We start from the raw sequence: 60,948 nt of genomic DNA on the forward strand, positions 1-60,948 counted from the left end.
TAAACCAGATTTTCAGTGCTAGTGCTCACTGTAACTTGTGTAAGATGCTGTTGTGATTGCCCAGGCTCCTGACAAGTGTTTCAGGAGCCCAGAGCCAGAGGATGTGGTTATCTTGCATGCACTGCGCACTAACGCAGGCTCAGGGGATGCAGCACCTGCATGCCTAGGCTTTGTGAGCACAGCTTCAGTGGCTGTTTTTGTACCCTGTCCCTCAGTCCTCTTTGGTCCCTGCGTTCAGTGACTAAGCCAGGACTGCTTGCAGAACATCTCGACAAAACGTGATTTGGAGTGCCGGGCTTTGCAGCACGAGGGAGTGACCTTGTAACACATCGTGAATGCAGGAGAAAGGGAAGAAAGCCACTTTCCTCCGAGGAGGTCACTGAAGCTCTTGCAGTGCACCACAAGCAACACCCCAGGAGAAGCCCTCAGGTCTCCAGGACCTGAGGCAGGGCTGACACACGGGCAGCACCCACTCCTGACCTCCGTTTTGTTGGTGTCTCCAGTGCTTTGCCGAGCAGGAACGCCCGCCTGCTCAGAAACAAAGCCCTGCTGCGCTGCTCCTTGTCTCAGCAACCTCTGCCCACCCCTTTCAGCAGCACGGCCTTTTTGCGGTTTAAATGTTCCTTTTTAGAGTGCCTTTTATTTCCAGCTTGGAGAGCAGGGATAGAGATGGGATAGGGATGCTGAAGTAGGAATTTACATAATCTGATTAACAGGGGATTATCCAATGGCTGCTGAACAGCCTTAGTGTGCTTGAGCTAAAAACCTTACTATTCATTGCTCTCACCACCCTGCAGGACGACTGCACCTGCAGCACCAGCTAATTCTCTCCTGGGGTCTTCAAGGAAGGAGAAAAGCGAGGGCATATTTTTATTATTGTTTGGGGGAGGGTTGAGGAGCTGCAGCTTTTGCTGGACAGTCCCTAATTGATCTGTCTGCATTGGCCCTGAGGAAGCTAAAAGGAAAGCTGAGCCAGTTGGCATTACCAGGACAAGCCATCACCAACGAAAACGGCCAGCTTCTTTGAGTCCTCCGTGTTTCTGCATGGGCAGTGTACTGGGACCCATCCGGACCCGGTACAAAAAGGCATTGGGCAGAAAAGTCCTCGGGATGCAGGAACCAAATGTACAGTTTCTGCTGTGCTTACCTGGCTTGGCTGGGGGCACGCCTGACCCTATCCTGCTCTAACATCACCCAACAGCTGTAGCCCACTCCTCTCCCACCAAGAGAAATGCAGTGATATGAGGACAAGCATGCTCAGAGTTTGTAAAGCCTCACAGCATGTTGTCTTTTTATTACCTACGGTCCAGTTATCCCCTGACTTGGCTGAGGTGGCAACTGTGTGAAAGGCAGCAGGACCCAGCAGACCAATGCACTTCGGAGAGAAGGAATAAGCCTGGAAAACAGCTCACCCACAAACACAGCACAAGGCCCCAGATACAGGGGAGAAGTTCAGACTCAGCAAGCAGGCTAAAGAAACCCTCAAGAGAGGCAAAGTAGCCCTTTGGACATACCACAGAGCTCAGCAACACGTAACAGCATTGGCTGGGCTGAGCTGAGCTCTGCCAGGATGGGGAGATGAGCGAAGCCCAGGCCCTGATGGGACACAAGGAGTTCAGCTGCTGGCTTCAACAAAACCAGGTCTGCACCCTGAACATCCACCTGTGAGGTGCAGAGGTGACACTTCAAGCTGAGAAACATGTTAACTGGAAAGGAATTGGGATACAGATCTCCAGACTATAAAAAATAGCAGGTAGCATGACACGTGCCCTCCCACACACATTCACATCAAAGCCAGGGGAAGAGGAAGAATGTGGACATTTTTCTATTGTAAAAGGGGACTTCTGTGAGACCAGACAACAATAAGAGGTTTTTGAACATTTGAAGCAAACCAAAGCTGGAGTTTCTAGAAGAAGCACAACACCAGTATAGAATTCTTCTGATATATTAACTTTAGACTAATTGTAAGCCTTTTTTTCCAGAAGCACACTCCATCCTCACAGCTACATCTGGAGATGCTGGTAATGCTTTACACATCCACTCATGGCTGCTGTGTTTGTCAGGGAGTCTCTGACGACTGGTGTCACAGCTGCCACTCACAGGTATCACCTAAACAGAGGTGCAGTGCAATGTTATCTCTCACTGCTACCAACAGCAGTGTGAATACATAATGCCACGCCATGGTCTGGTTAAAGAGGGGCACTGCAGGGTATCACAAAGTCATCTTGCTCCTTTGTTTCTAGAATTTATCCTCCTCTTCTGAAGCAAGCAGGGAAAACTACTTTTGGCTTGTGGGGAAAAGGCTTAAGACCACAACCTGGAAAACAGCCAGCAGGTGAAATGCTGCAGATGCTGACAGCACACACAAAGACATCTCCACAGGGTGTTTTCTTCGAGGAGCTGTGATGTGGTGAGACACCCCTTTGCCATACATTGCACAGAGACTGAGGTACAAACCCTGGGGCTGCCTGGAGGCAGAAACTCCTCCTGGCTGCTTGTTGATGTGGTCTGACCTGCTTCACATGCAAAAACAGTCAGCAATTTTACCTGTGGGATGCCATATGAAGTGCAAGGCACCCAACATACTGCACAGTCTCAATACTGCCATGCTCCAGGGTAGAGTTATCTCCAAGATATTTCCATGCTTTGGTGTAATTCACATTCGTGGATTTAGCAGCTAACTAGCATCAATACAAGGTGATAAACTGCATCCTGGGGTATGAAAGCTCTCTTGCTTTGAGGAAGTTCATCTCTGTTGCTAAACTAATCCTTTGTACTGGCATCTTCCCAGATGCCAAGAGGAGCTGACAGCGACTCCACTAGCACTTCTCAGTGCTGCATGCTGTGGGAAGCCTGTTTCATGCAGAGCCTTATTTCTCTGTACAGCTATAGCTTAGAGAAGTCCCCTTGAAGCAAATGTTGACTCAAGACCCTTGCCTCTTGAGCAGGAAAATATTCAAAAGGGAAAGAGACAAAACACTGACACATGTTTGTGGATAACATTCAGGCTCCTTCTTCCCTTGTTCTTGTTCCTCTAGTACAGGCCTGTTGTGTATTTTGGACATGAAGGGCTAGAACCTGGTGCAGCCATCAGACACTGCATCATGTTCCAGGAGGGGAGGATGTCGTCACTGATCACAGGCACACAGAGACAACAGCTACGTCTGCCTACTCCATCGTGGGTTCCCAGAAATGGAGTTTATGTGTATGTTCCCAGAGCTCCACAGCCAGAATAATAACACTTCCCTACACATGCTATTATTTTTATCATAGGACCATAGGAAAAGGGAGCAGAGCTATTTAGCTGACATCTGATCCCCAGGTACACATACTTGACCCACAGGATGAGCAGCAAACACATACACACAATGAATACAATGAAGAAAAATCCTCCTCTTGAGCAGTGGGCACATTTCTCACTGTTAATCTCAAACCTACAAATAGCAGCAGCTTCCCCTGCCACACATGCATGTGCACACACCAGGCAAAAATACAGAGCAAAAAAAAAAAAAAAAAAAAAAAAAAGCCCAGGAAATTCATCTCAACGTCTGAGCCTGGGTTCGCTGCAATGCTTAGAGCAAAGGACGCTTCTGTGCGCGCGAGGCAACCACGCTATCTCTAGCGTTAAAAGCCTGCTCGAACACAGACCGTTCTGCAAAGCCTGTACAAACCAGTGACTTCTCCTTCTTCCCCTTCACCAGCTCTTCCCCCATACCTCCCCCCCAGGCTCAGCCTCCCTGCACAGCTGAGCAACTGTTTGGAAAGACAGGAGAGCTCAGCTCTGAAGCCCCTGCGTTATTTATGAGTTTGGGAATCAGAGCCACTCGGTTCACTGCCAGTAAATGGCAATGATTGGAAGGAGGGAGGGGTGGGCTTGTGTTCAGCTCTTCATTCTCTATTCATTGTGAAAAGGGGATCACTCCAGCTAACTGGCCCGTGGAGATAAGGATTTCAGACAATCTGCATTAGCCTGATAAGCCAGGTTTGCATTGCAGAAAGATTATTTGTTAAGAACCTCGGTAAAACAAAATACAGTCAGAAAGCTTATCAGCACAACTCATTTCCACTCACACCCCTCTGCCCGCTTTCCCCCCCTGCAAACAGAGCCCCCGGGCTGTGCCTCAGCTCTCCGGGATGGAGCACGGGCTGAGGGTGTTGGGGGAGGGATATGGAGGAAGAGGAAGAACAGCCCCAAGCCTGCAGGCTGGACCCTGTGAGAGCTGCAGCAGGAGGGGATGGAGCCATGTGCTGGTGTCCGCCTGGTGACCCAGGGTGGTGGGCAGGCCTCGGCAGCCTTCCCTCTCTGCACCCCTGAGGATGGGGTCAGGAAGGAGGAGGGTGCAATAAACCAGCCTCAGCGCATATCAGACAGCTATTGGAAGGGCCCCATGGCCTCCCCCTTTTCCCCTTGGCATCACCAGTGCCAGCAGGGAACGTCCCAGGCCCTGGAGGGCCCTGCTGGGGAGCAGACACGGGCTGGGAGCTGCAGGCCCAGTGCCCGGGCAGGATCCAGGCCACACGCAGGCAGTTTGGGCTTGGTCCCTTTCCACCCTCTGAGGGTGAACCCATGCCAAACCTACACATGCTCCCGAGTCCCAGGGGAAAGGCAGCCACAAAATACAGATGATTAGCAGCACAAGCTCTTCTGTGCTTTTACAGCCAGCATGGTTATGAAGTCGTTTAATGCACGTAGCGTGTTGTTTCCAGCTATTACTGCTGCACACTTTTGTTAGGGGTCATTAGCAGAGAGACCCTAGCAAGAGAGAAGGGACGCTCACGGGGCTTAGCATTTCTCTATTAGTACTTGTTAACATCATGGAGTAGTGCACTAATTAGCACTACAAGTGGAGACAACTCTGTTCCACTCACACCTTTTTTTTTAAGCACTCCAAACCTCTCTGTGAGCACCAGCGAATGAGTCAGAAAATGAACAGGCAATGCGGTGTTTTGGACCTTTCCTTGTCTTGCTTGTTCACAAGAAATACTGTTGGCCATTACTTGTAGGTTTGAACAGCTCTACTGTACAGCAGTGAAAGGCAGGTCTGAGGTGGGCCAACACTCAGAAGACTGGTTGTCCGACTTTATTAGCTAGCTGCTTGTTACTAAGTGGCTGTAGTGGTTTGCTCTCACTAGCAAAAAACAGGTACTTTTTTTATGAACAAATGACTATTGCACTGCAGCAGCACTGCTAACCAAGAGAAGTCGCGACAGCAAGCAGCCACTGGTTGCTAGAGGCTTCAAGTAGTGCAAGGAAGTCATCAAAGGCAGCTACAGACAGCACAGCCTGAGCTGTGTGCTGGAGATGGGCCCCAGGTTATCCCACTGGAGGTGTTCCTGCGTTCTTGGAGAAGCTACATGTCTATGTTAGGCTCACAGAGCAAAACAGCCATGCCTGAGAACACCTTGGGCTGGGGCTCCAATCCTTCAAAATAATAGATTTAAACCCACAGGATCCCCTCACAGGTAGGGGAGATACAGGAGCACAGTCTGTACGTCTCTAACTCCTCCTTTGTGGACCAGAAGGTGAGTTAGTGTTTAAAGGTGTGTGCAGAGATTATGCCTTTCCTGCTAAGGCGTATCTGCTCTGGGATAAATGCCTGCAATGCCAGCATAACTGCAGTCATTACAGATGTGCTTGGCAGCACTATTGCTTATTTCTAATAGTTTCTTTTCAGGCACAGAAAACTCCCCGTGGTTTCTGTACATTTCTTTATTAATATGGCTGGAAAAGAATGTGTAAAAATAAGTTTGCAAGGTACCCATATGTTTATAAATAAAGAAAATGAATTTGCCCCAGTAATAAGGCACCACATGTCTGGTCAGCCATTGAGCCCCTCCTGCCTGCCACAAAGATGTCTCGGCTTTCCAAAATAAAATAATTTGAAATAAATAGCTCTGGCTTGGCTCCTGTCTTTACCGGCTGTCACCTATTTAATCTTCTCTCCCTTTCTGTTTGTTCAGAAGTCCCCCTCTTTCAGTGCAGCTGGAAAGGTTGTTACTAATGGGTGACCAAGCCTGAATGCTGACAATGTGAGATGATTACAACTGCCCAGAGAGCAAACATGCAGACTTTTCAACAGAAGATGCTCCTGCCAACCCCGATGGGCTTCTGAGATACAGCTCCAGACAGCGCTGGTGATAAATGAGGGTTGGTGTCAATTCACAATGAGAGGCCACAGGGTTCAACAGTAGCTCTATGGGGAAGCTGCTGTACTCAAGAGTTTTGGCTTTTCTGACTGGAGGTGACTAAGTAGAAGGAGCCGTAATTAGTTTATTTATGTCAAGGAGGGCCACTTGGTTTATTTTTGAAGTGGTAGGAACAGCACTGGCTGAGCTGGTGAAAAGCAAAGAGAGTGAAGCACCAGGACTGCTCACAGCGTGTCTTGGTAGCATTCCAGGGCACCAGACCAAACCTAAATTGCAACAAGTCCATCATAAAACTTCCCTGATCTGATTTTGAATCAAAACCCATGGGGCATGCTCTATGATGTGAGAGCCCTTGCTGGGATGTCAAGTTTGCAAATGACACAAAACTCAGAGGAGTGGCTGATCACTTCAACAAGAAGCACAAAGTCCTGCACCTGGGACGGAACAGCCCCAGGCACCAGGACATGCTGGGGACCACCCAACTGGAAAGCAGCTCTGCAGAAAAGAACTGGGGGCTCCCTCTGGACATCCGTAAGCAATTCTTTACTGTTAGGGTGACGGAGCACAGGCACAGGTTGCCCAGATAGGCTGAAGAGTCACCCCCCTTGGAGACCTCCAGAAACCATCTGGAAGAGTCCTGGGCAACCTGCTTTAGGTGTTCCTGTTTGACCAGCTGGGGGTGAGGTGGGGGGAGAATTGGTCCAGGTGGCCTCCAGAGGTCCCTTCCAACCTCAGCCACTCTGTGATTCTGCTTCTGCTTAGGGATACATCCCTATATCTGTACCCTTTTACCCCAATGTTGCCTGGCAAACCTGAACTTCATGAAATGAGCACTATTAACCACTCCTGGGATCAGCAAACTGAACTTTACAGACTAGCACCTGCTAACACTATCCATAGCTCCCGAGACAAAGATGTTCCACTGGGTCTCTCAACAGGCTGAATAGAAGTGATCGAATATTGTTTAGATTCCACCATAAAATAAAATAATAATAAAAAAAAAAATCAAAAGAAAACAAATAAATAAGAAAGTAATATGCTAAACTCCATCAGATATCATCCTCCAAGTAAAAGCAAGAGGACTCGCATTCACATCATTTCTGCAAGACATTTACCAACCAACCATGCTCTTGAAGGCCTTTAGTTACAGAAATGCTGCTATGTCCTCGCCCATACTACTGCCCTCGCCACAAAATTTTGGGAACTTTCCCTGTGGTTCAGTCTGAACTTCCTAAAGTTAGTCTCCATACTTCTTGCATTATTAGCCAGGTGGACAGCAGCTTCAGACTACCACAGACTTCTCAGCCTAAACAACCCCATTTCTTTCGACTTTTCCCTGGAGATCATTTTCTGTGTTCAGCCATTTTCCTCTCAGCACTCTCCAACTGTTCCACCTCTTCCTTAGCACGTGACAGCAAGCACTAGTCTCTATACTCTGGGTAAAATACTGAGCGTAATAACAAAAGTTTTATTTAACTCTTCCTGCAGACACTAACACTCTTTATACATCCCAATTTACTTCCTCTAGTCACTATGCATGCTGTGTTACCATGCATTCAGCTTGTTATTAACTACAACTTCAAATTTCTTCCTGTTTCAGAGCTAGCCTGAATATCTGTGCACAGTATGGCACTGTGCCAGGCACATTACTGCCCTGAGTGGTGCCAACGTCACCTGCCTTAGCAGTGGGAAATACAGGGAAGCCAAAATGTAGCCTAAGTACTCATGTTTGGTCTGTATGCATAGTAAATGCTTGAATAAAATCATTTTATTGAAAAAATAAAAGCACTCTCACCTTATTTTTCCTGGTTTCTAGACTACCGACTCTGTATAATCCAATTTTCAGACCGGGCTCACCATTAAGAAATAATGGTGAGGTAGAATTACAGCAGGCCAGCAGCCAGCAGGACTTTGTGCTAACTACAGGCACTGAACCTGCAGGTGCCAGAAAGACACAGTGCTTGTAGCAAGGTTTTGTTATTAAGAAGGCTCATTTAAAAAATAAAATGCTTTACCAAGTTTTCCAAGAGTTGGCTTTGTAGTAATGCTTTGTTAATCCCCCCATTGCACGAGGCATCATTCTGGAGAGCTTGCAGTGACGGCACCTGGGACACAGAACACCACGGGGACGTGCAGGCAACGGGGCTCACCCAAGGACTGAGGTCCCTGGCAGCATGAAGAACAAGAGATGTCCAACCTGTCACGACCAGAGTTCTCAGAGATGCTCTGTTCAGACAGGTTCCAGCCACGGAGAGCTCATGTGAAACCGAATGTATGTCACAAACAGCATTCTCATGCCCAAGTTCACAGCCCCCCTCAGTTCCTGCCACAAAATTTCCTTCCAGGAAGGATGGTGAGGCAAGGGGGGATGGAGGCTGGGTCCAGGGTCCAGTGAGGATATCACAGTCATTTTGGTGAGGAGACCCACTCTCTCCTTCAGGCCCTCAGCAACTCCACATCATGGTAAAGGCACAGAGGTAGGAAATGGAGACTTGTAGAATCATAGCCGGGTTTGAGTCAAAAGGCATCTTGAAGCCCACCCAGTTCCACCCCCCTTCCACGGGCAGGGACACCTCCCACCAGTCCAGGTTGCCTAAAGCCCCATCCAGCCTGGCCTTGAGCACCTCCAGGGATGGGACATCCACAGCTCCTCTGGGCAAACTGTGCTATGGCCTCACCACCCTCAGAATAAACACCAGCAAAGCCTTTGGATGTAAAAGTCTTCCAAAAAGCTGTGGCTTGCAGGGTATTTTGACTGACAGAGCTACACCATCATGTAAGAGAAGTTCTGCTCCCATGCAAGCAATCTCTGCTCTCAGGATTTCAGCCCATTTCCAATACACATCTGTATAATCCTGCTCAAAATTTTGCAGGCCTTTTGCTTTATGTGGTGCTCAAATACAGGGCTTCACCCATCGCCTCAGTAGCAGTGCCTTGGGCAAGCATGTCAATCACACAGATTATCTGCAGTGTCTCCACAAACTGCTGCAACTTGGGAAGTGCCATCTGCAGCACGTTCCTAAATCATTCACCCAGGTTTGTATTTTAAATGATGCAGCGGCTGCTTTCTAATGATTCAAAACACAACCACAGTAATGAGAGTAATTTTGCAAGACTGCTTGCTGCTTATCCTAGCCAGCTTCCCGTTCAGAATTGTAAAGATTTCATTTTGAAATGTCAAATAAAAGATTTCTGCTCCATAGACAGAAGAAGAAAAAAAACTCTGAAAATAGTAGCTCGTACGCTGGCCAAGTTGCTCTAGAATCCCAAACGTTTCCTTTGCATTGTACCTACTAACATTCAAGCTGATGATAAAGGAAGGTATTCAGAAATTTTAGGGCCAAAAGGGGGACATTATGAGCATGCAGCATGATCTACAGCGCACCAGGCACAAATATTTTATCCAGAAATTACTATGGCTCTTGTTTTAAGCTGGAGGAAAGATTTATTTCAGGAAAGCTTGCATTACCACAAGTGTTCATTTCCCTCCTTTCAGAACAAAACTTTCATTGACTCTTCATTTTTTTCATTTTTTTAAAGAGAGCTTTTGCCCACAGCCCTTAATTACAGCAGTGACCTGGATTTGATAACGCTCATTTAGCTCATAAGTCGTGTACTCTGTTGCAGGCTAAATCAATAAGGACATTTATGTATAAAACTGAGCCTCAACAGAGAGCTCACTATTAACCTAACTAATGCTGTTAGGCAAAACCATCAAGTGATGAAAATCAGCTGCTGGTGCCTATTTACCAATGCTGAGGATCTAAACCTTTTGTGCAAGTGCTACATAGCAATTTCTATGTGTTTGTATGCAGACCTGCAGTTCCTGCATTTTATTGTGCGATACCTAGTGCGATACAGTTACATGACCATAAAGAAAATAAGCCTGAACAGTGAGGCTGCTGCACCAGAATTGCTTGATCTGCTATGTCAACTGGTAGAATTCTGCAAATGAACAATAAAGGACAGAACCAAGTTGGTGCAAGTCTGGCTGGTATGAAGGAAGGTATCTGTGTTACTGTTCTGATGTCACCCTTTCAGCGTCTCATTCATCTGTGCAAAATAAGCAATTCCAAGTGACAGTGAAAAGCAGAGACTGTTTTTCTCTTGAGCTGACAGACTTCTAGACATATGACAAAGGGAGAGAATTCTAAAGCAGCAGAGGATACAAACTGTTTGTTTTTAATACCAGGGGCCAGCATATCCCAGACTGTTTCAAGGCAAAGGGCATAACAAAATCAGTGAATTCTTTTTCATTTGGACAGCAGACAAAGACCTGGGGCATATTTTCGTGACTCTCTCATACCTGTATCATCACACAGTTTTGTCTACCTTCCGCTTCTGACTTCAAAAGAAGAGTAAGCTGAAACATACACAGACATATCAGAATGTTCCTTCCGGACAGATCAAAAGCGTCAGCATCGCCCTCAGATGTTTATTTGCCCTGCGTGGCAGAGCATTGCCTGTTCTGTGCAGGAATAACAGGATTGTTCAGCAGCCTCGGTCTGGCTCAGACATCCTCTGGAGGAGCTATCTTGCACTGCTGTACTAAATGACCTGGTTTTCAAGTGCTCAAGGTGGTGCACCTTCCTATTGTTTCCATTGTTTCCACAGTGGTATGGACATTGCCTTCACTATCATTCCCAGTGGGTGCTCAGCTCCAGAGTCTGATTCTAGACATAACACTTCCTTAAGGTTACAGACAAACGATTGTTTCAATTGTAATTTTGTAAAAGCAGAAAATTACTGAAAACTGCAACAGAATAATTGAAAACAGAAGCTCACTCCAACTGGATGAGAGGATTAACTACAATTAATCCTTAAGTACTGTCAGCCTTGTCAGACATGTCTGACGTGTTCTTAGAGACCACCAAAGCCAAAGGCTTCACCCATTTCCATGTGTAACGTACTCCAGTATTCTATACAAACAACCTCATTCTGTGTTCCTCAAATTTATTTTTATTTTTTGGCAGTTATGGAGAGAGCACATACATCCCCTCTTTTTTTTGTAACCCCCTTTTGTGAATTTTGAAGATGTGCTAGAGATCCTTACGGCTCCTTTTCTTCAAGCAACCCAATTTCTTCCAACTTTCCTTGCAGTTACTCCACAGCTTTCCTGAATAGGTTTTGCTATCTTTAACAAGTAAGCATATGTAACATGCTTTGTTTGCTACATGAAGATGGAGGTGCTTTGCATATTTAGACCTTAAATACATGCATTTAAGAAAATACAGAAGTTGACCTCCTGTCTGCATCATTTTTAAACTGAAGATGGTAATTTTGGAAGGCAGAGCAGGTCTACAATTAAGAATGTATTTAGGATTAGGCAATTCAGGAGAAGCTAATGGGAAACAAATGCCTAAATCTGCATGTTTCTTTGGGGAATGGTGTCAGCCTAACAGAACCTTCCAACAGAACCAGTTCAATAATATTTACACCACTCCTGAGACACAGTCCTAGAAGCAGGAAACCTGCAGACAAATCACTATATGAAGTACGTCAGGAGACAGGCAAAAGTACAATGTGTCTGTGTAATTGCAGGATCCTTTCTTCTACAGATGGACACCTGCTTAAGTCTTTGTTATGGATTTTGATTACCTGTATTTTGAAGTCAATAAAAATGCAAATAGTGGTATGCACAAACCTGGGGACTCTGCAGGTCAGTTTGACAGTCTTTGAGGAAGCAGTGTGTGTCACCTCAACCGTCATATGCCACACTTATGCTCAGCACTGGTGAATCTGACTCCAGCACCAGCCAATGCACTAGCAGAGTAGCTCTGCTGATGCTGAGAATCATCGGCAGAGCCACACATATTACTGGACTGAGAACAGCAACATAACTTCGTATTTCTCTGCTTCATCATGTGCTCAGTTATGGATGCAATCTGGTATATCATCTTGGAATCGTATGAGGCCAAAAATGTGTTCTGGTTTAATGAGAACCAACAAATGCTGCGGAACAGGTGTGTGCTATCCTTCTCAGTTCAATTTTCTACTTGCGGTCTGCTGACTTGTTTTCCTCCTGATTTTCCAGCTTCTCTTTCTGACATCAGAGGAAGTTCATATTTCTTTCTGCTAACAAGCAAGGCAAATAAACCAAAATGTTTTCAACAGACAAAATAATGCCCACACATATTGCTAATAAGCCACAAGGTTCTGCTAAACATGAAGACTCAATTTTATGCAATTTTGCATTCTTTTTTAAGCAAAAATCTATTGGATGAAGGGGGTACTGGAAAGGGAACTTCAAAGCAGAATATGATGTATTTTAAATACATCAGTGTTTTGAAAAACAGCTTTGTAATAGGAGCTGCAAGACTAGATGAATGATAATGAAAGTATAAAGTGCTCCTCTGTAAAACAGCTTCAACAATGAAGAAACTCCAATGCAAGTGGCATAAAAATGTCATGATAAAACACCATTACTAGCACACGGTAAATCATATTAGAACTCGGCATAGCTGGCATCTCATCAAATTTATTAAAAAATAAAAGCTCAAGATTGATGTCCAATAAGCAGTGTAAGAAACAGTTCAAAACTTCTGCCTCTGCATTATTTTGTAGTAACTACAATGAATGTGTTAAACGCTGCCCAAGATGACAAAACAAAGCATGAGACCACATCCTGAGTAGCAAACTAGACCCTCGTTCCTTTAATCAGTGTTAAATATTCCTTTGTATCTTCTGAAGAGAAAATATTTTAACTCGAATAACTTATACATAGTTATAATCAAATATTTAAGACATCCTCTCTCTCAGGAACATGCATTTTTTCCATTACAAATTCTTTCCATGTACAAATACAAAGTCAAAAATTTGACAGGACTGTAATTTTCTGATAGCATCTTTCCTTTCATTTTTTAAAGATCTATCACATTTGTAAAACTTGCAGGTTTACTGTACACTATTAAACAAAGAAGCTGACAACAGAGCTCCGAGCACTAGAATCATGAGGACATTGGCCTTTTCCATTTTAAGGAAAGAAATACAAAAAAAATCTACCTGAGAAATTATCCCTCATGATGCCATGTTTATGTTTGCAAGTTAGTGGCAACAGCAGGATTTCGTATCTCCTTCTTAATTAGGCAAAGTTACAGCACCACTTCAAGCCAGCACGACAGGTTTTGCCAGAAGCTGAATAATTCACTCCATTGTCTCAGTGGCAGGAGAACTCTGGAACACAGAGGACTGGCAGGGAAATGGATGCAGCACACTCCAGGATGGGGACAGCAGGGAAGACCCCGAGTGCACCTGGAATGATACAGCCATAAAACAGCCGCATGGCTGAAAACTGCACATCAGCAGAATGCAAACCACACACTCAACCTCCCCAGTAAGAATGTGGCACAGCTGCAACTCGTGGACAGCCCTTCTATGTTAGCAAGGAAAGAGTGGATGCAGATTAGTTGCAAGAAAACAGGAGAAATATTCAGTACCTTGACACTAGTTCAAAGTATTCCCCAGTCTGTACCACACATCAGTCATAACTCACTGGTAACTCTAATGGTCTCGCCTTCCCTGCACAGCAGGGCTGGAACAAACTTGGACACATAATTTCACATAAAAGCTATTACTCTGCTCCAAAATACTGAGCAAGAGAGCTTATTCCATTGACCCAAAAGACAACCAGAAACAAGAGGAGAGAGTTGTCAGGCTTCCACTCCCTTCCCATCCAAAGCCTAATGTTATGCTAACACTTCCCTTGCAATCATGCTATTGCAAATTTGACGGAGCAGTTGGTGTTTGTACACACTTCTGCTTACACTTAGAGAAAAGAGCTGTGATTCACAGGGATCTCAGTTCTGTGAGCCCATGCTAAACAGAAAAGCATCAAGACCCTCATTTCCATCTAATTGTAAGAAAGCAGGGATAGCTATGATCCTCTAAAATCCGCTCAGTTCCTGAACAGAGAACACTGATTGGGATATCAAAACCAGGTAATACATTTTTTCAAGGCAAGCACCTCCCTGCAGCATACACCCTCATGTTCACAAAAAAGAGAGAACAAAAGCAGGTAACATTCCCTGTTGTTACATTTCTTGTTATTGCATGCAGTGGTTAGTTCAACTCTTACTGAATAAGCTCTGATGCAGACAGGGCTTTCAATTCCTCCACCCACTCATTTAATATTAGACCATTATCCCACAAATGTGAAGCAGGTGGGTCACACAGGTTCTGAACTGAAACATTCCACTCCAAGAGCAACCTATTACACATCAGAGGGATACATGACTCTCAGATAAAATGCATTCAAGGTACTCATAAATAGGGTGTTTAAAAGTTGTAAATTCACAGAAGCATCTCAGAAAAACAAAACAAAACAATCAAACAAAAAACAACAACAACAAAAAAAAGAACTTCTCCAGGATTCTTCCATCCTCTCCTTCTCTTGAGCTTGAGAAATGAACAGTTTTGATGATCCCTAGGAAAGTCCAAGCAACTTGCCTACAGTTTTTACTTAAATGGTCAACTGCCCATATGTTTACATCATTTTGTACATCTTTACTTTCAGCTTCCCTTCTCTTCAGTTCCCACATTCTGCCTTTAACCTTTAACTATCAGAATGCATGATGAATGTGAAAAAATCTGTTAAGCAAAAAATGGAAAACGTCTCCTTGGGGAACTGATGAGAAGTTACAAAAGGAACGGATCTTGATGCTCTTGGGAGACAGGAAATTACAAAGTGGCAGTTTCAAGGATACCAGGGAGGTGATCGATTAGTAGATCTGAATGACATCGTCCCACTCATCGACAGGCCAGACACCGTTGTACTGCACGTTGGACGGTGAGCTCTTCCAGTCCCACATCTTGACGGGAACCTTCCAGTCTGGCCCGTAGTTGGCTTCAACATACTGAAGGGTTTCACAGGGAACGTGTACCTTGAGTTCTACGAATTCAGTCCAGCACAGAGTAAACTTTGGAAAGAGATACCTGCACCACAAAAGAAGATGGTCACTAGTAGAAGACTGAAAGACACATCACTACGTCCACAGAGAAAGCAAGCAACTACAGTGAGAAGTCAAGCTACATTTATAATTTTTGTTTTTGTTTCTTATTTCAGAGCTTCCTATCTCTGAAGCATTATTTAATTACTGGACAGCAGTGTTACCAACAATAGCTGGTTAGTAAGTGTCATATATTTAAGGAGAAGAGCATTTCCAATTCTGTCACTGTTTATTTCCATGCTATTCTGCCAACACGAAATTACTTGGTCCCTGTCACTAGCATTCTGTCAAATAGTATTCTATTTGTACCTGTTCGTTTCTGTAGAAAACGGGAGCCCTTCCTAGAAGTATACTGACACCAGTGGAAATTCACAGGTAAACTTCAGTCTGATCAGAATGATATCCTAACAGAGCCCAGCGTCACTGTCTGCACGTTAAACCAAAGCCTATACACTATTCCTGCAGAGGGAGGATCAATTCTGAAGTTAAATCTCTAACAGAAAAAAGTGATCTAAAAGCTTCTTCTCACAGGCTAAAAGGAATCACAAGCACTTAACACTTCTGAAGACAGAAGAGAGTTGAAAGATTTGTGCATTTGCATGAATTAAAAATCCAGCAAGTTCCTCTAAGTATAAACACAACTTTATTTCTAAGAGCTGAACAAACAATTTCAGAAAATAAAACCTTGCTTTTATGTATTAAATGGAGGTTAAAAAAAATAGCAATCAAGCACTTTGGGATTCATATCCAGAGATTGCTGATTAGCTCTAAAGTAAAGCAAAAAGAAAAAAAAAAGCCATCTACCAAAAGGAAAATAACGTAAATTAACATTATTAGTGGGTCTACACTCACCAAGTAGCTCTTGTTAACCCAGGAAATCATTCACTTAAACAGAATTGCACTGGGTGTGCATAAGCAAAAGCTATCAGCAAACCACTGAAATAATATATCCTCCAAGGAGCGAACTCTGAATAACCAATTTTAAGGAGAATGAACAGATAATTTAAATAAACTATCTAATCTGTAAAGTTAAGTCAGTTCGAAACTTCACCGAAATGATTACTTAAGTAAAATCAGATGTTTACATTCATTGATGAAACATTTAACTTTCAGAGATGCTTCCCACCACTGGAATCCTTGCTCACTGTCCACCCATTCCAAGTGGCTCAGATAGGGCTACATACTCTTATGCACGCACACTGCTCACTTTTTTCTTCCATTTTCGGTCTCATCAATCTTTGGACATAAAAGCACTGAAAAGATTTTATCATTACACAAAGGCCTTGATGTTAAGAAACTACAAATTAATTTATTTTAAGGATTAAAGCATACAATATAGATCTGATTCACAGGATCAGTTTTTGTAAATACGTATTCTCTGCTGAAGAATGAAATTGTCCAGCACAAATTTGGAAACTAAAAAGAAATTTCAACTGTTGTTACTTCTAGACAAAATTACAGAGTATGTATGAGTCTGCTAATGTCTGCATTGTTGTGGAAGTATTTGTACACATGAAGATGCAAACCACACAGAGAGACTCATATGGTTTTGAAAGCAGCTTGTGAAGGAAACGGAACAAAATGACTCATGAAAAATATTTTCATGACTAAATGAGAAATACTTCAATTTTTCGTATTTTTTTTAGCAAGATGTATAGAAAATGCCTGTATAAATATTTAGCTTTAAAGAAAAATATTTATTTTACTCTTCATTTGTTAACAGCATAAATATCATGGAAAGCAGCCTCCATCCTTTATCTGTGATGATCTAGTAGCAACCGATTTCTCTTCTGACACCATTTTATATGGTATCAGCAGGTGAGATTTTTTCAGAGCTACTGAAGTGGATTTAGGATTCAACACTACCAAACAATCACTTCTCTTTTGCCTGATATCCTCACTTTAACTTCCCTTAGAATTTTGAAAGGGCTTGAAGACTGAGCAAAACTGAGGGTCCCAAAGTCTGACACTAAAACGCAGTTTTGAATATCAGCCCTGCTGGCATGGAAACAAGTATTTCAGTTTAGACACACCACAAGCACAGAGAAAAGAAAAGGAACTTACTGGTCAGCTTGACTCCTCAAAAATATATTACAGAAAATCCTCCATAATCTTGACCAGAAAAACAAATATTAAACCTGCTCTGGAGAACCATGAAACTGTTGCTGTATTCTAGGAAAACCACTCTGCAACGTACCACATCTCCTATGTGGGAATATTCCAGTAACTCTTCCATTAGTCTATTTATAAGTGCACCTTTTGACTCAGGTCGTCAAAAATCTTCCCCAATCTTTGTTTATCATTTCAGAACAAAGGTAACTAAGGCAAGGAGTCACACACTATCACTGTCTGGGTGACAGTGTTCACTATGTTCTTGTTAGCTAACTGAAAGCAAATGCAGTTCAGGCAAAATATGGAAGATAATGATATCCCATATAGGCCAACAAGGCTTTCAACTAGTCTGCAAGTGTCTCTGGGTTAAGGTGGGTGATGCAAAAAAAAAACTAATTATCAAACCCTACATTCAGCTTGCTAAGCAGACTAAAATGATGTTGTATACATTTGTTGATTTAATACCTAAAAGAACAAAACAAGAAATGCAGGATCCTATTTAAAATTGCATTTTCAAAATATGAACAAGGTCTGCAGTAGTTGTCTGCACTGCTGTCACAACACTACAGTCAACGAAGTATTCCAGATCATTACAACAACATCCAAAACGATGCGGTTTACTTTGCTAGGACAGTTCAGACTTTCTGGCATAACACTCACCAAGGCAGATGCCTAAGGATTTGTTTTTCACTACAAAATAAGTTTGTACAACAAGCAGTTTTAGAGACTTCTTTCTCATTTTAGCTCTTGCTTTAACTTAGAGCTTGTCACACTCCAGATAGCATCTGCCTGATACACAATATGACAGCGCTGCTTTAGATTTCACAAGAGAGCTGACATTTGACAAGCCGAGCACCTCTCTAGTAAGGCATAGTATTGTTATCTTTCCACTTTTCTAGTCTCAAAGTGCAAAATCTCCACTGATTCTCCTCTGATAACTGTGACAAAGAGCACAGACTTTGCCAGACAACAGCACACAATACAAAATGCTAACACTAAGCCCTAACTTGTTCAATTTCTTTCCTATTAGAGGTACAAATCCAGTTCATACTTAAATTTCTTGCCCGATTTTGCCTGAGTTCCTCCGTTCCATATGTGGTCATCCTCTTCATAGAAGAAAAAAATATCAAGCTTCACATCATCTTCTCCCTGGAAAGAGAGTTCCAAACTGTCCTCCACCTAGAAGACAAAAACACACAATATATATGCTCATAAAAACACAAAGCTACGTATGTTTAAGAGAACAAATTTGTCTTCATTAACAATGCAGTAACTACCATCCTAACTGTAGAAAATACACTAACTCAACAATTTCTTTATTTTTGGTGCCTTGAGAAAACTACAAGTTTTCTGCATGTCAGTGGGATTGCCTTCTCTTTTCTCCCTCTAGCCCCAAAGCTCCAGCACCATCTCCTTGGCTTCTGCCACAACTCCAGCACAGAGCCATTTATGCTGGGATCAACTCTAAGTCATTCTGAACAACAACAGTCATTCTGAAGACAACAACAGATCAACATTTACAGATGCATTTGCTTTGCACTGTGAACAGAAAATGGCTTTCTTTAGATTCCCACTTTTCCTCACACAGCTCGTACAACAGCCTACCACAATTCAAGCAGGAACTGCTAATATCTGAGAGCGCAATTTGTTAAAAGACTCTCACATAAAAGAGAGGAATAATATTACTGAATAAACACATGACCAGTAAGTGTCTTTATTTAACACCTATCGTAATACCTTCTGCTATGATAAAACACTCACTAGCACCAGTAATGGTAACTTCAACTGTGGCTGAACCTCTGATATGAATTCCTGTACTTCTGTTTCTCCATTCTATCTTCATTCTGATTCCTCTCTGCAGCTTATACTTTGGAAAAAATAAATTAGTAATGGACAAGCCCAGTGTCAAGCAATCTTTCGCTTTCTGCTATCTCTGCATAGAAGGATGCACATCTCAGAGCTATCACCAATCTGCCCCTGATTGGGGTTGATTGGGCCCGCCCAGCATCAAAGATTAAATTCTACCTTAGAATCATAGAATTATTAAGGTTGGAAAAGACCTTCAGGATCACCTGGTCCAACTGTCACCCCACCACCAATGTCACCCTCTAAACCATGTCCCTAAGCACCACGTCCAACCTTGATTCTTAAGTTCCTCTAGCAGCACTGATGCAGATTAGACTCCTCTAAAACTTAATAAAAATTGCTTCTGAAGTGAAACTCAGGCTCTCCAAACAAGTCTGAAGCTAATACAAAAGGGCTTTTCTCATACACTGTTCAAGAGAATACACAGGAATCAATGAGATTATATGCTTAGGTAAAATATTTCTGAGTAAAAGTCTGCATGAGAAGACTTCAGATGCCCACTTCTATCTAAATGAACTGTGGTACTCAAACCTACAGAAAGACAGATGAAGCAAACTATTCATTATCTATGTACCTTGCCAAATTTGTGCTTCAGTGGTAATCCTGCCTTCTGAAAGGCTGGAATGATATCTGCTTTGTAGTCCCTTATAAAGATCCCCAGATCCACGTCTTTGCTGTAAGGAATGACATTGCACTGTCTATACCAGCCTGAGGAGAGGAAAAAAGGAAAAAATGAATTAGTTAGTTCAGAAATGTAAGAAATATATCAAAAAAAAAACAAAATCAGTATAAAAATGACCAGTCTAAAGGTCATCAGCCTGAAATCCTTGAATGAGACCATAAACAAGACTTTTTCTTTTCTCTTGCACCAAAGGAATCACACTGGAGAAAATTTACACTAAAGCACTTAGGGCCAGCTCCTTCCTCCAGAAAGCCAGGAATGAGAGAGAAAGTATTAACTGTTTAAAAGAGAAAATATCTCTGGTTTTCTAATTAAGATGTCTTAAAGGGAAAACATACACTTTATCTGTGTCCAAATCTAATCAGAAATGAACAGTTACAGGGCTGCAGCTGTGTTTTTAAATTATTATTTTAATTAGTGTCTGAGATATTACTCATCTCTAAAACATTACTGCAGTAAGACAGTAAGTGGAACATTCTTTTGTCTGTGCCACTTTTTAAAATCTAGAAAACAATATTCCCTAGGAAAAAAATAAATATAAGCTAATTGTGCACATGTGAGTTTTCACAACCTATTTCAATAATGAAAGGATCAACTATACATAAAAGGTCAGTGACAAATGCTAAACTTCATGGGAAGAAAATCAGATGAGTCTACAAGGACATCAGAAGAATGTGCCCATCATTGTATTTTCCATCCAGGAAGACAATAAATTGTAAGCCACATGACTTAGGGAACTGCTGATTACTTTCCAAGCAGTGATCAACACCATACATTTAACTGCTAACAACACTTAACACTTCACTTGAAATATGCCCAGCATCTCCAAGGCCCAGGCCTTTAAAGAAAAATCATTTGGTCAGGAGCAAAAAGACCTTATTTTAATAAAGCTAATGTGGAACACCTGCCTCACACTTCACAGATACCACCCTCCAGCCCAGCACATTTAGCTGCTAACCTCAGTTGACAACCACGAAAAAGTTGCAAATGCAACAGAGGATACAGTGTTTCGAATTTCAGACGAATTAGAACAGTTTTACCTAGGCAAGTTCCACTGCTCAACCAGAACTTTACTCCCAGGTTATTCAGTGTCAGGGCAGCCAGATGGAGCAAGGATTTTGCTCTTTTTCTAAATTCCACGGCATCAACAGAGGCATCATCAGGATACAGCTAGAAGGCAAAGGTAAGCTACTGTGAGATCAAACTTGTCCCTTCATTTTCTGGTGTCCTAAGAAAAAATGACCTTTAAAAGTTTATTTAAGCAATATCTGGGCATTATCTGTTCTCACACACAGAGTCCAGTTTGAGAACATGCACTAGAATGACAAGTTAAATTTCAACTCTGAAATGTCAATATTCATTTTTTCCAACCTAGCAGAATGTAAGGTCAGGGTAAAATAGAAAATGACTATATATATTAGACAGTGTTGGCAACAATATGCATGAATCTTAGCTCTGCTCACACCGAAGTCAATACCCACAGTTTGGGGGAAAGCAAGGACAGAATTAGATTTACTTGGGGCATGTTACAAGTTTATTTGGCGCCACCAAGTGTTCCTGCTGCATATTGACAACTTCTGACATGAAACACTAAACACAAAGAGAAAGAAAGTAATGTCTATCTTCCAACTGCAACTGTGGTAGCATCTTCTGTAATGCAAAGCCAAGAACAGCATGGCAGTCGGGATGAACGTTCACAAATCAGACGTATGAACAATGGACTGACCACTGTCATGAACTGCATTTTCTATACCTGGAGCAACTACTGCCTCAGGACTTCAGAGTGGAAGAGGGGCATGTTCAGTTTCTGTCCTTTTTACATGGGAAGTGACAACACATGGGTACCCTTCTGTAAACCTTCCTGCTATACATACGTATGGGGAGCTACAGCCTACTAAACTGAACAAGGACAGATGTCATGCACAGAGACCAAAGGAGAAGTCCCTTCTCTGAGATCTTAAATGTCTCAAGAACGGAACTTTCAGCATCCTCTTTTTTCCCTTTCTGCAAAATTGGAGATTACTCAAATTGAGTGACCTGACTCTGACTCCACTGCCTTAACTGTGGTACTTCTGGAACTGTATCTCAGTCCTTGTCAAGCCAGGATGACACACTACCCCTACTCCAGCAGGAAGTTTTTCATTGTCTCCTAAATGAGGTGTCAGTGTTCTAAAGATAATGCTCTAAACAATGATGAAAACATTGGCTTACATTGTCAAAAAAGCAACGAGAAAAACGTATGGTTCAAATGAATATGAAAGTAAATATTATTCAGAACTCTGAGAAATGCCTTAAGTAAAATTTTTGTCTACAAAGATACACAAGATCTCATGAAATCTGTTTAACAAAAAGAATGTAAGAGAATTACAGACATGTTGGTTACCTCATCCTTTCTTAGTTCTGGAAAATGGTAAAAAAAATGTACTCAACAAATCAAAAAGAAAGACTATGATTTTTCAGTTAAGTTTTATTTTTATTACCTTTTACTAAATTCTGTTGAGTCTCAGAGTCTGCACTTAGCTTTATGTAAGTGAATGATAAATTGTGTCTTACTTAAATGGAACTGTTTATGTAGGCTTTGGCAAATCAGTGAAAATGTACGTTACATCTCAGGGACACCACCTGATTACCACTAACCTGAAAGAAAGCCCGAGCTTCTCTGTACCTACATTCAAGAAATCTAGAGTGTGTCATCTCCTCTAGAAAACTGGACGGATTTTTTGGAATTTGAATTTTTAAGTCGTCAATGGAAACAAGCAAGAGTTCAGGCCTGCATGGAAAGAAAGATGAAAAGTTACCCCATCCAACTCTTTTACAAACTATAAGTCATTTTGTCCTCTAGCTCTGGTTAAAAACTTATTACATATTACTGCCGGTGACTCCTTTGTCCAAATATACCCAAAACTGATTATGATCACAGAGCAACAAAAGTTTTAATATTTCCCTCAAACCCGTCCAAATTTTGTCTAAAAAGAAATTCTATCCCAGTAAGTCCACACTTAGCTTTTCAGATCAGTGGTTCCATTATTGACTCGTGACTTGTACTAAATCTGTTTAGTTTGTTGTTCAGTACATTTGAAAATTAAGGCTGTTTATTTGTTTGTTTAAATATGAGATACACTTTAAGAATTAAATTTCAACCTCTACTCGGAGGCTAATTGCCTTGAAAATTTAAGAACTGTTCAGCCTTCACAATGAATGAAATGTCATAGTTAACAGCTTACACAGTCATTTTTAAATGTTTAGGAACATAGTTGGTATAGATTCCATATTTTAAAAGGAAGGAAGAGCATTCTCAACATTAAAGAAGAAAACTTAAATAACTTACTTTGACCTGTGAAATGTCTGGCTGTTCAATCGTGACATATACACATACCATATAGGAACACTGTTCTCAAAACATAATGGTATGTGCTTGGCTTTGAAAACAGTGAAGATTTGCTATGATCGGTATTTCCTGGAATATCACTACTGAAAGTGCTGTAGGAAAAGGCATACACTTACAGTAATTTTTACCGATGAGAGGCAAAGTTCAGGCGTAAGACTGGGGACAAATAATACCACCAATTCAAACAGTTATGCAAGGCAGGAGTCAACTCGGAACTTCATGAGCATGGGTTAGGTGCAGTAGTTGGTACTTGTCTTTGTGGTACAAATCACTTCTCTTTACTCATGTTCCTTAGACTACTACGAAGCAGATTTGTGTTGCCTCTGCTTTTCAACTGATGCTCAGTATCTGTATTCTACTTTAGGACATGTATGTTTCTAGTAAGAACACCAAGTATGTACGATCCATTACTACATCTCTTGCCACTTGAACTTTACCTCTCATTTTTCATTTATAAATGGTGGAAATCTCTTGTTTGAGTAGCCTGAATCAGATTTTCCTTCATAAATTTAATCTACCTGCACTTTGAGAGCTGAATTATTCATAATGATAGATTTCATAGCCTAACTTTAGAGAAGAGAGTAACTTTACATATACAGGATAAACAAATTATTTTGGAAGTGCTTTTTTCCTCCTCTGTTGTGAACTCACTTTTCATATGCTCCAGGGTAGCGACCGAAGTGGAGTTTCCGGAAAGGCACAAACTTTCTGTCCATATGCTGCTTGAGCCTCAGGGGGCCATGCCAGAGGTAATTACCGCTCCTCTCGTAGAAGACCACCAGGTGAATGGCATGAGACGCCAGCTTAAAAATGTAGTGCAAAGGAATTTCAGTCCCAGACAGGTCATCCATACCATCCAAGCGGGGGTCCTTGTTTAGGACTTTTAGCCATTGGAACCCCATTTTCTCAGCAGTTCTAAAAAGTCCCACCTAAAAATAAGAGAGAAAGACAAACAGAAAGAGAGAAGCTAAAGGGAAAAGAAACCAAAATTGAATGCTAAACGCTTATTATTAGCTGACATTATTCCCAATTTTTATTTTCTAATCAGATTTAAGCACCAATTACTTATAAAACCTTAAAGATCAAGAACCATAACTAATTCCAAACACTGTATTTCCTTTTCTTAAATTTTGTTCATCAAATGATCGATAAAACAATCTAATTGCTGCAATTCTTTTCTCAGCATGTTGTGCTTTTTGTAGCATCAACAAAATAATGCTTTGCAGAAACTCTTACCTGTATAATATGAAGAATAATCCAAAATCTTTACCATAATTAAAAGCTATTTTCAATATTCTAAGAAAACCATTCACATGAAGACTGCTATTAACAAATTTCAGAATTCTTAATATATGAATGGTAAACCAATGACTCAGATCTTCACACTTAATACCAGAGTAAGTAAAGGCTACTCTGCGCCTTTGCTGAAGATCTCAAAGCCATGAGGACTGCATTCTTTATGTATTGGGATATTCTGTTCTAAAAAAAATATCTGCTACATTCAACCTTAGTCAGAACTTCTTTCATTTCGCTTTCTGCCTGCTTTGACCTGGCTACACAGCAAATTCCTCTAAAAAAGAGGAATAAATTCCCTTGCAGACTAAAACACTCTCTGCCACAATACCTGTTCTTTGTAGCTCACATTTTACACCTTTGAATCCAAACTCAAGTTTCATGCTTGGTCTAAGTTTGTTCCTTCCGAGAGCAGACTTCTCTGCACTTTCAGATTGTTCTCTAAAGGTATGCTTGTGCTGAACTTGGTGTTCCCAAGGCCTTGAATAATGATACCACTAATCCAAAAATGATTACTAGAAGATCTTATTTTACAATGCATACAAATATTTGCCTAAATCTCACCAAACAACTAACGCCACACCAGGTAATAGGCTTTCCTATTTTCACAGAAAAAAAGGGATGAAATTCTGGCTGATAAGAACCTATCAGCATTTAAAGACCCTTTCAATTACCTGCCTTGAAGTGTTTTATATATGTATATAAAACACACATCTCTCTGAATGCTATAGACACAAACAACATGCAACATAGGAATGTAGAAGTGAAATTGTATTAGTGTTCTGCAACACAACCTTGTTCTCAGTCCCTTTAATTCCTTAACTGCTGTGGGTAAAATAACGGCCTGATCAAATACAGGGTGCCACCACTCTTCACCTGGGTAGGACTGCTTCAGTGAAATAGCTGTTGACCACTTTAATGTTTCTTGATGGGGATGGGAACAGGGATGCAAATGAGGAAGGGAAAAGAAAAAGGCTGTTTATTATTGGCATCTCCAGTCTGTATAAATTAATCTAATATGTATTTCCAGATGACACTTGGCTGATAAAAGTCTTGGATTCCATTTTGTCCTTCATCACTTACTATGCCTCTCTTTTTAATACATCCATTTAAAAATCTCAAACTACTAAAGAGCAGAGGTGCCACTACACTAAGTGACAAAATAAAATGGTGCAAGTACTGGGATGTACTAAAAGAAATGTAAGCCAGCACATTATAATAATCTTCCCAGCCTTGTCACATCAGTACCTGAATTTTCTTCTTGACAGATCCTCAAATTCGAGACTGATTACGTCTGTACCCACATCACAGCCTTACATATTCCATTTTACAAGAACATACAAGAACAAACTCTTTTTCCTTTTTGGGGGTGGCATGTTATAAAAAGTGCTTATGAATATTGCAGACAGTTTCTAAAAAACTTTCAGTTGTTTGAAAGGACTCTTAATATATCCATCTTCAAACCACTTCTCTGACTTCCCTGACAAAGAGGCAGGGTTGCTACTCTCAACAACTCATGTGTTTCTAAAGCCACACAGGCTAATGCCTGAATACCTTTTACTTCAAAAAACAGTTTATTTTACCAATAGCCTTATAGGATTTCCACACAATGAATTCAGAGTCCTTAATACAAACATGTAAACACTATGTCACAAAATCCTACAATAGTTAAATGCATTAGAATATGCAATATGAACTGAAGAAGAAAACACACTTACCTCATGCTTCCACGTTTTGTCCAGTAGTGCAAACGTAGTGAAGTCTCTTGGAACACAGAAGTACTTGCATTCTGGACTAGGGCCATCAGAAGAACTTCTGATCTGTTCAATGTCTTTATCAACAAGTCCCAGAATTAAAGGATCAATCAAATACACTGGAATATTGTGACTGGATATTAAGGATAGAAACTTCCTAACCACATGCTGCAATAGAGGAGAAATTTAGAAGTTAGAAATATCACGTTTTAGTGTACAGAAGTTAATACATTAAAACTCTTGACCAATTTTCAGATAGAAATCTTATCTACCATATCTCCCAATACATTTTTGAGTGTGTGCTTTATTTCTATAAAAAAAAAAATGTGGAAATGGAAACTTCCTCTTTTGGAAGGTAACAGTCTGCTTCAGGCTTTCCATGTCTCTAAGACAATAGGAAAGATCTTTCAGATTCAATTAAAACTTGTGTACAAAGTGTGACTCAGTGAGAAGTTAGGAAGTGAGCACTGAAGATTTATCCAGTCTTTGGCTATGCAGGGCACTCAACCATGGCAACGCTGCAAAAGGAGGTAAAGGCTGTACCACCAGGGTCTTGTGCATGGTGAGCATTTATGAACTTGACTCAGAGGAGAATTTTGATCAATTACATTTAAATATCCATAGCATATGGAAGATTTACAGCAATCACAGCTGCCCTATTATTGAAAACGTAGCTGAGCTATTTAACAGCAACAGTTACATTTAATGACTGAAAGTAGAGTTCTGATCAGGAAAAAAAAAATGGTTAGAACACCACTGTCAGGCTTTATGTCACCAGGTTTCTAGATGAGGCATGATAAGGGAAAACAGTGTCTGTCTGTCCAAGCTACTAGCGTAGCAAGCTGACCCTGGTCTTCTAACTCAAGCTCTAACCTTCTTCCAGTCAAGCTCCTCCTGTTCAACCAGAATCTGTATGCCAACTCCTCGTTCTTGTACAGGGCTTTGGCTTCAGAGAGGTGCAAAAATATGAGTGAAGACAGAATGCTGATCAACAAACAGAATCTAGACAGCAGCACTGCATGTGCTTTACAAGCAGATGCAAGGCCACCCTCTCAGTGATTTCAGCTACATGGACCTGAAAGGTAAGTGATGTGCTAGCATTATTTCTGTAGTTAGAACAAGCAGATAAACAAGAAGCAAATCGGTGCAGATCTACTTTTTTCTTGTCAGTTCTCCAGGGGAACAGGTGCTTCTAACTGTAATTTAAATAATCAGTAGAAGGGGATGGTCATGATATCAAGCAGAACTCATTCACATAGAGTACTTTGGACTCCAAAGGAAGACTCTAAAGAAAACACATGGACCATTCTGCTTTCTTACTAATAATCCTGTAATACCACATTAAAGCTAATGAGAGCTCTGCCCAAAGAGTGGCAGACTGGAAGCTCACTGTGGCTATGTCACCTAACACCACATAGGTAGTTCCAAAAAGGAAGCCACCTCCAAGAACAGTGAGACGTTCCTGGCACCAGCAAGCAGTCCACAGAGCAGCTGGTTTGGAGCATTCCCAAGTACAGCTCTTAACTAGAGTTCCTTTCCTCCGGCTCAGCAGAAACAAGGCATTTAAATGGCTGTTTTGCTAACTAGCAACATTATCATATTGCATCCAAAGCAAAGGGCACCCAGCTCCCAGCACTCTGTACTCCCCAACCACCTGGGCTATTCTTGCAGGGGGAGATCTGTTAACAGAAGACTTCTGTAAAAGTGGTTCCAAACTCAGTATAAAACCACAACAGAACTTTTGATTTCATGAGGCCAAGATGAAGTTTTGGTTGCACTGAATCCTGTAAGCCTTATGTAAGAGATAACAAAAATATTCTGTTTCGAGTATGTAATGGCACTTGTAACGCTGTTGCTGAATGCTGGAATAAGGCAACTAGTGAATGCTGAAATGTGAGGTTTTCCTGCTTGCAAAGAGCTTTACAGCCCAGGATAACCAGGTAACCTGAAACACTTAGCAGCAGGGTAAGCAAGTGCAGCAAGCATAGAAGTTTTCTGTGACATGAGACCTGCAGCTTGCTCTTTTGCCATGATACAATCAAGCAAGGTGGAAGTCCAAAAGCCAATCTTTTCAATACTCAGTCTGAAAGAATACAAAAGCCTAGATCAAAACTTCAATATCAGAAAGAACAACATTTGGTTCTTAAAAATGTAAACAACACTTCTAAGGACTGTACAGCAAGAGCTGTAACACCAGCTCAGCTGTCTCAGTGTTCACCTTCAACTTCAGTTTCGAAACACTTCACAACTTTCACTCAGTGAAGGGAGTATGGTTTAGTCCTTAACGCTAAATAGCTCCAGTGAAGGGCCAAGAGAACTGGGCACTGAGTTTGCAGTTTTGTACGATTTCTCTGAGACTTGCAGAAGAACCAGGTGAGCCGACGATGTACATACCCATCTAGTGCTGTCCTGGCCTGATTGGCTTCCTCTGACTTTTGAAAAAGCTGCTCCGTTCTAGCAAAAACAAATAAGAAGGGGAAAAAAAAAAAAAAAGTAAATTTCAGCTGAACATCTTCTTATGATTTCTTAGCAGGACTTCCAAGGGCCTTTATCCAGTTAGCACTTTATGGTCGTGGTTGTGGCTAACCTAGCTACTGTACTGAACCCAATCACCTAACTACAGCGCTGAGCGTGAAGTCACAGCCTAGTGCTCGGGCTCGGTGTATTTAGGAGGACAACATAAGCCTTAGGGATTGACAGACATGCAGGGACTGCCTGACCAAGTCTCGGGTCCCTAATTCTTTCTGCCTGCAGAAAGCAGGAGGGATCTGATCGCCCAGGAGCCTTGCTGCAACCGCAACTCGGGCAGAAGGCAGAGGCTGCTCACCACCCAGCACCAGGGCTGCCCCAATTTATTAAGCGTGCCCCCCCCCCCCCCAAAAAAAAACAAAAAATATAGAAGTCCGTTTTTTCTGTAAAAACAAGGGGAGGGCGCGGGGTTGCCGGCACGCTGCGCTCGCCCACAGGCAGGGGGCAGCCCCGCGGGGAGGGCGTTACCTTGTGCGCCAGGTAGGACCTGTAGTAGGCGAGCTGGAAGAGGAGGAACAGCAGGCTGCTGAGGCTCAGCAGCGCCAGCACCGCGTTCTTGTTGATCTTCTGCATCGGGACCGGGGCCGGGGCCGGGACCGGGGCCGGGGCCGGGGCCGCGCCGCCACTCGCATGGCCCCGGGCCGCTACCGGGGGGACCCAACCGGGCCGGGCGGGAGGCGCAGGGCGCATGCGCGGGGCTGAGGCGAGCTGAGGCGAGGCGCCGCCCGCCCCTGTCATGGCCGCCGCGGGCCGTGCCCGAGGGTGGGGGGGGCGTGGGGCTGAGGGCCGGTGTGTGCCGCTGTGGGGAGGGGAGAGCGGCAGGAGGGAAGGGGAGGGTGGGGTGTGAGGTGCTTTGCTCGCGTGAGGCAAAGATAAGAAGGAGACGTCTGCTTCTGCTTCGTTTATTTGGTAGTCACAGCAGCAGCCATCACCGGGTGCTTGTCAGGCATCCCTTCTGCAGCTAGCAGCACTTGTGTCACGCACACAGCTTTCCGCACACCGAAACACACCGCGCCTCGCCACAGCGCGAACTCAAGGCGAGCCCTTCGGCTCCCTACAGGTACCGGTTGACCAACTGGTGTCAGCATCTGACGCTGGTCACCTGGCGGAAAGCTCCGACGTGTCCGTGTCGCCGAAGGAACGGGCTGGAGCTCCAGAGCAGGGAGGCTGGGTGAGGATCGAAGTCAGCAGGCAGGTGAGTGGTAACCCTCAGACAGACAACACAGACAGAACTGCAAACCTTCAGGAGCTCAAATCCATCGCCAAAGAACAAGCCCTGAAGATGCCTCCTGGAAAAAAAGTAACTTCACAGGCTGCATGCAACCCCTTTTAGCTGCAGAGAAACTTCGTAACACTTTTTTTTTTTTTTTTCCCCTCATTTGCTTTGTACAAACAGTGCACCAACCGTATCACTAATATATTGGTACTCAGTCAAGACAGACACCAGCTCAGAGAAGTCTAAAAAAAATCTAAAAGTGCTTAAGGCAATTCTTTATATCCCCATTTACTAAGAAAACAATGGAACTACCTGTTAGCAGCAAGAATTTGGTATCTGTGCAAACTATTTTATAACAAATTCAGCTTTTTAGGGTAAAAAAGTTCCTTTAGGACATCAGACAAACGAAACTTTGCAAGTCACTATCACAGTATGAAACAGTACAAGATTCCTTCAAACTAAATATGAAAGAAAAAAATGCATTTTTACACTTCGTGTATAATCAAGTTCACCTTGTAGGTTTCAGTACATCTTGCTGAAACAATTTCTTCATTTAAATGCTCTTATATACCGCTGGAGATTAACTCAAGGAAAAGTGTGTAATGAGAATTAACTACATTATAAACATTTGGTTTCTTTCCTGAAGGGAAATTTAAATAGGAACTGTAGATGGATATCTAAAACCAAGGTGGTATGAACAAGCACTAGGCTATTTAAATGCCTGTTTACCTAAGTCACTCAACAGAACAAGTCTCAAAATAAGAAGCATGTATCATAACCCTCCTCTCTCTCACCAGTAGGGTCTAGGAGAGCGAGTCACATCATGATGCATTTATTGTAGTTGAGCCCCTAGTCAGGTGTTTATTGCAGTAAAAAAGAAAGGAATGAGGAAGAAATAGTAAATATTTGGACAGTAACAACTGAGGATACTACGTGATAGATTCAGATGTTGTCCATTTTAGGATTATATCACATTCCATTATCACATGCTTCAAGACCTGAAACACTCAACTGGTCTACAGGTAAAGTGGGAGCTGGTTTACACTTTCCACTGCAAGAGAGATTACAGCTAACTGAACATCTCTTAACACTTGCACTGTGAAGAAGTCTCAGGTACGAAGTGAACATTAAGGGCTCAAATTTCTTGCCAACTTCATGATTTCTATGAGAAAAATCTCCAGTTAGGAAAGAATCGATTCACATATATCAGAGAATTACTTACAGGCTCCTGGACTTGATCGGAGGGAAGCAAGCAGATTTTAACAGTCAGTAATACACAAATATTCTCATTTAAAAGCTAACATTTTCCACAAAGAATATAACATGCTTTTTTTTTTTTTTTTTAGCTCTCCCACTAATATAAATCATTTGACTATTATTATTATTATTATTAAGATCCCAAAGTAAGAGCTGAGACAAAAAAAATACGTAGGCCCACCATTTCACTTGTTTTGTGGAAGAACAAATGTAACTACAGATCCAAAAGCAGATTAAACCTCAGTTTGCAAAGCATTTGCTCACTTTTCCCTTGCCCTTAAACAAGGAAGGAAGGGCTAAGTTTGAGGCCTTACAGAGATGCTTTAGAATACAGAATTTCTTTAGGATATGATCTTCCAAAAGCCAGACTCAGACCCACATACAAATGACACATGGTATAACCTAGGGAATTAACAGTGGGATGCTAAATGTATTTGCCACATTTCTGCTCAGTGCAGAAATAATGCAATGTTTGGTCTTCTCTAGTTATCCAGGAAGTTTCAGGAATTGCTGGTAAACTAGTCAGAACAGGTATCAAAAATGCATCCAGGGTTCAAAGCATGCCCCTTTGTCACCAGGAATTCAGTGCTGCCTCTGCTCAAGGTCAGCTTTAATACTGACACTGTGTTTCAGAAGTCTTAGTCAAGCCTCAAATCTGGGCAGAGAAAGAGCTGGAAGACGCTTTACGGCAATAGCTCCCCCTTCTCTTCTCTGTATTTGATCTGAAGCTTTTACACCGTTGGTCCCAGACTTGGCTGCACCGCACCTTTGCTACCTGCAGACAAGAACTGGCTGTTCAACCCATCATTCGTATCCAATGAATACTTCGATCAATGTGAACTGCCAGTTATCAGAATCCAATCAGAATAAAGCCACAAAACTGGAAAACCAAGAGCAGACCCAAAATACACTACTTCTGAGAGCAGTAACATGCTGTGCATTTTAAAAAGTCTGGATTTTTGGTTCTCAACCTCTTACCTGAGAGCATGCCTAGTACAATGGCTGACTACCCATACTGAGTCTTCATGGTGGCCAGACAAGTGCTTGTGTCTCTGCATTTCTACATTTTCTGTAATTTGTGATAAACAGGAGCTGAACTAAAACTCTAAATAGATATTTGAATTCATTACTCACAGGAAATAGTAGGATCAAATCAGAAAGAAGCACAGATTGGTCTCAGTGCTCCTTCATAGCTAGTCTACATGAATTGATATTCTTTTGAAATACATGTTTATCTCATGTTTGAATGGGAAGCCAAGTAGTAATACAATCTATAGCCAAATAATTCTTGCTAGGAGAGCTAAGAAAATAGTATTTGTTACATTCTTCATAGAAAAATAATATTCATAATAAAAATTAATATTCAGGTCCATAACAAAATGCTTACATACAGTATTAGAAAAGTTTCCCGACTTATTTTTCAAATAAATAGCTTAGTTTTCTGTCTGGCTGTATGGATTCACAAACCTTTGCACTACCAGGCCTTAAAACAACAGTTGGTAACAAGCCCATGTTAGTACAACGCTCCCAAGCTTCTGTGCATAGCAGCTGCACAGAATATTCAGCAATGGGAACGTTCAATAGGCATTACTGGCACACTGTATAGACTGCAAGTTGAAGAATTCAATCCATTTACACTTTTCTGGAATGCTTTCACTACACTTGGCACCTGCAAACAGGTAGACACGGAAAGCCCACCGCACCAAACCTAAGGGAAGGAAGAAAAAGATTAAAAAAAAAAAAAAATCAATAATGCAAACATGATGAAGCATCTACAACATTCCCCTTTTCCCCTCCTACAATAGAGCTGTCAGGAAACTTATCCCACAGCTGGATGTCTTCCCCCTAGTCACAGCACTCAAACATTCCAATCATGTAGAAGCCAATTTTGAATAAGACCACGAAGTGCTATATACACATACTGTGCTTTCAGACTAAGTCTACAATGAAATTTAAAGTGCAGTAGTGCAAGACTTGTTTCTAATAGGAAAACTTCTTAAAAGACTAATATATATAGTAACAACAAGTACTTAAAATGACAATTAAAAGCAAAACTCTGTTCTCCAGTGTTTGAAAGCAGTGTTTTGTTTCAGTATGATATGACAGAATGACATCAGTGTAAACACAGTACAAAAATAAAAGTTTGAGAAGCTTCAGGGCCACAGTTGCAAGGGACATGTAAACCACAATGATTAGTCTTCAACAAAGTGAATTCAGTGCTAGAAATAGATTTTTTTTTTTGATACTGACCATAAAACCTGGTAATAATGGTTGAGTGAACTTTGTTTTGAAGGCATACAGGAGTTCCATTGAGTTTGCATTATAAAACATGAGCTGACCTGAAAGAGGCAGAAAGCAAGTTAAAATACATGTTTACATTCTGTTGCTACCTAACTTTTTGTAAAATTCATACTTTTCCAGGGAAAGGTCCCTGGAACACATTAAATCCATTCCACATGACTACGAAAATTCTCAGCTGCTCTGTCACAGAGATGAACTGCGGTCATTTGATATTATGAGCAATATTGCATGAACAACCCGGTCCCTTATTGTCATAAGAAACTGTACCAGTCTGGAAGTAACTCTAATGTACTTTTAGCTTTATACTGCTTCAACTTGACACAATAGTCAAGTAAGTTTTATCTCAGTTCCTTAAAATTGTAACTTACCTCCATCAAAGTTGCAGTATACTCCTATTCTGTCTGTAATAGGTAAGTCTAGGGTCTTGCTTTTGTTATTATGTTTTGCGGAAAGGGTGCTTTGCAGCCAGTTGTTGATGTGGATACACCAGCTTGAGTTAGTCTTTCCCAGTTGATCAAATTTCCCCAGGTTTCTGTATGTCACTCCCACACTGTAGCTTTTGCAGTCCTTCTGTGCTGTCGCCTCCCAGTAATGTTCTCCACTTTCAATAGCAGTGTCTCCTACCAAAAAAGTGTATTTAGTCGCTATAATTAAGTGTACGTTACAATGTATGCTTCCTTACAGGCATCAGTGGGATCTGCTCCATTTTAGTTTAGAGCGAAGACTATAAAAAGAAAAATCTTAACTACAAGGAAAAAATATGAATGTACAAGTGGATAGAATACAATTATAAAGTAGAACAAGAAAATAGCTTTTACTTACATCCAGTGAGACAAAATGCATTTAGGATCAATTCACATTTAATACCTGTGTCAGTCACTATTGAACTTTGTAATAGAGAACTTCAAAAGAGTTGAACTCACTAGCTGTAGCACAAAATTTTGGTGTTAAATAGTCAAGGTTATCTCCGTGGGGGACAGCATCAAGTACACAGCCTGGGAAGTACTCTTTTTTTTCCTCTGATTCTTTCATAATCTGACCTTCTCACAGAAGTGAAAAGTTCACCTTACCTAACACTGTGTATGATTCACCAGAAAAACGATCTCTGCAGCCCTTCACTGCGGACCTTGTGCTAGAAGTCCTCTTAGGAGATGCACCACTTCTAAGAAGAAAAGAACCATTGAAGATTTGCACACTACTACAGAAATGCACACTAAAACAAGTTTTCCAAGCAAAAGGTTGCAATAAACATGCACAAGCTATTGAAATGGCACAAATGGTTCAGCCACTAGCAACGCTTACAACCTCTAACATTGAGTTAGTATGCATGCATAAGAATTGAGACGGAAGAGATGATGGGCAGAAAAAAGTGCAAGACATCAGTTCAGAGGCAGCTCAGAAAGGAAATGGGAGAAAAAAGCAGATGTTTGGCCCACGTTTAAATGACCTTCTACATAGAAGTATTATGCCTGTAACACGCAGAACCTTAGTTCAGTTTTCTGTTTTCCTGCAGAATATTTCTAATAAACCTTGTAAATCAGCTACAACAGATAAGAATACACTGATACTTAATGCAAATATGCCTAATTTCCACTGGACTTTAAATATCAATGAATGGAGAAAATAACATCATCAGTTTTATGTTAAGCAGATTTTTCAGTACATGCATAGCTTGTATAAACTACTAAAGAAATCACAGGAAAGTGCAACCATGTGAAGAGCTACAAAAGGAATAAAATGATGATTGTTATTTAAAAATGTACACTAAAGTAGATACAAAAGCCAGGAGTGTCAAATCTAAACAATTTATTAAAAAGAGATGAGATGAAACTTCCAGAGTTTAATGCCCCACAACTCTTCTCAAAAAAAAAAAAAAAAAAAAAAAGTACATTGAAGGTTGGGGGCTTTACCTGGTTACAGGAAGTCAAAGAATACAGAAAATAAAATTGTCACAGCACATTGTGCTGAGGAGCACACAGCAACAACTCCACAAGAGTCATTACTAATCCTAATCAAGAAAGGCTTAGATTTTCTAATCATACTTCTCTACACCATTCTCAGGAAGCAATAGCAAAATAAATGAAGAAACACTTCACTCTGGAGAATATGCTAATGAGCAATCAGTTGCATAAAAGAATAATTTTAACCTAATGAGGTTTCCTAATGAGGTTTTCAAACATTTTATTTTACCTTAGTTATGCCCTCAAAAATAATTCTAGCAATATAATCGTTAAATAAAATTAAGGCTATTTGCAAATTACAGTGGATATTAAACCTTGGTAGCCAGGGAATCATGTCTGGTTATTATTTTAAAGGCGATTAGTAGCAAAAAATTTTAGCTTCCTGGAAACAGCTATGTAGTTTACAGTTTAATTTTATTAACAAAATTTAAACAGTATGAAAGGCGAGTATCACTCTGAAATACATGTCAGAAGTAATTTTGAAATCTTCAATCCCCAGAGTCTAGCACAGGTTACCCTACATACAAAAAAGGATGTTTTCCTTCCAACCTTCACCTCAGTTACAATTTTGCACAGCTAATTATACTTAAGTATTGAGAACTAGCATAGTGAAATTTTGCTTGCTGCCATTCTGATTCATTCAACACTGACTTTACACTTTCTGGAATTGTTCTCCAATATCGTTTCATAAAGGGTCAGAAAATGCCCATTTTGCTTAATACCATCATTAAAATAAAGTCATGGGACAATCAAAAGCTGAGAGTTATTAAAGTGTTATTTATGAGTGTGCTAAAATGTCTTGATCATCTTCATGACTAACTTTGTTCTAATCCAGTTACAGAAACTTTCAAAAAGTCACTGCTCTCAAAGTGATGAAAAAAGATTGTTTACATTGGCATCACAATTCAGCATGCAAATTAGCCAGTACTGATCAGAAGCCAACTAATCTTCTAAACCGCTTGCAAGAAGCATGTGAATAGGGTGAGTGTATATCATGCAACAGCGCAGACTACATCAAATGCTTTTCAGTTTTGTTAACATAGAAGAAGCTGTAGATTACTTACCAAAGGAAAGAGAAATGAGCAGTAGCATGAAAACAAAACAAAAACACAGCAAAGCCAAGAATTAAAGCATAATTTCAGGAGGAACCATCACTCACTGCAGATTCCATCCTGCTTTAAGTACAATAGAGACTATTCACACTTCCAGCAAACTTCCAAAAAAAGTTGCTGAAATTCTTCTATTAGGTTGGGTATACCTGAGTTACGCAGAAAGCAAATCTGGCCACTTAGAGAAAAGGAAAAAAGCAGCTGCTCTGTTAAAATTTTGTCAAAGTTAGGAAGACATTAAAAGGTCTTCAGTATAATTTAATTCAAATCTTCTTTAAGCAGCCACTACACAAGCTTTCTCAACTGAAATCTCACAGCCTTTACCAGTTCAGACAATGACCATTAGTATTTGGCATGAAAGACAAAAAAAAGTTTGTTTGTTTTTCCCCCTTAATTTTAAGTTCTTAACTCTCCATTCCAAAATGGGAAGGCAGGAATGTGTTTTTTTTTTTTTTTTTTTTAAGCACTAAGTCAGTTTGATGCCCAGTTTCTAACTCCCTACAGTTTTCTTAGCTAGTGAAATAACTGATGCATTTCTTCCACACAAGGTTTGACTTCTTCCAAAGGTTTGACTTGCCATGAAGCTTTTTATACACGCCATCAGGCTAAGCTCCATCCTCTTGGGAAGTATAAAAACACATCTCTTCCTTTGATGACTAATATCAGCTATCCCACAAGTTCAGAGGCAACAGGTAGTTGGATTCAAAAATAAGAACTAAAATAACTTTTTTTTTTTTTTAATTTCTACACAAGGAAAAATTAATCGCATTTTAAAAAAATCTAGTACGCCATCATGTGCCCAAAGGTTAAACATCAATAACAGGAATCTCTGTGCCAACTCTAGAATGCAGAATGCTCTTCCACTGAACATCTGGCTTCCTGCACACCAGGATGCATCCTATCAATAAGACTTTTTTTTTTTTTTTTCAGTCACTGGAAAAATCCATACATAATCTTCAGGAATCCACATTAAAATTCTAAAGAATTTAAAAAAGCATGTGTGTACTGTTACTGGTAAAGGCTGTTAGATTTATTTCTCTCACTACATCAAGCAAAGGGATTTAGCAAAGATTTCCAGCAAAACAAGGTAACAGATCCTAAGAGGTATATTATCACCTTTTTTTGCTCTTCAGGACAGGATACTGGCCACTGTCAGACAGAAATAAGTAGTCATTAAACAACTGTGTATTATTACAGTAAATTATCCCCATTTTTAAGACAGCACTAAAAGGCACTCTACCATGCTTCTGGCAGTATATGTCTGTAGGGAAGGTATTTGTTCATATATTATTCTCAAGCAGTGCTCCTTATACTTAAGAAATGCCCGCTGAAAATCAACTGTCTTTGAGGAAGAAGTAACCAGCTCTGTGGACACGAGAGGAGCAGTGGACACTGTTCACACCTTGGACATTCTCACACGCTCTCCACATCTGTCGTGGTGAGACACGGACCGGTAAGCGAGCCAAAAACTGTGGAGATAACCAGCTGACCACGAGGCTCACAGATGTGGATGGGGTTCTCCAGATGGAAGAGCCACACACAATAGGACAGGCTGTGGGACGGCTGAGGAAAGAACAAATCTGCAGAAAAGCAAGTGGAAGTCTTGGTGGAGAACAACAGCAGTCTTCAGTGTGCCCTTGTGGCACGTGTGGCTAACCACATCCTGGGCTGTATCAGCATAACAACCAGGAGGCCACGGCAAGAGATCGTTCCTCTTGATACGGCAGCTGTCAGGCTGTTTGGGGTCTTGAGTCCAGTTCTGGGCTGCTTGGGACTGTACAGACACTGACATACTGGCAAAAGTACAGTGGTGAGCCAAAAATAAAAACAAAACTAAACAAAACAATTATAGGACTGGACCAGAGGAAGACCCAAAGACAGCTGGGTTTGCTCAGCATTAAGACAAGAAGATCACGAAATCTGGTGTGGTCTTTAGCATCATAACATGAAGCTACAAAGATGACCAAGCCGGGCTCTTCTCAGAGGTGCACTCTGACAGGTTGAGAGGCATCTGGTACTAGTTGAAACACAGGAATTTACAGTCAGATATCATGGTATTCCTGCCTTCCCATTAAGGTGGTCTGGAATAGGGGCCCTGGGAAGTACCATTCTTCATCCTTGGAGATATTCAGATCTTAGCTGGATAATAGCCACAGCAAATCAAGCTAGTGAGGTCCTTCCAACCACTGTTATCAACAGCTTCTAAGCAGTAAACACGTTTCAGTGTATAAAGCTCAACAAATAATCTACCAAGAATTCTGCTGAAGTTACTTACGTATTTTTCCTAGATGAAAATAGTTGGTAGATATCTTTAATACCACCACTTTTACAAGAGCTAAGTTCTATTATTATTATCTTTTACTACCTGGCTTTAGTGGTATCTTTTCCTCACCAGTGAAGGTTATGAGATAAATTAAACAACCACCTGTAGTACCAATTTTATTCTTAACTTGAGCTTTTGCAAAAGGACATAACAGCCAGTTCTCTCCTTATTTTTCATGGTAAAAATTCTGTCCATGCACCATTACTGACCTGCAAAACTACTGAACGCAGTCTTTCACAGCTGAATATCAGTTACGTCCTGACAATTACCGTATCTACAAGGTATTTTAGTACCTTGACTGATAAAACTCATTTGCTAAGGTATAAAGACTTAAATCCAACTTAATGTTTAAGACACTTTTATAACTGATTCCATAAATAGCCTCTATGTCTGTTACAAGGGCAGGGAAAAAAATATTCCTTCCAAAGACTTCTGAGTAAAATTTGGTGTTCCACAGTCCTACGATCAAATGCTTTAATTTCTCCCTGTCCTCACCCATTAATTGCCACATGAGGCATCCCAGACAGTGTAAACTTTTACAAACCAGAGTTCTTACCTGCCTTTGTTTTCTTTCCCTTTTGCTTTTTCTTGACCTCTTCCTCCAGTAGGATCCCATTCAACATAGTTTTCTTCAACTTTCAAGTTCAGATGAGATGAAGTATCGTCCAAACAAAACACAAATGCTAGTTAAGACAAAATGTGAAATGGTGAAGTAGTACAATGTTCTCTGCCAATGGTGGCTATTCAAAGAACATAATGAAAGTAGTAGTAAAATTATAGCAGAGTAGCATTTGACTTAAACATCACCTTGTTAGTAATTGTTTTCTCTAGTTACAGCCTACTTCCTTGGTTCTCATAATCATGAATGATTTAAAAAGCCACACATTTTCTACACTGTACAGCACTGATTCTCCAACAATACATTTATGAGGACTGCAAACTTGCAGAATAATAAACTGACAGGGTAAAACATAAGCAGAGTTGAACTGTGAAGTTCACTGCAGATATCAAAACACTATTAGATGCATGAAACTAGAAGTGACCTGGTATTTGCTACAGCCAAATTCTCCATCCAAGAAAGCAAAATTAATACAATGTGCTAAGTCCCTGAAAGATGCATATTTATAGACTATTTTGTAAGTGTCCTAGTAGCATCAGATATTATAGTCTAATGCTGGAAGAAAGCATACTCAAAATTTTATGAGTTTGGAGCTAAACACAAGTTTGCTTGTTTTTTTTTAAAAAAAAAAAGAGGTAAGCACATTGATGAGGATTCTGAGTTTCTGTGGACTGATTAGTAAAAGAAAGAGAACTAGATGCACCGTTAAGGTGGACAGACGCACTAAAAATTACATTGGCAGCTTAATATCTACCCAAAAAAATCAAAATCAGAATTACCTTTCTCGTGTTGGAATCAAGAATTGAAGTAGCTAGTAAATATATCAGATTCTATACATATGAGCACCATACACTGGCTGTACTTTAGGAAAGTTTCAAGCCTTGCGAAGCATAAGCAACACTTATGTCAAGTGCCAGAGTAAAGCACACATGCCACGGTTGTTTGTATCAGCCATTTTGCCCTTTACTCTGCAGACTTTAGTATAGTTGAAGCATCAAGATAATTATTTCCAGCGTAACAGTTAAGACTTGTGTTCTATTACAAAGCATCACTTTGAAGAAATTAATCTAATTTATTTTCAAAACAACGCCAGGATGCCCCCAGCCTCAGATCAACTGATTTCTTATACAGTGATGTAACTTTAGCAATTTGGAGCTGTTTGTTTTTTGAACATTGACCATAATTAGAATCTACAGCTACCAAGTCAAAATCTGCTTTTTAGTACCTTCCGTTTACAGAAATGTGTTACCTGTCAGATGCTACTTACCAACAGAAAACTACATGAACTGCACAGATGCCCTAAGAGTCCTACTGATGCTCAGCCACAATGTTCTTCCTCTCTCATTAACATATTGGCATGATGTAGTGGCACGTAATAGTGTCAATCCACAGTTCAAAGCAATTAACGTTAAGCTCCATTAGAAAGCTAACATATTTTTAGTATCTGAATGCTCAAAGACCTGCTTTCTGGCAATATGCTTTTTGATCTTTTATAGGTATTGTTTTCCTTTTTGCTTAGGATGCTGCTTCTATACAAGCATTGCTGAGAAGTGACTTAAATTACAAGTTCTTATATGACAGCAGGACAGTACGTGCGAGGTTTTTGCTACATTCGCGGTTAAAAGTCTTTCAGATTTTACCTTTGGTTTCCAAAGTCACAGGATCTGAGTAGTCCCCAGCCAGAGCTTTGTTGCAAGCTTGTACTCTAACCGTCACGTATTTTTTATCAAATTTCAGACCTAAAAAAGTGGGTGTTGAGAAAATTGAATTAGTACTGACAACTTTACCAGACTAGGACATTCCATATAGCTGCCTTCCACTTATTTCAATTTGCAAAAAAGCAAGCTTAAACGTATCACCATGAACTTCAGTTAATGTGTGCATTTTTACAAAACATCCAACTCCGTATATGAGGCAGAGAAGTTATTGTACAAAACACCCAAGACCAGTATGGAACAAAGCTTCATTGGTTACAGAAAAATGGGTATTCTGCAAAACTTCCAAGCATAGTAAGTTTTATCAATATCTTGTGATTCTTTTTTGAAATATTTTTTCAAGTATATAAACAACCTTTACCTGATAATGTATATACATAATCCTTAACATAGTCTATCACTTCCCAAGGCTGTTCATCCTTAACTCGAGCGAGCCCATCATAGTCAGTTTTCTTATACTCTAGAACAAAGTGATCAACTCTGCTGTCTTCTTCAGGCATTTTCCATGCTACTGTTACGCAGTTATCAGCAACCAGACATGCTGCTATATTTATCTCTGGAACTTTAGGGACTGCAGAAAGACAAGTATACAAAACAACTCAGAAGAGAACAGACTTAATATACTGTGGTCTCCTTGTATTTATAAAGAGTTCAGAAACTGTCCTTAGCCCACCAACACTCATTCTTTTTAGTGAATGGATTCCATTATCAAAGCACAATAAAAGTCTAGGCATATCATTTTTACTCAATATGCATCTTACAAAAGAAGAAAAACATTACCAACTCTACAGTTAATATTTGCATCTTAATTCCCACATTTATGTTTTGTTAGTAAGTTGGGCTGATTCTCTCCTGGAAGCGGTAACAAGTACATGCTAGAGCAACAAGGAATCATGAGCCTGCAATTATGAATGTACATTTAAATTAACGCTACAAAACTTTGTTTCTCTAGAGTCTTTCAAAGGCAAGAACAGCTGCATTCCTGCAACAGTATCTCTTGGTTTGCTTCCACCACCACAGACAATTAACAGGATAATAGTTTCCACTAGCCAGTCAGCAAGCTTTTTTTCCTCTTCAACCTTTGTCTTGAAAGAAGGGGAGAGAATTCCAATGATTCACTAAAGAAAATACTGTAGTTCTGTTTATAAACAACAGAAATTTAATTTTCATTAAATCAAAGAGCACTTCAGTCACTGGAGTATGTTTTTCAGAAGAAGGTATTTACAAAATCCCTGGTGTCCAAGTCCAAGGAACATCTTTGCTGGAGGACATGGAAACAAGATATTTTCTTGTTTGCAGTTTTTGGAAAAATGATTCAGTGTCAGAGCAATTGGATAGTTTGGCACTACAATAGAAGAAAGCAAGATCGATATCCAGACAGTTAGAATTTTCAGTTTGCAGATGAAAGGCCCAAACAATTTAAATTTGAAAATTTGATAAGGAAAACACATACATAAGAAGGTTCATACTAAATAAGTTCTTCATCCAGATACAATACTTTGTTCGTGATTGGTGTCAGATCTTAATGCTCCTATCCTGTCAAAAAGACATGCTGTGATCAGCTGACCTAGCTTGTTCCCTTATCTATCAAATACGAAGCAATGACTGACATCTGGAAACTAAAAATGCAATGGCAATTTGTGCCTAGACACTGCTAGCTAACTAGAAATATGACTGGTAATTTATTAGGCTGTATATAGTGTATCTACAAGAAAAATGGGCAAAATGAAAATTGATGCTGCTTAATCCTTAAAAGATTTGGATTAGGATTTAGATTTGGATTTACAGATGAAGGAATTTACGTCCCTGCCAGTAGTATTCTTTTCAACATATTCTTGGTATCAGTCAAGGGCAAAGTGGTTTAAATAGGAAAGAAAAATGAGTAACATACATGAAACATATACTGAGTACAGCATCTAAGTTCACTTGTATCAAACAGTAACGAAGATGCATCAATTGTGATAATGTCCTGGTTTTAGCTGGGATAGAGTTTAATTTTCTTCATGTTAGCTGGTATGGTTCTGTGTTTTGAAGATGAGAAAAATGTTGATAACACACCGATGTTTTGGTTGTTACTGAGTAGTGCTTACACAGAACCAAGGACGTCTGGCTTCTCATGCTGCCCTGCCTGTGCATAAGCTGGGGGTGCACAGAGAGCTAGGAGGGGACACAACCAGGACAGCCAACCCAAACTGTGACCAGAGGAACATTCTGTGCCATGTGGCACCATGCTAAACAAAAAACAAAAAAAAAAAAGCAGAGTTGGCCAGGGGGATGGGTTGTGTTGGCAGCTGCTCAGGGACTGGTTGCGCACACATCCGTTGCTGTGGTGAGCAGTTGCTTTGTGCATCTGTACTGGGTCTGGCTGGGATGTTAACTTTCCCGGCAGCAGCCCATACAGTGCTGTGCTCTGCACTTGTAGCTGGAACAGCAGTGTTATCACACCAGTGTTGTGTCTACTGCTGAGCAGTGCTGGCACAGCATCGGGCCTCTCTCTCACCCTCCTAGGGGGTGGGCAAAAAGTGAGAAGAGAAACATCACCAGGGCAGCTGACCTAAACCAACTAAAGGGATATTCCATACCATGTGGTGTCACACTCAGCAATAAAAGGTGGAAACAGGAAGAGGGGAGGGGTGGGCTCTCGTGGTGAAAACGTCGGTCATCCCCTGAACACTGGCTCCATGCACTGAGGCCCTGCTTCAAGGACGTCATCAAGCATCGCTCATTTGTGGGTGGTAGAGAGTAATTTCTTTCCTCTGCACTTCTACACAGCCTTTACTTGTTTTGTTTTTCTCTTTTTTTCCTGTTCCCTTTTTTCCCTTTAGTTAAATTGTTCAATTAATAATAATCTTCCCTTGATAATTATTTTTCCCTTTAATTAAATTATCCCTATCTCAACCCGTGAGTTGTGCTTTCCTTTACTCCCTCCCCTCCCCTTCTGGGGAAGAGTGAGAGTGGTTGTGCTGGAGTTCAGCTGTCTAGCACAGTAAAACCACCACAGCATCACTTGTGTTGGTTTTTATATGCAGAGAGGTAGAAGGGGAGGGGGTTGTTTTGTCCCCATTCCTTTTCTCAACCCACAAGCTACTGCACTTTTTACCTTTTTTTTTTTTTTTTTTTTTTTTTTTGAGTCTCTCCACCTTCCCACTGTGGGGAAGTAAGCAAACAGCTGTGTGGTGCTGAGCTACTTGCTGGATTAAACCACAACAGAAAACACCCAAAGTTTCATTGCTCCAGTAAGATGAACACTATCCCATATTTTGGTCTGTATCACCATTCACATCAAGTGATGTATTAGCTTACAGTTCCACACACAATCTATTGCATATTACTAGGACTTTAGTGTGTCACTAAGCATCAAGCTACCAGGTACAGTCTTCAGAAACTTCAGGAAGTTTCAGGAAGTACAGGGGAACTAACAACTCGAGAAAAAAAAAAAAAAAAACAAACAATGCCTGGAATATTCATTCTCACCTCTGAGACTGATTTTCTGAAATGCTGCATTATGTAGAAATCAACACAATAAAAATAGAAAACTCTTTTACCCCCAAGATATTCAGCTTAACATCCAGTAAAATATTTGTCTATCAGGGTGCACAAGGGTATTATTATTTTTTTAAATGTAGTTATTTGTTGAAGTAGTAACAAATTAAAGTCACAGCACACTGTTTTACCTGGCAAAAACTTTAGAGCCTGGAGTACATGCCGTTCCAGTGTGAAGTCCACCATCAAATGGCTCATATTATCACTGATGGTTGGTTTCAGACAGATGCGAAATGCTGGACACGCTGTGATTCTAAAGTCAAGAAAGCAGAATTAGCAAGATGTATTTTGCATTAAGACCTGTAGTTACTTTCAAAAACAAGGATCAGGTAATCTGTATTTTTAATTTCAAACTGTTAGTCAAAATACTGTTCTCTGAATTATTACAAAATATCCTGGTCTTTCATAACTGCTCAATGCTTAGCACAGATTCCAAAACACTTTTGCTGATGTTTTGTCTCAAAGACAATATGGTGTGATCTCCCAATGATTGCATTACTAGGCAAAGACATATTAAAAGTGACTTGAGAAAAGCTAATCATCTGTTTTAATGTGCCAGAACCTGAGTTGAAATTAAGAACTCAGATCACTTACTACCTCCAAAGTGGAATGCATTTTCTACTGTTAAGTGTTGCTCTGAAGGCATTTACAAATATCAGTGAACAACCTGGATATTCTGATTTCACACTATATTTCATAACTGAGGATGAAGAAATGTTTAGGTTGCAGACACCCAAAACTTCAGAGCATGCAGGAATTTCATCAGCCTTACAAGAGACACTGAAGCACTGCTCCCATCTCCATTTCTTAACTCAGTCCTTACTCCAGATACTCTTTGGACACTCCTGTACTACTTGGACTGGACCTCAACAAAAGGATAGCCAGTCTCTTTTCTGGTTCTTTAACAATGAAGTCATCAGGCCATGCAGCAGAATTTGAATAACTGACTGATTTGAGACAGCATACGGGTCTGTCTTCTGTTTTAAAGACTCTTAACTAGAAAGTAGTATACTCGTCACAATAGAAAGTTAACTACAAGAATTTATATCCAATTTACACTCACAGATCTGTTACATCTTTAGAATACTTAATGCATACGACTTTCTGTGAGCTACTAAGTACTTCACTAGTAGCTAATAGAGATGGTGTGCTAACTACAGTTGTATTAAAGGATGAAAAATGTTTAAGGCAGTGAAGAAAGAGAAGGAAATATGAAGCTGTGTATTAAAGATAAGCATGAAAAGAATTATAGTATTGGGAACCATGAGCCAATTATGACACTGAAACAAACATAGTAAAACAGACAAGTCAGCTGATAAGACAGAGTTGACCTTTTGAAATTCAGTATGGGCTAGTAGCAGACAGATGCCACTGCTTAGTCAGACTGTTAGAGTAGATTTCTCCTTAAGGAAGAAAAATGCTGATCAGCAGTAACAGAACACTAAGTAGTAAGCCTCAGACAGATTTTTAACTTCTGTTTCGGCACCAATCTTATACAACCAGACACAGATGGTTCAAAAGCAATAGATTACGCAGCATTTCAAGAAACCAGAAGGAATAAAAGGGCACTTTCTACATATAAAAAGTATTAAGAATCCTATCACTGCCACTATCCATCTGATTCGTTAATGACTCCAGTTCTTTACTCTCGGAAATGTGAAGATTAATTCCTCTAGCAATTACTAATTTTTCATAAAACTTCAGGGAATTTACACAAACAGACTCTTCCTTGAAAGTCTGTAAACTGAAAGCAAACCAATTTTCTCAATTGAATTGGTCAATAAGAATAGCACATGCTGGTAGCACCCTGTGAGCTGTCTTTCAAAATGTCATGCACAGCACAGCAAACTTTCTGAACCAGATTCATACAGCATAATTGACTTACGTGACAGAAAATGGCCTTCACATTTATTTTGAAACAGTGAGGTTGTTTTCAAAACAGTAGTTTGAAGACATAGTTCAAAGAAAACCCAGTAGAAACTGTGAATTCATTGACATCAGTCTAGTGATGTCAACATAGGTATTTTAACAGCTACATTCAAAAACAAAATTAGCTAGCAAAAGTCTAAGTGCAAAAAAAGTTATCACAATATAAAGGGACAGAGTCAGCTTGAAACATAATTCAATTTCTTTTAATAAAAGAACCAGAAGTTTTGCTGCTGCAGGGCTATGTTTCCCTGCATTAAAAACATCTCTTTATTAAGTTATGAAAGATCCATAGCCAGCAAGGTACAACACTGAAGGAGAAGAATAAAAGTTTTGGTTTTATTTCCTAAGTTGAGACATCATAAAGGAACACTTAGGAAAGCAGAGACAATGAATTTCATTTAAGCTGACTATGTTCCATTAAAAATAAATGTATTTTCAAGGATAAAACTAATTCAAAGAGACAAAAAAGGGTAGACTTTGTACTGTACCTATCTTTGATCCGTCTGGCAGCCTTGATGCACATCAGGGAGAAAAGAGAGAAGATAGTTAGTATTTCCATGCAAATCTCAAAGGCAATGCCATGCGAGAAGACCGAGAACAATCTCAGAGTTCTGTTGTTCAGATTTGAGATCACGATGAGTTTATCATTTGCATAAAATTCCCCAAAAGCATGTTAATAGTATTGGTTAGAACTGCAACAATGTATATCACCAGGAAACAAAATCAATCTCAAGAACCACACCAAACCAATTCCAAATTACTAAACTTCCTCTGTGTAACTTTGCCTCTTCAGATTTCTCTGAATCAATTAAATTACTCCCCATCACATTTTAAAAGAGTTCCATGAACAAGTTGTTAAAATTTAACTACTGCTACTTTCAGTTAAATCGCAAAATGCTTATTAGTGGTATTTAGCCATACCCCATTTATCTCAGATGTATATTCACAAGTAAGGAAAAAAATAGGATCAATACATTCCTTCTGAAAGTTACTGTACTACTCTGACTGTGCCTCCTAAAAGGTTCTCTCTATATGCCATTACTCCAAAACACAAAATACAGTATTGCACGGCATATAAATGATACTACTGAAGCAAATGCAAAAACAATAATGGCGTATCTTAAAGATAAACCTTAACTGATATTTGGAAATTACAAAATCCCAGTCCCTCACCAGGAGGATTTGCAAACCTAAACCAGAATGTTATTGTACAAGTTGTGATGGCTTAGCTAGGTGTGTTGAGTCTGTACAGTTAACACTGCTACTAAGACAGAGTTCATCTTACCTACTTTCCCTTCCAAAAACACGACATCACTAAACCTGTAAGTCAAACAAAAGTGAACGACTTCCAAATGTTTCCATTAAATAAAAAAACACACTCTGTGAGGGGGGTTAAAAAAAAAAAAAAATACAGATTTCCCTGCTATAAAATCAATTTTATATTTCCAAAGTGGGAAATAGAAAGAACAAATGTTTATAAAGAATTTAGCTTTAGAGGTAGCTTTGTTTCATGTAAAACAAAAAATTATCATAGGAACTACTACGTATTTTCCTACATGACAGCTGTAGACATGACTGTTACTTACAAAGCCTTCTTTGTAACCTCTACATCTTGTAGAATGTGTGATATTCAGAATTCAATGAGAAATTCTCTGCAAGACAGTCCCTGACTAGCTCCTTCAAATTTAGTTTGTTTCCAGGCCACTGACAAAGAAGGCTTATCAGCCAACCTCAGGTTGGCAGCACAGCAGTGTCAAATCACATCCTACCTAGCCACTGCACTCCCATGTGCTGTTTGGCATTCATGCTCTTTTGACCAGGTAAACTAATTCAGCGGACACAGCCATCAAAAATCTACACCAGAAAAAAAAAATAGTTTACTCTTACGCTAGTTTCTCTTGAACTTACTGCAGGATCCAGAGAAAATGTATGCCAATAAAAGGGAGTCAGGGCTGGAGCTGCCCTTTCAGCTACATTTGGCATTCCTATTAGTAGTCCAGAAGCTTTAACGAGCTACTAGCTAAGGCAGTATTACTATGCATGATATACCTGAGACATATTTACAAGTTCAATCTAGGTGTAATTAAAGTTTAAAATCCTAGATACCAGGAGTTCAGTGAAATGGACTTTGGTATCTTAAGCCTCAGATTTAAATTTTTAAATTTAAAGAAATTTTCTTCCAGCAAACATTCAAATAACTTTGCATGGTCAGTTGAAAAAAGCATTAGAGATGATTTGTAAAACAACTTAAAATTAATCCAAAGCCACATTCTACATAGCTCTCAAGAGGTAACACTTCTTTACACATCACTGTGGGAAGTCAGAAAGTGCAAAGAAAAACATTCAGTTTAAGAATTGTCGCTCCTCAAGGCAAATGAATCAAAGCTGACACTCAGAAAGCAACTTCCACACAAACATGTTGCCAAAAGGTACAACTGGCAGTGTAAGACAGTGGAGTAATTTGTGTCTTTGTTCCTCCAATTAAAATGCAGAAAGGCAAAAGTAATTGGTTCTTGGATTTGGTGTGACTGACCCTGCCTGCAACTAGCGTGAGGATTATTTCAGCAAAGTACATTACACAGAGACTGCTGTACCTAGTCAGTGTATATCTAGAAATATTTTATTAGTTTGTAAGTATATTCTTCTTCCAGTTAGACACATCGCCTCTAATTTAGAAATAGGCTGTAACAATGTATGCGTTATTTGTATTAGAACCTCGATGTGTGGCCCAAATCCAGCTCCTGCCTTCGGTGTTTACAAATACATTAGAAGGTATGGAGGAGTACAGGAAGAGCTGCCCTGAATTAAGTTTCATAAAATCTTTCAGATCAGCTAAAGAGTTCAGGGTTGCAAATTAAAGATCCACAGCTTGCATTAAGTTCTGCAAAACAGAAACACATCTTGTCATCTAAGAACAGCTGCAGTTAGAACACAGATGTTTTTTCAAGTGTCACGTAACAAAGGGCAAGTGACAGGACACTTGCCATGGCTTTGAGATGTGGCCATCACTCACACCAAGTTGAATTTTACAGAGATTTACTTCACCTTCACTTTCTGGGTTGACTTACCTAGCATCAATACAGATTTGGTAAACACTGACTGTTATCTGGAAGAAGGAATTTCTTTCCCTCTCCCCACACTCTACATAAGAAAATATCGATTTTGTTAGATATTGTATATATTAGCTACCATGATGGACAAATGAATACCAGCCCCACAGCTGAGCATGTAAGGTCTCAAACATTTCTACACATACAGTTTAGCATCATTAAGTAATATTGATACTAGAATTGAAAGAAGGCTGAAACAGGTTAATGTGGTTGTGTATTTATACAGGGCCTCAGCGTAGGCTCTGCTTTTTTTTTTTTCTTCCCAGCCACAGACCCTACACATCTGGAACACAGCACCAGATGTCTCAGTTGGGTCCACAATGGCCAATGCTGAAAACAGCCTGATACAGATGTTCAAGTTAACCCTATACTTCTGATTGAGTTACTAAGGCTGCAAGGAATTGCCCAGAGTTGTACAGCTATGGTGCAAGACCCTAATACTAAGTGAACTAGAACACATAAAAAACTTCAGCTTGTTCATGCAGTTCTGTGAATTCTCTCAATCATATTTGACCCTGGCCACAAATTAAACTTCTTTGAATTCCAGACCTTCATAGAATAGGTTGACAAAAGAAAATTAAAACTTAAGACTACTGACTTAACTCCTCTACAGAGCATTAACTGTGGTTTTTATATGCCTTGTAAACCTTAGAACCAGTATTCCTGTTAAGTTTGCAGGGTCCAGTTCCGTAACGCAAGGGCTGTTGCAAATTGAGCCAAATACCAACACCGGCTTAATGCATATCCATTTAATGTTCTTTACCTTTGAGAATTCCATGGGGTTCTTAACATTCAGTATCGTTGTTGCACATTCCAGCAGCTCTTCAGAACTCTCGAGTGCACTGCTACACTGGCCAAGCTGATTCTGAAGCAAAATAAGAAAGTCAAAGTAATTTGATGTATTCACATTAAAAAAGTGATTTGCAAGCTACCAGTACTAGAGCTACACAACTTTGCTATGACTTCCTGACAACTTAGAAGTTACCTTAGCTAGTCGAGGCTATTACAACTGACATACACAGTGTTAGCAAGAACTGTGCTTGACAAGTGCATGGTGTTTCATGGCATGTCCTATAAAACCAAAAGGGAAACAGCTTAGCAGGTGGTGCATGCAGAAGCCTAACTTAAATGACAGACTTGATTTTTAAGGCCTGTTTCTCCCAAAATTAGGATATCATAAGCAATGAAATGCCTACATCCATGTATACCTCTCTTTCTACTTAAAGAAGTTTTCTTCACCAATGAATTGATACTGCCTAATGTAGAAATAATGTTGAAAAAAGGAAGGATAGTTTCTCTCCTGCAAGCTTCCAAACTGGCATAAGATAATCCTAAAAAAGAACGCTACAGTATAATGTATGGGGATAAGGGAATGGGAATAGAGAAAGAAGGGAGTAAGAGAAACTCCTTTCAGGGTTAACTAAAACACTATTGCTAATAAACTATTTACAGTAAATAAAGTAGTCCACACTGAACTTCTGATATTACAAACTATGCATATAACCCCTAAACAGAATAATTTTGAATATTCCACAGGATTCTGAACATACAAAAAAGGTCAAACAAGATGCGTATTTTAAACCTGCCAGCAGCTTTTGTATAGCTGTTCAAGATGCGTTTCAACCCACGTGATATTTATATCCTTTAGTATCTCAGAACAAATCATCAAGTAACTAATTTTCTCTAAAACACCTGGGAAAGGACTAAACAAGACTCCAAAGTAGTCACTGGCTCAAAAGCAACTAGAAGTCGCACCAACTTTGAGAACAGACAGGTCTCTCAGGCACTTCACAAATGTAACTAGTCTTGGCAAGTGTCCTGGTTTCAGTTAGAACAGAGTTGATTTTCTTCCTAGTAGCTGGTGGAATGCTGTGTTTTGGCTTAGGATGAGAAGAGTGCTGATAACACCCCGATGCTTTAATTGTTGCAGAGCAGTGCTTACACCAAGCCAAGGACATTTCAGCTTCTTGCTCTGTCCTGCCAACGGGCAGGCTGGGGGTGCAGTAAGAGCTGGGAGGGGACAGACCCAGGACAGGCGACCCAAACTAGCCAAAGGGGTATTCCATACCGTATGGGGTCATGCTGAGCAATATATAGGGGTGGCTAGCCGGGGGAGGAGGCCGGACTGCTCGGGGTTAGGCTGGGCATCGGTCAGCGGGTGGTGAGCAATTGCATTGTGCATCACTTGTTTGTACACATTATTAGTAGTAGTACTATTATCATCATTGTATGATTATTATTGTTATTATTATTTTCCTGTCTTATTAAACTGTCTTTATCTCAACTCACGGGCTTCACTTTCCATTTCTCTCCCCCGTCCCAGAGAGGGAGGGTGAGGGTGAGTGAACGGCTGCATGGTGTTTAGCTGCCGGCCGGGTTAAACCACGACAGCAAGTGGGGTGGATTGACCTTGGTCAGCCCCCAGGTGCCCTCAGATGCACCTCAAATTCACTGCTCAAGGATAAAATAGCAGCAGGGAATAGTTAACAGCTGTTAAAGGCTTACACACAGTTTCCAGGTAACTCCGGAAGCACGCAGTTAACGCGAGCTGTGATTCATCTAACACAGTTGCTCTCCTCTTTGGAGGATATTCAAAGCTGACAAACTTAGATATACTGCAACGCTGCCAAAATGTCCCAAGCAAACACCTCAAAGAGTAGCAAATGCCAGAGGCATTTCCAAACAGCTTTGCAGAAGTGACACAGTAACTGGGTGCTTATATGACCAGTTCACATATACATCACTATTTGAGAACTAAAAATAAGTACTTCAGTGTCATTAAAATACACAGCCATAAAATTAAAAAAAAAAAAAAAGTACTTTCAAAGCAAGGGCAAAGAAGGATTTCTGTTTTCCAGCATTAACTTCCAAGGAAATTATTTGTAAAGGACCAACCTAACAAGTAAATCCTAAGTCATTTAAACTATTATCATCGAGGTTGGACTCGATGATCTTGAGGTCTCTTCCAACCTAGAAATTCTGTGATATTACGCAAAGTAATTCAAGTTACAGCTTATTCTCAAAGGCATCTACCTAATCAGCTACAGAATTAGAGTATAAGCACTTCAAGGAGACAAATTAAGCAAGTCAATTCCTTTAAACAGGAATTGTAGACCTTACTGAAGCTCTTTGACTTCCTCATACATAAGTTTTCAGTTCCAAACAAAAGGTAATGGTTTGGATTGATACATTCAGCACAAGTCTTCCTCTGTTAGAGTGGTAGATTGACTGTTACGAAAAGCACTCTTGCAGTGCCTTGGTTACAGAGGAAGCTTGATCTGTCATCAAGCAGAGAAAATATCCCTTATGCCTGCAGTCAGAGAACAGCCTCAGCTGAAAGATGAGTAGAGGACTTCATGACATCAGTGATCTGCAACGTTCCGATCGTCTTCATCCGTGCCTGATTTAAATAGCAGCTCTCATGTTTAACACGGATACCAGGCAGCGATTCATGGTACTACTGTACAGCACTGATGAGCCCTCAGAATGTGGCTAAACCACACCCTGTTTGATCAAATTAGATTAACCACCAGAAAACTAACAGATATTAACAAAATTAACAGAACACTTCTCAGCAGTCAAGTCAGACAATCATAAGAGTAACTACTAAAATAATTTTCCCCTCCTGAACGATTATTTGCAAGACTAACTTCAGTTTTGCTTCACTAGAACATAAAATAATTGATACAAGCCACAGATGAAATTCTTCTATAACTTATTTAAAGAATAAGTGCTTCTCAATAAATATTTAAAATTCAGGTATTCATCGATGTGTGCAGACCTATGTCTGTTGAGATTCTTCTGAAGGACTTAAAGCAGAAATACAAAAATGGAGGCAGGAAAGTAAAACTTATATGGTGTACCCATTTTGAAATGATTTACACCACCAAGTCTATGGTATGAGGATAAAGCAAACCTTATAAGGAATCCTGTGGAATTTGTTTTAAGAAACAGTTCCTCAAGTTTCTTTAAACTGTCTGGCTAAGTGAAGGTAAATTTTCTGAATAAAAAATGGACCTGAACAGGCTTAAGAGCTGGGCCTGTGTGAACATCATGAGGTTCAACAAGACTAAGTGCAAGTGCAAGGTCCTGCATCGCAGTCAAGGCGATCCCAAGCACAAATAGAGGCTGGGCAGAGAATGGATTGGGAGCAGCCCAGAGGAGAGGGACCTGGGGGTGGTGGTTGATGAGAAGCTCACCATGAGGCAGCACTGTGCGCTTGCAGCCCAGAAAGCCAACCGTACCCTGGCTGCACCAAAAGCAGCGTGGCCAGCAGGGCTGGGGAGGTGATTGTCCCCCTCTGCTCTGCTCTCCTGAGACCCCACCTGGAGCGCTGTCAGCTCTGGGGCCCCCAGCACAAGAAGGACATGGACCTGTTAGAATGAGTCCAGAGGAGGCCACAGAGATGATGAAGGGTCTGGAGCAGCTCTCCTATGAAGACAGGCTGAGGGAGTTGGGGTTGTTCAGCCTGGAAAAGAGAAGGCTCCAGGCAGACCCTACAGCGGCCTTCCAGTACCTAAAATGGGCCTATGGGAAAGCTGGGGAGGGACGCTTTGTCAGGGGGTGTACCGATAGCACAAAGGGTAATGGCTAAAAGAGGGTAGATTTGGATTAGATATAAGGAAGAAATTCTTCACTCAGAGGGTGATGAGGCACTGGAACGAGTTACCTGAGAAGCTGTGGATGCCCCATCCCTGGAGGTACTCAACACCAGGCTGGATGGGGCTTTGGGCAACCTGGTCTGGTGGGAGAGGTCCCTGCCCATGGGAGGGGGTTGGAATTAGATGGCCTTTAAGGTCCTTTCCAACCCAAACCATGCTATGATGGCAGCAAACATAACTAAGTCCTTCTCCATCTGTAAGTTATAGGTTGTACCACTTTCTATCAATATAACTATGTCCAGAACATAAACGTACTAGAGATCGTGAAGAATCCTAGAAGAGACCAGAGATGCAATTACACGAAAGAAGACATTTACCTTGTAGTTACTGTATTTCTTGCAAGACTACCATAGCCTCATTTTCAAGTTAAGACTTAAAATAGCAATTTAAAACTACATCTGAAAATTTTTGCAACTAGATAAAAGAAATTTTATAGTTACATTCAGAGCTTGAATTTTTTCAGTCCTTTCTTGCTGAATAGTGTTGGCCATACTCTCCTTCATCTCATCCAGCACTGAATGCAGAGCATCAAATTCTTTATCCAACTCATGGAACACATTAGAAGAGTTTACCTAAAAAGAGAATTGAAGACTGTTGCAATTTTTACTGGAAACCATGCAGACTAGCCTTTTAGGCAGAAAATCACATTGCTCACCCAAATACACTTTGCCAAGACCACTATATACCTTGTTATTGCTCCTCACTTTAGCAAAGAGGAGAAAACACTAAGAACAATAGATATCTCCTAAGCAGACATAACATCAGGGCACTAGCAGAAATCCATGAAAACTTCTGTGATACTCAGAAACCTGCACAGAACCAAGTTATATGGCAACTTTGTTCCATGCTAAAAGGCCTTCGTTTCCCTCTTGCAATTATATCGTAGCTACCTGATGCTTTTAAAGAGGCAGATATCCAGTTTCATATAAAATAACTTCCTGCAAAACTATAAACTGCATTTAAAGGAGATTAAAAATCTGCTGGAGTACTTCCATTTCAGCAATTAAATCGGCTCAGCTCTAACAAGAAACAACTTATTGCTTATTGACAGGCTGCAGAAAACTGAACCTAGAGCAAAATGCCCTAAAACAGATCTAACTGTTGACTTAAGCCCAATAATTTGCAACTACTAAAAAGGGAAAGAGCAAATAATTTCCCTGAAGTATCTAGATGTTCTCATTATCCAATCTGCCAAACAGATGTCTGAAAGAACAGACTACCTGTAAATAACAGGAGTTTGAGGTCACGCATCAGAAACAGATTTTCTCTTCCAAACAAATCAAACCCCCCAAAGTAGTGGTTTTTGTTTGTTTGTTTTTCCAGAAAACCAAAAACACTATACCTTTCAAATGGAGGTACCATTATACCTTCCACTTCAAAAGTAACGTGTTTTCCTATGTGGTTCCAACACAAAGTTATAGTTTAAGTTTGATTCTCATAGCCCATTCCTTATACAGTACACAACCACTTTACAGCTGACAAAACTGGAAAACTGGTCCTTTCTGAGGTACAGCCTATGAATCTTAACATAAATACCTGTACGTTTCTTATCGTTTGTTTCAGTATGTCAATAAAGTTGAAAATTTCATCCTTTTTGTTCGCTAGAGTAGAGACAATCCTTTGCAGATCCTCCTAGAATTACAAAAACAAATAAGAAGTTGCAAAAGGACATCGGTCGTCACCATTTCAACACATATGGAAATTCGTAACACATGTTCTAGTTGTGGCAGATTCAACTCTTCTGACAAGAGATCACAAGATATACGTCGTTAAAAAGAGTATCAAAGATCTACGTGTTCTACCAAATTAAAGATCTTCAGTTGTTCGTTTGAGAAAATTCAAGACTTTATTCTGCAGTATACTATTTTACGTTTTGCTACCCATATTACTGAAATTCCCAAGTCATCTAATCAACCAGACCAGCTACTGTCACCACACTCTGATGATAGAATTAGTGCTGCAGAAGGTCCCTTGCTGAACGAGGCAGGTGTCGTGGTAACGGGAGACACCGAGAATGCGGAGATACTGCATGCTTTCTTTGCTTCAGTCTTTGCTTGAAGGACTCTACCCCCCCGGGACTCCTCGACCCTGGAGGGAGGAGAAAGGGTCCGGGAAGTGGAGGTCTCCCCCCTTGCTGACAAGGGAGTGGTTCGGGAGCGTCTGAGTGGGCTCAACTCAGGAAGTAGGAAAGGCTGAGAGACCTGGGTCTGTTCAGCCTGAAGAAAAGAAGACTGAGAGGGGATCTCATCAATGTGTATAAATACCTGAGGGGTGGGAGACAGAGGGATTTGGCCAACCTCTTTCCAGTGGTTTGTGGGGACAGGACAAGCGGCAATGGCCACAAGATGGAGCACAGGAAGTTCCGTACCAACATGCGAAAGAACTTCTTCATGGTGAGGGTGACAGAGCACTGGGACAGGCTGCCCAGGCAGGTTGTGGAGTCTCCTTCTCTGGAGATATTCAAGGCCTGTCTGGACGCCTACCTGGGCAGCCTGCTCTAAGGAACCTGCTTTGGCAGGTGGGATAGACCCGATGGTCTTTCAAGGTCCCTTCCAACCCCTTTGATTCTGTGATTCTGTGACCTGTGGAGTACAACTAAGAGTGATTTTTAAACTTATTCCGCAAGTTGTAAAATCCTTTGGTAAACACTTTGTATTGTCCAACTGAGAACAGCCTCAAAGACAGAAGTGTACTGCTACCTGGGAAAGAGAAACAAGATTTCATATCTGTTGTATACTACCTCCAGCCACTTAAAAAGAAGTAGATTAAGCTTACAAAATATGCACTCAACATGCAAAATTGTTAGGGATATCACAACAGTTTTTTTAATTAAACAGTCTAACAAATTTAATTTTACTAAGAAGTCACTCATTCAAAGAATGCGACAAAAACAAATCAATGCTTGGTACTTAAAATTAAGTCTAATTCTACAGTTCAAGTTCTGAACAGATTGGAATACTGAACGTGTAAGTTCTAGAAACAGATCTGAATCTAAAATGCTGGATTTATGCGGCTTCTTAAGAAAATGAAGCTATCTTAATTGAAATTAATCAGTTGGACTGAGTTTCAAGTTGCCAAGCTTAGCATTGTAACAGGACAACATACAGGAAATCAAGGCAGACAGGGAGCTAATAAGCACACCTCGTGAACACCTAGACTACCCAAAAGATGTCGCAGAGGTTCGTCCCCACCCCCTCCCACGAGCAATTTCTTAATAACCATTTACTACTGAGCTAGTTTGCTAAAAAGCAGAAAGGATGTTTTATTCTTTCATAGCACCCACTTAGATGTGCGACCTGCCTTACAAGGAACTTCTCCAACAGTCCTAAGGCTGTGTGTTTTTTTCCTGTTTTATTCTTCCCTTCCTCAGCATTTCTCAAAGGACTCTCTACAATGTGCTTACCATTACCCTGTCCCATTGCCTTTTTGCAGTGTCATGCTCTGTATCGAACCTCTAGCAGAGGAAAAATGCAATTCTACTGCTTTACACAGCACTTCCACAATGCATGTTGTAAAAGACACAAGGCGACTGCTAGCAATGACTGGAATTAGGACTGTAAGGAGAAGAAGCAAGGCCAGACTGGCTTCTTTCAGAAATGCTCAGTACAGTAAGCCTTTATCACTTCCTCACAGAATCTGTTCACTGTTTGGTTCAAACAGAACATATTTAAAGACACCTTTGTACACAGGCTGCCAGATGAGATGCCATCATCCAGCCAGCTGCTTCTGCCTTCAGTACTGACCAGAAGCAATTGTTTTTGCATGTCAGCCCACAGTTAAGCCTTAGATCCTATAAACATAACTGTCAATTTGGATGAACAAGAAAACTCCCAATCCTCTTTCAAGCAGGATTTTAGGGCTTACTCAGTTCTACCATGTGGAAAAAAAAAATAGTCTTCTTGTACATGGTACTGGACCATGCTTTGGGTTTTTATAGCTGTGTATGACTAAAGGAAAAGATCTGAAGAGTGCTTGTGAAGCCTTTGCACAGCCGATCTGACATACACAGCAGCAGCTCTAAGATAACTGTCAAACAAGGTTTTCACCACACCTAAAGGAAAACTGACCAGTGAGTATGGATCTTTTTCAGCCAGACACACGTTTCTCCAAACAAAAATTATACCAGGTTTGATCGAACTTGAACAAAATTAAGATGTTTTCTGCAAACACAGACGAAAGAGGCCTAAAAATACCCACCAACAGCACACAATATTTCTTTCCTGAAGGAGGCCTACAAGAAAGCATGGGAGGGACTCTTCGTCAGGGGTTGTAGGGATAGGACAAAGAGTAATGGCTTTAAACTAAAAAAAGGGTACGTTTAAACTAGACTTTAGGAAAAAATCCTTTGCTGTGAGGGTGGTGAGGCACTGGAACAGGTTGCCCAGAGAAGCTATGGCTGCCCCATCCCTGGAAATGTTCAAGGCCAGGCTGGATGGGGCTTTGGGCACCCTGGCATCCTAGTGGGTGGCATCCCTGCCTATTGCAGGGGGTTGGAGTTGGAAGATTTTTATGGTCCCTTCCAACCCAAACCCTCCTATGATCCTATGAATTTATTGCCAGTTAGTGACAGATTAGGAAAGTGACAAATAAAAGGGAAAAAAAAAAAAGTGAAAATTAAACTAAGGAAAAAAGGAAACACCATCCTCCCCACAGCCTGCTCCACCAGGGGCCTCTCCACAGGCCGCTGGGGAACTGCTGCTGCCTGCCTGCAGCACCTCCTGCTGCACTCACCTGGGGGGCTGCAGGGCTGCTTCCCTCACATTTTCTCACTCCTTTCTCCCACGACAGCTACTGCAGAGCATTTTCTGACTTTTCTTAAGTAACGTTATCACAGAGGCACCATCAACATCGCTGGCGGGCTCAGCTTTTGCCAGCAGCAGGCCCATTTTGGAGCCGGCTGGCACCGTCTCTATCTCACAGGAGGCCAGCTCAGGTCTTTCCTCACAGAGGCCACCCCTGCAGCCTCCCAACTACCTTGCTGCTTTAATTCAATACACCACCAACACCCAACCCACCAGAACAGAAGGCCAGCTTTCAACTGCTAGCATGTGCTTTCCAACCACTAATACCCACCGTGCTTCAGCTTTACGCCCGTCGCTTGTTGTCTGAACCTAACACCCTCTTTACAGAGAGCGGACGTGGACGTGGCACCTGCAAAGCAACGGCGTGCTGATGGGCACATGAAAGGGTATGAAAAAGGAGATGGAGCCCTGCATCATGTGGTGCCTCGCAGCCGTGCCAGGAGAGCAGCAGCCAGACCACCTCCCGCTCCCCCGGCAGCCAGCACCCGGCGCCGCACAGCACCTGTTGAGGCAGCCGGGGGGGGGGCCTCATCGAAGCCAAAAAGCACGCCAATTACAAACCAATTACACCAGTTTCGCTTCAGAAAAGCAAAATTTATTTTATTAAAAAAAAAAAAAAAAACAAAAAAAAAAGACTTTGCTTCCCCAGCCTCTACGCATTTGATCTCCTGCACTTCTTATACCCCCCCCCCCCCACCCGCCCGTGACAGGACCCCCAGAGCCCCCTCTCCTCCCCTCCCCGTCGCCCTGAGGGCGGTGGTGCCGGGACTCACCCTCTGCTCGCTCATGGCGACCACCGCGGCGGGGGGCGAGGCGGGAGGCTGCTCCGGGGCGTCAGGCTCCGCCACCGATGGCTCGGCCGCGGCCACGGCCCCCGCCCCCGCCTGTGCCAAGCCGAGGGCTCGGCAGGATGCCGCCCGGCCTTCTGCACATGCTCGCGGGCGGCGGCCGCCCTAGAGCCGGAGGGCGGGGAAGGGGGCGGGAGGCGGCGGCGCAGGGGTGAGGCGGCGCTGGGGACCCGGGTTCGAGACCCGCGCCCGGATCGATGGGTCCCTCGCGGCCGCGGCAGGTTTCCTACTTAACAGTGCAGGAAACCTCCCTAAAGGCACGCTGGTCTCTGCGAGCCCTCTGTACCCCTATCTGCAATCCTCTGTCTGCCCCGAGGAGCCCACAGGGTGCAAGCAGGCCCCGCGGCAGGCATGGGGGCTCGGCCTCCCCTCCTTGCACACTCAAACCTGCACCCACCGCCAGCCATGGGTGAGGGGAAATACTGGAGGAGAAAGGTGTCAGGATGTATCGCTCTGGCCTCTCAGCACTGCCTCCAGGTCTCCCACAGCTACCTTACCTGGCAAGGGACAGGCCAGGCCCTGGTGGCCATTTGATCATTTATGGCACCTTCCAGCTATCCAGTATTTCCTTTCCTCCAGGCAACATCCACAACCCGTGCTAGTATTTTTCGTGGCTGCACCTGCTTGAATTGTTCCTGTGAAGATAAACCGGTTATTTTGTCCTGAGTTAATTGTTTCTGTGTTCCTAACTAATAATTTCACATGCATTGCTCTGTTAGCATTTGCCCCAGCGTTTTCCCGTCATCTTTGCTAACAGTCCACAGGCCTAAAAACTCAACAGAGAAATTCAAGGAAACATCCCTCGCTTTGTCATGCGCAGTTTCACTTTATAGGCTCA

General features: G+C 41.2%; 2 protein-coding genes across 8 annotated transcripts; both read right to left on the reverse strand.

The window, feature by feature from the left end:
- Positions 1-11,083: 11,083 nt before the first annotated feature.
- On the reverse strand, positions 11,084-29,397 carry FKTN (fukutin). 3 transcript variants are annotated; one of them, XR_014687394.1, is made up of 10 exons: positions 29,185-29,397; positions 28,582-28,641; positions 26,152-26,355; positions 23,792-24,069; positions 22,390-22,522; positions 20,793-20,922; positions 19,645-19,778; positions 18,256-18,383; positions 13,150-15,078; positions 11,084-12,219 (listed from the first exon to the last, which is right to left on the reverse strand). XR_014687394.1 is itself a non-coding variant. In XM_084504941.1 (9 exons), exons 1-9 carry the CDS (start codon positions 29,287-29,289, stop codon positions 14,865-14,867), a joined length of 1,386 nt encoding a protein of 461 aa, XP_084361067.1. In that variant the 5' UTR covers positions 29,290-29,397; the 3' UTR covers positions 12,606-14,864. The 3 variants fall into 3 exon arrangements, 1 of the variants encoding a protein (XP_084361067.1); XR_014687395.1 differs by having other exon boundaries at positions 11,084-12,222; XM_084504941.1 differs by lacking the exon at positions 11,084-12,219 and having other exon boundaries at positions 12,606-15,078.
- A 205-nt stretch (positions 29,398-29,602) lies between these two features.
- On the reverse strand, positions 29,603-60,172 carry FSD1L (fibronectin type III and SPRY domain containing 1 like). Of its 5 annotated transcripts, XM_084504946.1 has the most exons (15): positions 60,036-60,108; positions 59,534-59,611; positions 55,997-56,092; positions 54,901-55,032; positions 50,563-50,664; positions 47,178-47,200; positions 44,892-45,013; positions 41,579-41,788; positions 41,143-41,241; positions 39,440-39,566; positions 37,677-37,709; positions 34,561-34,652; positions 33,859-34,110; positions 33,440-33,528; positions 29,603-32,897 (listed from the first exon to the last, which is right to left on the reverse strand). In XM_084504946.1, the coding sequence occupies exons 4-15, from the start codon at positions 54,961-54,963 to the stop codon at positions 32,751-32,753; spliced, it is 1,359 nt and encodes a 452-aa protein (XP_084361072.1). In that variant the 5' UTR covers positions 54,964-55,032; positions 55,997-56,092; positions 59,534-59,611; positions 60,036-60,108; the 3' UTR covers positions 29,603-32,750. The 5 variants fall into 5 exon arrangements, with proteins under 5 accessions (XP_084361072.1, XP_084361069.1, XP_084361068.1 ...); XM_084504943.1 differs by lacking the exon at positions 59,534-59,611 and having other exon boundaries at positions 34,561-34,649; positions 60,036-60,172; XM_084504942.1 differs by lacking the exon at positions 59,534-59,611 and having other exon boundaries at positions 60,036-60,172.
- Between the last annotated feature and the right edge of the window lie 776 nt (positions 60,173-60,948).

This window comes from Aythya ferina, assembly GCF_964211825.1.
Source record: "Aythya ferina genome assembly, chromosome: Z".
NCBI classification, from domain to species: Eukaryota; Metazoa; Chordata; class Aves; order Anseriformes; family Anatidae; genus Aythya; species Aythya ferina.

Coding starts and splice junctions, on each gene's coding strand:
- FSD1L (XM_084504942.1), bottom strand. Junction 45,014..47,177: donor GCCAGACGGATCAAAGATAG/GTACAGTACAAA, acceptor TCTTGACTTTAG/AATCACAGCGTGTCCAGCAT. Junction 41,789..44,891: donor GGCTCTAAAGTTTTTGCCAG/GTAAAACAGTGT, acceptor GTCTTTCTGCAG/TCCCTAAAGTTCCAGAGATA.
- FKTN (XM_084504941.1), bottom strand. CDS start 29,289: ATGCAGAAGATCAACAAGAACGCGGTGCTGGCGCTGCTGAGCCTCAGC. Junction 22,523..23,791: donor TACCCTGGAGCATATGAAAA/GTGAGTTCACAA, acceptor CTTTCCATGCAG/GCCTGAACTCTTGCTTGTTT. Junction 15,079..18,255: donor AAATCGGGCAAGAAATTTAA/GTATGAACTGGA, acceptor TTTGTGGTGCAG/GTATCTCTTTCCAAAGTTTA.